Below are 70,849 nucleotides of genomic sequence, written 5' to 3'. Positions count from 1 at the left end.
TTGAGAAAAAACTAAAATATCTGATAAAAATCAGTAAAGGATCATTAATATTCCATTTGGGTGTTGTATAAAGGAAACAAGTGGAGCATTTTAGAAAGAGGCGCGTAGAAGGTTTAATTTGACTTGGACTGAGTCGGGTATCCAAGCAATTAAACCCACACGTCGCCCCTCACACTTCACTTACTCTAAACTCCACGTTTCTTCCACTTGCCTATATATCCATCGCTCGATCGCCCTAATTAATTAATTATTATTATTTCTCATTCCATATTATTTTACATAATAAAATAAAATAAAGATGACACTCCACATATATAATTTTAATTTTAATTTTAATAAAATCAAGTGTGTAGACTACTACATATACTATTCTTGTAGTTGTGTAACCGTACGTCTTAATTACTTTCCTCACACCTGTCACGCAGCTTCCCACTCCTTTTCCCTTTTCCCATGCTCCTTATATATATATACAACACAAACTCCACACTCACACTCAATATATTCATTCATTCATTCATATATTCTTCGTCTCCAAAACAGACTTTCCAGCTTCTTTTAATATTAAAAGTTTCAGATCTTGAAATAATGGCGCTTGAAGCTTTGAACTCACCCACTGCTCCTACCTCCTCCTTTCACTTCGACACCAATCCCAGTTCAAGCAATCTAGAGTCTTGGACCAAAGGCAAGCGATCCAAGCGTCCCCGCAGTGTGGACGAACGTCATGAGCCCACCGAGGAGGAGTACTTGGCTCTATGTCTTATTATGCTCGCTCGCGGCGGCGGCGGACCTTCTACTTCTGCAACTGCGTCACAGGTCAACAGGAACTTACAGCCTCCCCCGCTTCCGCGGGTTATGAATTCCGGGGAGACGGTTAAATTGGTATACAAGTGTTCCGTCTGTGACAAGGCATTTGGATCCTACCAAGCTTTGGGCGGCCACAAGGCCAGCCACCGCAAGCTCGGCGGTGGGGATCATGACCAATCAACTACCTCCGCCTCCGCCACCACCACAACCAACTCCGCCGCAGGGAGCGGGAGGACCCACGAGTGTTCGATCTGTCACAAGTGCTTCCCCACAGGGCAGGCCTTGGGAGGCCACAAGCGCTGCCACTACGAAGGCGGTGCTCGCACGGGAAGCAGCGGCGGGGTGACTTCATCGGAAGGTGTGGGCTCCACGATTACTCACCGGGACTTCGATCTGAATTTGCCCGCTTTGCCGGAATTCTGGCCGGGTTTCGGCTCCGGGATTGAAGACGAAGTAGAAAGCCCCCACCCAGCCAAGAAATCCCGCTTATCTCTGCCACTCAAGTTGGAAATGTTTTGAAAGGATTCCCCCTTATCTGCAGATTTTAGGAGATTACATTGTAGATTCTTCTTCTTTTTTTTTCTTGGTAGGTGGAATTTTATTTAATGTTGATATAATTTGGAATACAGATTATTACTTTGTAATTGAATTCATTGCCGACTGAGTAGGGAGTGTTTTTCTTTTTCTTGTTTAAATACAAATTTAATTAGAATATTATCATTTTCTTAATCATGTCCGCGTACTGGAAATGTTCAAATTACTTGACAGCGTAATGACAGATTAGAAAGTCAACTTTTTCGATGGGAATGCCTCAAGTAGTCTATGTTTATCAAGGTGGTCAATAAATATATTGGATCATAATTCAATTAGAAAAAACAAATTTGAAAACGTTATTATAAATTTGAATAGGGTCAAATAATAATGCATCCAGTAAAATATATTATCAAACAGCCAGGAGATTACATACTACTTGTAACTAATTCAAAATAATTAGCATCATAATAGTTTTTTAAAAAATTGAATGCATCAATTTTTTAAATTTATAATAAATATATTTCTATATGATTAATTATATCATCAAAATATTCAGAAAGTTGCATAATTTTTTGCATATACTTTTTAAACTTTACTCCTAGTGTTGAAGTTTGACGTGCACGCATAATACTTACCTTTCACAACGTGTGTGTTATTATAAATGTGCGTGTTTAAATATCTATTTGTGCGAAGAGGTGCAAAACTTGTCAAGGAAAACTAAACCGACCGAAAAGAAAGCGGGCCACTGACACATATTGGTTTAGAAATACAAAGAGGCACACGTGTATCATATTTTGCGTATGTGTGTTGTTGTTTGGGCTTCACTCTGTATATTATCCAAAGCTACTTCATTTGCTGTTTGTTGGAAGATATTAAAATGACACGTTTAATGATTCATTATACATTTATTTGGATCACTCAGTTAAATACTTTCCTATATCAACATACCACACGTTCTTTTACGTTTTTATTTTTTTATTATTTTACGTTTCTTTCACGTCCACAAGTTGTTATCTTTCGGTGCGCTTTGCGTAAACCTCTGGACTAATGCAGTAGCCTGCAAATTACGTTAGTTAGGTAAATCACATTAGTCAAGTCATGTGTGACAGGTTAGTTCAAGAAGGTATTGATAGGGGGAATCGAACTCCTGACCTCTGGCTAATAATTCACCTACTCCACCAACTTGAACATCCCTTTAAGAGTTTTTTACATTTTTATTGTAATGATCCCTCACGTTGGAGCATGAACTCCACCCCATGAAGTTAACTAAGCTTCTCCGTCCAAATAGTACTTGTAATTGTTATTGGCAAATAAAATTTAAATTTATCTATACACAATATAAAGCTTAAAGAGATATAATAATATATATAAGTGTTTTTTTTATATGTAACTCAAATCTCACGCACATAAACCGATGTCGTTACCCTCTCTTGCTTTACATGTTTAAATTTTTTTTTATTTCAGTTCATGTTTTTTTCCCTAAAAAACACGTAGTCATTATCAATTATCTATCATGGTAAATCCACAAGAATAACGTAATAGTCCAAAAACTACGTTGATTCAGGAAACTTTATCAGACAAGTTTAACAAGACATACTCGATCGAAAAAATATTAATAAAAGAATCGAGCTCTCAAATTCATCTATTTTTATCAACTCGCACAATATTAAAAGAAGAATCGAGGGTCACCAATTTTTCAATGAGCCAAATCATGTGTGCCCCATGCTCACGGACCGAAGTCTCATCTCGCATGTGGCATGTCATTAGCTCTTTGACAGTGGCGTACCGCTCAGATCTCGACTGAGCTCCAAAAAGTTCCTTGAAGGTCTTGTGAATGTCAGCAGCATTCACTGCATCCTCAAATCGCCTCTGAAGTTCATCAGACATCGAAGCCTGCATGTAGCACTTGGCCTTGATATCATGGTCCCACCATTTATCAAGTTTGGCCAACTCTTCCGGACTCACATCAGTCGGGGCTTCCTTCGGATGAGACTTTTCTAACACGTAGAAAATCTTTTCCGAGCATAGGACAATCTTCAACTTACGGAACCATTTTGTATAGTTTGCGCCAGTCAGTTTGTTTTATTCGAGAATGGAAAAGAGCGGATTACGCGAATTCATTGTAACGTTATACTGAAAAGATAACAGACAATAATCAGTGATTATTTAATTAATTTACTAAGACATAAAATAAGGCGAGTTTAATTTTATGAATTACTCTCCCACTATTTTAACGATTTCACCATCCTCTAGTGAAAACGAGAAAACCATTTTCTTTAGTAGGAACATGGAGCCCAATTTACAAATTATAGTTCCGAATAAAATCAGCCAATTATAATTTTAAAAAGGTAGAGTTCAATTGCTGCTAGAGCAACCTCCATGGGTTTTTACCTCATATCCAATAAAGGGCCCAATATTATGACGACGTTTAAAGTGATATGTCAAGTTGACCCATCAATATTAAGTTGTGATGGACGGTCGTCATATGGACCCCCAATAATATGAGGTGATCCCATGGGAGTTCCACCCAACTTTCAACAATTGTCTACTCAATGTACAGCTTTCCGGTGAACGGGTCTTCCCAATAATATGAGATGGACCACGGTCGCGGGTAGCATCTATCATATATTGATAGTTGATGTAAGGTAGGAAAATATAAACTATATTTAATTTCCCTTTTATTAAACTTGATATTAATTTTAAATCATATTTAAAATGAGGAAATTTAATTTTGAAAATTTTTCTCATCATTTAATAAATTTGTATGCTTGCGGGATTCATGCAATTTAGTCTAAACATGCATACAACAATTGTAACATCCGGTATTTTAAATACGTGAATTCGCATGCATAATTAGGAAATTTATTTATTTAGAATTTTAGATTATGGGTTAAATAATTATGTGGAATTATTTGTGCATGTTTTAGGTTATTTTAAGCATTTAACCCATAATTAGTGATTTTTCATGATTTATGGAAATTTAATGGTTTTGATCGCGTAGACGGGACCGTGGACGGACGAGATACCAAAATTTTTAGCCAAAAATATTTTGTGAGTTTATGAGCCTTAAAATAATATTTTAAGGTATTTTGTCAAGAAAATTTTAGTATTTAATTATATATTTATTTAGGAGTTTATTTTTAGCCAAAATAAGTCATTTTAATGACTTTTATTAAATTTTAAAAATTCCCTATTTTAATATTTCGGGATTTAGCATTTTCCATCAGATTATTATTATTATTAGGGGTTTTTAAATATTTGTTTTAGGGTATATTATCTTCCTAAATAAGTTATTATCCTAATTAAATTCTAATTAATCAAAAATCTATCCTATCTACCCTAAACTCATGTCTCCCTCTCCCTTAGCCGCCTCCAACCTTCTTCATCAGCCTCCCTCATGCTTTGACAGAAAACCACAAGCCCTTAGCCGATCAAGTTCTAGATTTTAAGGTTTTTGGTCCGTTCGTCGTCCCGGAGCCCGTAAACGCGTCTATCTTCGTCGATTTAATTATCAAGACATGATTCTTTCTCTTTTTTTTTGTACCATATCAGTTATTATGTGTGTGTGTGCGTGAGAATCAGAATTTCCTTCGAAATTTTCAAAAACAAAACGGGATCGGTTCGGTTGTATGCATTTGTTCTTGTGTTTATTGATCCTGTTCACGTTTGGTTTGCCATGGTTGTGTCTAGGCTGCTGGTATAGGTCCCTAGGTGGCCTAAGGTGAGTCTAGGTTCGAATGGCTCGAGTGGCTCGAGCCAAACGAGCCCAGACTTGGAGCTAAGAGGCGATCGGCCAAGGGGGGACGCAGGTTAGGGTTCTCGGGAAGGGCTCGGTTCGGCTAGGGGCTGGGCTGCATGGCTTGGGTTCAGGGGCTAGGTTCGAACCGCCCATACGTGGGCTACATCTGGGCGGCTGCGCTCCGGCCAGGGGCGGCCGGAGCAGGCCGGCAGCAGCCAAGGAGTGGCTGCTGCTCACGGCCGCAGCCGAGACGGGAAAAGGGGGGCGACGGGTTTAGGGTTAGGGTTGGTTCCGGGTCGGGTCTATGGCCTGGGTCAGGTCATTAGGGTAGTGGGTCGGGTTAAGTTGGTCCGGGTCCGGGTTGGTGGGCCGAGCTCGAGTCTTTTTAATTTTAAAGTATTTATGTTTTAATTGGTTTTTGAGCCAATTAATTAGAAATAAAATGATTTGGGTTTCATTTAATTATTTGGATTAAATTTAATTATTATTGGGCTTAATTAAATTAATTAAGTGAGTCCACTGATTTTTATGGGCCTTGGGGGCCCATGGAAGTTATTGGGCCAGTCTTTGGGCTTTAGGGCCCATTGGGCCAGAATAAGTTGTTATTGGGCCAGGAGTGTTTTAATGGGCTTTAATTAATTCATTGGGCTTAGAAATGTAATGTTGGGCTTAAGTATGTTAATGGGCCAGTCTCAGTGTTAATGGGCTAGATTTAAGTAAATGGACTTGAGAGTTAGGGCCAGCAGTCAGTACAATCCATGAGAAATTTGTAGGTGTCCTGAATATATATTTAATTATTTTTATGCATGGAAGTTATTTTAATAATTATATGTTAGTATGAAATTTAAATTTAATATATATGAAGGACACACATTTTATTTAAGTACATGCATTCATGAAATAATTTTTATGCATGATTTAATGTTTAAGGTTGAGCAAAAGAAAATATTTTATGTTGGAAGTTGAAGTAGTGTGACAATTTAAGGGAGATTCGTCCCCATATGTGAACTATTGAAGGGAAGTTTACTGCCAATTTAAGAGGTGATTCGTCACCGCCACGTACGTTGGTTTCCACGCTGATTAGTATTTGATGTATGATTTAAGGTTACACTATGGATACAACCAGACGATGTTAGAAAATAATTTGCTCAACAATGTTTATGTATTATGTATGATTATGATATTTAAGTTAATTTAAGTTATGTTATGTCATGATATTATTTCAAGCATGCTCATTCATGTATATGTTATGTATTAGTATTAAAGTGATTTAAATTATTTTAAATCCTTGTTATGTTAGCATGTTGGGCCTCTAGGCTCACTACACTGATATGGTGCAGGTGAGTACGTAGAGGACGTAGTACCCACCGGAGGCGAGGACGTATGAGCAGACTGGCAATGATCCCCGTGACCGTTGTCTGAGTCTTTATGCATGTCTTAAATTTTTAGCATGTTACATTTTAGTTATTTTCAGTGGTTGTGATTTGGGATATTTTATTTTAAGTAATTTTCAGTGCATGCAAAACTTTAATTTCTTTCATTTTTGTCAGTATTTTATTTAATGCATGACTCAGACATTTAATTTATTAAATGTTGCATTTTATTTGAGCTATTTTTTAAATCTGTTTATTTTTGTGCATATATGTATGGGCATGTATGTACATTTATTTTAATTAGTATTTTAAATAAAAAAAAAATTTCGCATATTTATTTATTAATTATAGAGTTAGGGTCGTTTCAGTTGGTATCAAAGCACGGTTCTTGGAGGGGTCATTACTGCTAAGCGAGCTCAGAAATCCACGCTATCGGTCTGTAAGTTTTAAGTGTTTATAGTATGATTTACTTTTAAGGATTTAAGTTAGCATTAATTTTAAACCACTTAGTTATGCATGGCGATTTACGTAAAGAAATATGTGGTGGTGCAGAATGCCTCCCAGACCGATGAACAGACGTGGGGGATCTCCACCTACACCTCCACCTCCACCTCCACCTCCGCAGAACCCACTTGCAGCATTGGAGCAGGCCAATGCTACTTTGATGGCAGGAGTTACTGCTCTGTTAGAGCAGCAGGCTTCACGTCCCAGAATGTCCCATGAGGAGGACGTAGCTGAGCGGTTCCAGAAGAAGAGGCCGAAGGACTTCTTTGGTACCACCGATCCATTGGTGGCTGAGGGGTGGATTCGTTCTTTGGAGTCCATCTTTGCATATATGGGGATCACAGATGCGGACAGGGTGAACTGTGCGACGTATATGTTGAGGGCAGACGCAGCTCTTTGGTGGGAGGGTGCTGCCAGGGGAGTACACCTCCCTACACTGTCTTGGGCGGAGTTCAGGCGTGTCTTCTACGCCAAGTATTTCACGGAGGATGTGAGGAGTCGCATGATCCGGGAGTTTATGAGTCTCCGGCAGGGGGACAGGTCAGTGGTGGAGTACGTGAGCCAGTTCGAGAGGGGCTGTCATTTTGTTCCTCTGATTGCAGACAGTCCACCGAAGAAGATGAGGCAGTTTGTGGAGGGACTGAGAGCGGATATTAAGCACGACGTACGTATGATGGACGTCGCTACTTATGATGCAGCAGTTAGTAGAGCACTGAGGTCAGAGGAGGGTAGGAGAGAGATGCAGCGAGAGCAGCAGGGGAAGAGACAGTTTCAGTCGGGGTATCAGCGACCATCTTCGCAGCCTCCTGCGAAGAAGCAGTTTACTGGACCGGCTAAGGGCCCGAATCCGCAGCAGAGGCCACAGCAGCAGAAGCCACAGCAGCAGAGGGGCGGGGCCCCTAATGCTATAGGTTTTCCTACTTGCCCGAAGTGTCAGAAGATGCATTTGGGACCTTGTTTGTTGGGAGCAGGAGTTTGTTACCACTGCAGAGAGCCAGGGCATCAGATAGCTAACTGCCCAAGGAAGAAGAACACTGCTGGTAGAGTGTTCGTCATGCAGGCAGAGGAGGCAGACCCAGACACCTCCTTGATCACCGAGAGAATTCTAGTTGGAGGCAACTCCACGTTTGCATTGCTAGATTCAGGGGCTACGCATTCGTTTATCTCCCTGGAGTTTATCAGGCGGATAGGCATCACACCTGAGATTATTGACAGTGGGTATGATGTTACTATGCCGTCAGGGCAGATTATTTCTACCTCGAAGGTTATTCGAGAATTGGAGTTGGAGCTTCAGGGACACTCCATTCGAGCAGATGTGGTGGTTTTGCCATTGAGTGGTTTTGATTTGATTTTGGGTATGGACTGATTGACAGTCAATGGAGCTTCGATTGATTTTCGTCGGAGGTCAGTGTTAGTGAAACCGTCAGGAGGCGACCCGTTTACTTTCCATGCATCTCAGAGCAGTGATTTTTTTCAGGTGATATCTCTTATTCAGGCGAGGAAGTTGTTGAGATGGGGTTGCCAGGGGTTTCTAGCGAGTATTGTCACGGCCTCAGAACCATCTAGCAGATCATTATCAGAGATAGAGGTGGTTCGTGACTTTCCAGATATCTTTCCGGAGGATGTTGCAGGAATTCCACCAGTGAGAGATGTGGAGTTCAGAATTGACTTAGTGCCAGACACCGTACCTATCTCTAAGGCACCATACAGACTTGCTCCTACCGAGATGAAAGAGTTGAAGGAGCAGATACAGGAATTATTAGAGAAAGGCTTTGTTCGTCCTAGCTTTTCTCCATGGGGAGCTCCAGTGTTATTTGTGAAGAAGAAGGATGGCAGTATGAGACTGTGCATCGATTATCGAGAGCTCAATAGGGTCACAGTGAAGAATAAATATCCACTGCCGAGGATAGAGGACTTATTTGATCAGTTGCAGGGAGCTTCGGTGTTCTCCAAGATTGACCTGCGATCTGGTTACCATCAGCTGCGAGTTAGAGAGGCAGATGTGTCCAAGACTGCTTTTCGGACACGTTATGGGCATTACGAGTTCTTGGTGATGCCATTTGGGTTGACCAATGCTCCAGCGGTTTTCATGGATCTCATGAACCGAGTTTTTCAGCCGTATCTTGATCAGTTCATCATAGTCTTCATTGATGATATCTTGATCTACTCTAGGAGCATTGAGGAGCATAGACAGCATCTGCAGACAACCTTGCAGACTTTGAGGGAGCATCGTTTGTATGCCAAGTTCAGCAAGTTCGAGTTTTGGCTCGAGCAGGTGGCATTCCTTGGCCACGTTATTTCGAGAGATGGGATTGCAGTGGATCAGTCGAAGGTTGAGGCAGTGCAAGAATGGGGTATTCCGAAGAATGCTTCGGAGATTCGCAGTTTCTTGGGTTTGGCAGGATATTATAGGAAGTTCATCTAGGGTTTCTCCTCTATTGCAGTACCCTTGACTTCCTTAACCAAGAAGAATGCGAAGTTTATCTGGAGTTCAGACTGTCAAAGGAGCTTCGATCAGCTGAAGGAAGCACTCACTACTGCACCGATGTTAGCGGTGACAGTACCACACGAGGAGTTAGTGGTGTACACCGACGCATCTAAGCTGGGTTTAGGCGCAGTACTTATGCAGTGTGGTAAAGTTATTGCTTATGCGTCGAGGCAGCTGAAGATTCACGAGCAGAACTACCCGACACATGATTTGGAGTTAGCAGCAGTGGTCTTTGCTTTGAAAATCTGGAGGCACTATCTGTATGGCGAGAAGTGCAAGATTTTCACTGATCACAAGAGCCTCAAGTACTTCTTCACTCAGAAGGAGTTGAACATGAGGCAACGGAGATGGTTGGAGTTGGTGAAGGATTATGACTGTGACATTAGCTACCATCCGAGTAAAGCTAATGTAGTAGCAGATTCTTTGAGTCGAAAGTCGTCAGTGGTATCATGTTTGACCATACAGTTACCACTACAGAGCGAGATTCAGAGATTTGACTTGGATTGTTATCCGAGTGGTCATGCACCGAGCTTGTCAGTGTTGACGGTGTAGCCAGTTCTGCGAGATCGGATCAGGGATGGACAGTCTACTGATGAGGAGTTGCAGCGATGGAGACAGAGAGATGAGGCTAGGGGTAATCTCTTGTATACAGTGGTGGATGACATTGTTCAGTACCGTGGTAGGATGTGGGTACCGAACGTCGATCAGTTGAGAGCTGAGATTTTAGCATAGGCTCACACATCTCCGTACTCTATTCACCCCGGAAGTACGAAGATGTACAGAGATTTGCAGCTATTGTATTGGTGGCCCGGGATGAAGAGAGACATCGGGAGAGTGGTTTCAGAGTGTTTGACTTGTCAGCGAGTCAAGGCAGAGCATCAGCGTCCAGCAGGACTTCTTAGACCTCTTCCTATTTCGGAATGGAAATGAGAGAATATTACGATGGACTTTGTGGTTGGCTTACCGAGGAGTGCCAGAGGTTGCACAGCGATTTGGATGATTGTGGATAGACTCACCAAGTCAGCTCATTTCTTGCCGGTGAGGACTACTTACTCATTGACACAGTATGCAGAGCTTTACATCAAGGAGATTGTTAGGTTGCATGGCATACCAGTGTCGATTGTGTCAGACAGAGATCCGAGATTCACATCCGCGTTTTGGAAGAGTCTGCACACAGCTATGGGGACTAGACTTTTGTTCAGCACAACATTCCATCCCCAGAATGATGGTCAGTCTGAGAGAGTTATCCAGGTTCTCGAGGATCTTCTGAGAGCTTGTGTCATCGATTTTCAGGGCTCGTGGGAGACTAGACTGCCATTAGTGGAGTTTACCTATAACAACAGTTTTCAGTCATCTATAGGTATGGCTCCTTATGCAGCATTGTATGGGAGGAGATGCAGATCTCCTGTACATTGGGATGAGGTTGGTGAGAGGATTTTACTTGGTCCTGAGATTGTGCAGCAGACAGCTGACATTGTGACTCAGATTCGGGATCGGATGAGGACTGCTCAGAGTCGTCAAAAGAGTTATGCAGATACTCGACGACGAGATTTGGAGTTCGCTATAGGTGATCACGTATTCCTGAAGGTGTCACCTATGAAGGGAGTAGTGCGGTTTGGCCGGAGAGGCAAGCTTAATCCGAGATATATAGGGTCATTCGAGATCTTGGAGAGAGTTGACACGTTGGCCTGCCGTTTACCTCTATCACCAGGGCTTGCAGCAGTGCACAACGTTTTCCATGTATCCATGCTTCGGAGATATGTCTCCAACCCGTCGCATGTGTTGGATTTTGAGCCTCTTCAGTTGACACCGGAGTTAGCATTTGAGGAGAGGCCTATACGGATCTTGGCTAGGGAGGAGCGGAGGCTTAGGACGCGTGTCATACCGATGGTCAGAGTCCAGTGGCTGAATCACTCGGAGGAGGAAGCTACTTGGGAGACCGAGGCAGATATGAGGACTCGCTACCCGGAGTTGTTCGGGTAAGTACTTTAATTTCGAGGACGAAATCCAATTTAAGGGGGGGAGAATTGTAACACCCGGTATTTAAAATACGTGAATTCGCATGCATAATTAGGAAATTTATTTATTTAGAATTTTAGATGATGGGTTAAATAATTATGTGGAATTATTTGTGCATGTTTTAGGTTATTTTAAGCATTTAACCCATAATTAGTGATTTTTCATGATTTATGGAAATTTAATGGTTTTGATCGCGTAGACGAGACCGTGGACGGACGAGATACCAAAATTTTTAGCCAAAAATATTTTGTGAGTTTATGAGCCTTAAAATAATATTTTAAGGTATTTTGTCAAGAAAATTTTAGTATTTAATTATATATTTATTTAGGATTTTATTTTTAGCCAAAATAAGTCATTTTAATGACTTTTATTAAATTTTAAAAATTCCCTATTTTAATATTTCGGGATTTAGCATTTTCCATCAGATTATTATTATTATTAGGGGTTTTTAAATATTTGTTTTAGGGTATATTATCTTCCTAAATAAGTTATTATCCTAATTAAATTCTAATTAACCAAAAATCTATCATATCTACCCTAAACTCACGTCTCCCTCTCCCTTAGCCGCCTCCAACCTTCTTCATCAGCCTCCCTCATGCTTTGACAGAAGACCACAAGCCCTTAGCCGATCAAGTTCTAGATTTTAAGGTTTTTGGTCCGTTCGTCGTTCCGGAGCCCGTAAACGCGTCTATCTTCGTCGATTTAATTATCAAGGCATGATTCTTTCTCTTTTTTTGTACCATATCAGTTATTATGTGTGTGTGTGCGTGAGAATCAGAATTTCCTTCGAAATTTTCAGAAACAAAACGGGATCGGTTCGGTTGTATGCATTTGTTCTTGTGTTTATTGATCATGTTCACGTTTGGTTTGCCATGGTTGTGTCTAGGCTGCTGGTATAGGTCCCTAGGTGGCCTAAGGTGAGTCTAGGTTCGAATGGCTCGAGTGGCTCAAGCCAAACGAGCCCAGACTTGGAGCTAAGAGGCGATCGGCCAAGGGGGGACGCAGGTTAGGGTTCTCGGGAAGGGCTCGGTTCGGCTAGGGGCTGGGCTGCATGGTTTGGGTTCAGGGGCTAGGTTCGAACCACCCAGACGTGGGTTACGTCTGGGCGGCCGGAGCAGGCCGGCAGCAGCCAAGGAGTGGCTGCTGCTCACGGTCGCAGCCGAGACGGGAAAAGGGGGGCAACGGGTTTAGGGTTAGGGTTGGTTCCGGGTCGGGTCTGTAACACCCGGTATTTTAATTTCGTAAATCCGCCTGCATAATTAGGATATTTAATTATTTAAATTTATGATTTATGGGTTAAATAATTCTGTGAATTTTTTTATGCATGATTTAATTTATTTTTAAGCATTTAACCCATAATTAGTGATTTTTATAATTTTTAGTATTTTTATTATTTGATCGCGTAGACGGGACCGTGGACGGACGAGATGACAACTTTCTAGCCAAATTATTTTATGAGTCTTTTTGGAGCCTTAAAATATTATTTTGAGTTTTATTATCTCAAAATTTTAAGTATTTAATTTTATTTAATTTTAGGGGTCATTTTTATCCAAAATTAGTCAAAATATTGACTTTTTTAGTATTTTTAAAATTCCCCTAAATTAATAATTCGAGATTTTTATGTTGTTATCAGATTTTTTTTAAAGTTATAATTAGGAGTTTAAGTTACATATTTAATATTTAAAACCTTTTTATTTTTAATTATTTATCTATATTTAATTAACACCAAAATTTAAACCTAATCTACCCAAACACCATTTAGCCGATCACTTCACCCCTTAGCCGCCTCCACCCTCACAGAATAGTCATCTTCTTCATCGATCTTCAGCCCTAAAACTCCATAGAAGATCGGTTTCAAGGTTCCAAGCAAGCCAAAGTCGTCCCGTCGTCCCGAAGTCCTTCCTACACGTGTTAAATCCATATCTACGGTGAAAGACATGATTTTCCTTCTCATTTTAATGTCATATCAGTATATATTATGTAGGTTATGGTAGGCATCGAAATCTTTTGAAAACTTTTTCAGAAAAATCGATTGATGTTGGTTTTAGGCGCATTGTTCTTCGATTTCATATGCATGCTCACGTTTTTCATGTCCATGGCTAGGTGGTCTGCTGGTCCATGGTTAGAAGGGTTCCTTGGGGTCCCTAGGGTCGAGTGGTAGGGTCAGACATGGGCTGGAGATGGCTAGGAAGAGGTTGGGCATGGCTGCACAAAATCTGTGCTGTTCGCGCAGGTTTAGGGTTTCAAGGAAGGGAGCTTCGTTCTCCTTCCTCAGACCACGGTTTAGGGTAAGGTCGGTTGGGTTAGAACCCCCTTTAAGTTTTCTAAGTTTTTGCAAGAGGTTTCTTGGTCTTTCGTGGTCGGAGCTTCGAGAACGAACGTTTCTCCCGCAGCTGCTCGGGTCTACGCGACAGTGCAGAAGGGCCGGGTGGCAGCGCTTCGTTCTCACTCCATAGTCGACGGTTTGGGCTGGTTCTTAGCTTGTTGGAAAGGCCTGGATGTGAGCTAAGTCCTAGGGGTGGCCCTCCGGCCGGTGGGTGGTCGGAGCAAGGCGGCCGCCGGGGATTTCGGTTGCTGCTCTCAGTGGCAGAACAGTCTTGGGAAGGGGGTGATCGGGCTAGGGTTTTTGGGCATGGTCCGGGTCGGGTCAGGGGCTCGGGTCGGGTCAGTAAGTTAGTGGGTCGGGTTAAGTGGGTCCGGGTCCGGGTTTGGTGGGCCGGGCTCGAGTCTTTTTATTTTTAAAACATTTTAAGAATTATTGGGTTTTTGAGTCAATTAAATTAAAATAAAATTATTTGGACTCCCAAATAATTTTATTTGGATTTTTAAAATTTTAATTAAGTTAGTCCATAATTTTTATGGGCTTTTGGGCCCATAAAAGTTAATGAGCCAGTCTTTGGGTTTTTGGGCCCAATGGGCCAGTTTAAGTGTTATTGGGCTTAGTGTAATTTTAATGGGCTTAATTAATTTAATTGGGCTTAAAGTTTAAGATATTGGGTTTAAGTACGTTAATGGGCCAGATTTAAGTTAATGGGCTTGAGTGTAGGGCCAGCAGTCCAGAACCATCCATGAGAAAATTGCATGTGTCCTGATTATATATTTAATTATTTTTATGCATTTAAGTTATTTTAATATTTATATGTTAGTAAGAAAATTAAATTAAATATATATGAAGGACACACAATTTATTTAAGTACATGCATTCATGAAATCAATTTTTATGCTATGATTGAAATTCTATGGTTGAGCAAATAAAATATTTTAGGTGGAAATTGAAGTAGTGTGGCCATTTATGGGCAGTTTTCTGCCATTTATGTATGGGCAGTTTCTGCCATTTATGTATGGGTGGTTCGCCACCAGCCTCGTACGATGGTTTTTTAGACTGATCAGTCGCACTATAAGTATGGGTCACACTTACGGATAGGACCATTCGATGTTAAGAAAATAAGTGCTCAACAACTCAAATATGTATGATATTATGTATGTTATGTATTATGTTATTTATGTTTATTTAAGTAAGTTATGTTATGAAATTTTAAGCATGCTCATTCATGTATATGTATGTATTAGTATTAAATTGATTTAAATTATTTTAAACCCTTGTTAGTATGCATGTTGGGCCTCTAGGCTCACTACACTGATATGGTGCAGGTGAGTACGTAGAGGAGCAGGTTACTCCTACCGGTGGTGAGGACGTATGAGCAGCGCTGCAGTAGCCCCGTGACCGTGACAGCTTCTGAGTCACCGTGCTTGAGTCTTATGATACATTTTATTATTTTTAAGGGTTGAGGTGTTTGGAATATTTTATTAAATATTTTAGTGCATGCACACTTTTTATTTATTTTATTTATGCAGTATATTTTGAATTATAGGGGTTGACTCAGATATTTATTTAATTCAAAGAATGCATTTTATTTAAGTATTTAAATTGTTTATTTATTTAGTCATGAATTTATTTTAAGTATTTTAATTCAGTGCATATATGTATGGGCATATATGTACATATTTTATTTAGTAGTATAAAAAAAAAAAAAATTCCGCATATTTATTTATTATAGAGCTAGGGTCGTTTCAGTTGGTATCAGAGCACGGTCCTTGGAGGGGTCATTACTGCTATGCGAGCTCAGAAATCAACGCTACCGGTCTGTAAGTTTTAAATCTTTATAGTATGATTTAAATTTCTAGAATTTAAGTTAGCCTTAATTTTAAACACTTAGTTATGCATGGCGATTTACGTAAATAAATATGTGGTGGTGCAGAATGCCTCCCAGACAAGTGAACCGACGTGGGAGACCTCCACATCCACCTCCACCTCCACCGCCACCTCCGCAGCACCCCATGACAGCACTGGAGCAGGCCAGTGCGACGATGATGGCAGGGATTACTGCTCTGTTGGAGCAGCAGGCGGCACGTCCCAGACTGTCCCATGAGGAGGACGTCGCTGCCAGAAGAAGGGGCCTAAGGAGTTTTTGGGGACCACCGATCCTTTGGTGGCTGAGGGATGGATTCGCTCTCTTGAGTCCATCTTCGATTATATGGGGATCACAGAAGCCGACAGGGTGAGCTGTGCGACGTACATGATGCGAGGCGATGCAGCCCTTTGGTGGGAGGGTGCAGTTAGAGGGGTCCATCTACCTACACTGACGTGGGCCGAGTTCAGGCGTATCTTCTACGCCAAGTACTTCACCGAGGATGTGCGCAATCGCATGATCCGTGAGTTCATGAGTCTCCGTCAGGGGGACAGGTCGGTTGTGGAGTACGTGAGCCAGTATGAGAGGGGCTGTCATTTTGTGCCCATTATTGCTGATAGTCCGCAGGAGAAGCTGCGACAGTTTGTTGAGGGCTTGAGGGCTGAGATCAGGCATGACGTACGTATGGCAGACGTCTTTACATATGAGTCTGCAGTCAGCAGGGCCTTGCGTTCCGAGGAGGGACGGAGGGAGATACAGAGAGAGCAGCAGGGTAAGAGGCAGTTTGTGCAGACAGGGTATCAGCGACCATCTTCGCAGCCACCTGCGAAGAAACAGTTTACAGGGCCATCTAAGGGCCCGAATCAGCAGAGGCCTCAGGGGAAGCCACAGCAGCAGACTAGGGGCGGGGCCCCTACTCCAGGGAGATATCCAGTGTGTCCGAAGTGCCAGAAGATGCATTCCGGGCAGTGTCTATTGGGAGCAGGAGTCTGCTATCGTTGCAAGGAGCCAGGGCATCAGATTGCCAACTGCCCGAAGAGGCAGAATGTCAGTGGGCGAGTTTATGTGATGCAGGCTGAGGAGGCAGACCCAGATACCTCCTTGATCACCGGTATACCTAACCCCTAGAACTTTTTCAATTCTTTGCTTTTGTTTAATTGCGATTATATCTGAATGCCTGTTACATGAGTTTAATTATCAGCATGCTAGAATAAGAATTTTGTTTCTTTGTGATTAGAATTAAGGATTTTAGTGTTTTAACCTTGGGAGCATAGTGGTATGAATTGTTGGGAATCTTCTGCGTGCAGGGAGAATTCTAGTTGGAGGCAACTCCACGTTTGCGTTGCTAGATTCAGGAGCCACGCATTCGTTTATCTCCCGAGATTTTATCAGACGGATAGGCATTTCACCGGAGGTTGTAGACAGTGGTTACGATGTTACCATGCCATCCGGACAGATTATCACTACCACTAGTGTCATCAGGGATCTGGCATTGGAGTTGCAGGGACACTCCATTCGAGCAGATCTAGTGGTTCTTCCATTGACTGGGTTTGACTTGATTTTGGGTATGGACTGGCTATCAGTTAATGGAGCTTCGATTGATTTCCGACGTAGGACAGTGTCAGTGAAGCCAGCAGGAGGTGAGATGTTTACTTTCTTTGCATCTCAGTCTAGCAGTATTCCTCAGATGATATCACTTGTTCGTGCGAGGAAACTGTTGCGCAATGGATGTCAGGGTTTTCTTGCTAGTGTGGTCACTACCTCAGACGTTTCTAGCAGATCTTTATCAGATATAAAGGTGGTACGTGACTATCCAGATGTTTTTCCTGACGATGTTGCAGGAGTTCCACCAGTGAGAGAGGTGGAGTTCAGTATTGAGTTGTTGCCGGATACTGTGCCTATCTTTAAGGCACCGTATCGACTTGCTCCTACAGAGATGAGAGAGTTGAAGGAGCAGATTCAGGAGCTGTTGGAGAAGGGCTTTGTTCGTCCTAGCTTTTCTCCATGGGGAGCTCCAGTGTTGTTTGTGAAGAAGAAGGACGGCAGAATGAGATTGTGCATTGACTACCGAGAGCTCAACAGAGTCACAGTGAAGAATAAGTATCCGCTACCGAGGATAGAGGATTTATTCGATCAGTTGCAGGGAGCTTCGGTATTCTCCAAGATCGATCTGCGATCTGGTTACCATCAGCTGAGAGTCAGAGATTCAGACGTGTCTAAGACTGCCTTTAGGACACGATATGGGCACTATGAGTTCTTGGTGATGCCCTTTGGATTGACCAATGCTCCAGCAGTTTTTATGGATCTCATGCATCGTGTCTTCCAGCCGTATCTAGATCAGTTTGTCATTGTATTCATTGATGACATATTGATCTACTCGAGGAGCATTGAGGAGCATTCACAGCATTTGCATACAGCCTTGCAGACTTTGAGGGAGCATCGACTGTTTGCAAAGTTCAGTAAGTGTGAGTTTTGGTTGGAGCAGGTGGCGTTTCTAGGCCACATTATTTCTAGGGATGGGATTGCAGTGGATCAGTCCAAGGTGCAGGCAGTGAGGGATTGGGGGATTCCAAAGAATGCTTCGGAGATTCGTAGCTTCTTGGGTTTAGCAGGATACTATAGGAAGTTCATCAAGGGTTTTTCCTCTATTGCAGTACCCTTGACTTCCTTGACCAAGAAGAACGCGAAGTATAGTTGGAGTCCAGATTGTCAGAGGAGCTTTGATCAGCTGAAGGATGCACTTACTTCAGCACCGGTGTTAGCTATGACAGTGCCACATGAGGAGTTAGTGGTGTACACCGACGCATCCAAGCTTGGTTTGGGCGCAGTACTTATGTAGAGTGGCAGAGTTATCGCATATGCGTCGCGACAGTTGAAGATTCATGAGCAGAACTATCCGACGCATGATTTGGAGCTTGCAGCAGTGGTATTTGCGTTGAAAATCTGGAGGCACTATCTTTACGGCGAGAAGTGCAAGATTTTCACCGACCACAAGAGCCTCAAGTACTTCTTCACCCAGAAGGAGTTGAACATGAGGCAGCGCAGATGGCTTGAGCTTGTTAAGGACTATGACTGTGACATTAGCTACCATCCGGGTAAGGCTAATGTAGTGGCAGATGCTTTGAGTCGGAAGTCGTCAGTGGTATCATGTTTGACTGTACAGTTACCACTACAGACCGAGATTCAGAGATTTGGTTTGGAGTGCTATCCGAGTGGCCATGCACCGAGCTTGTCAGTGTTGACGGTGCAGCCAGTTCTGCGAGATCGGATTAGAGAGGGACAGTCCACTGATGAGGAGCTACAGCGATGGAGACAGAGAGATGAGGCCAGAGGTAATCTCTTGTATACAGTGGAGGATGGCATCGTTCAGTACCGTGGGAGGATGTGGGTACCGAACGTTGATCAGTTGAGAGCCGAGATTCTAGCAGAGGCTCATGCATCTCCGTACTCCATTCACCCCGGAAGTACGAAGATGTACCGAGACTTGCAGTTATTGTATTGGTGGCCTGGGATGAAGAGTGACATCGGGAGAGTGGTGTCAGAGTGCTTGACTTGTCAGCAAGTCAAGGCAGAGCATCAGCGTCCAGCAGGACTTCTTAGACCTCTCCCTATTCCGGAATGGAAGTGGGAGAATATTACGATGGACTTTGTGGTTGGCTTACCGAGGAGTACCAGAGGGTGTACAGCGATTTGGGTGATTGTGGATAGACTCACCAAGTCAGCTCATTTCTTGCCGGTAAGAACTACTTACACTTTGACACAGTATGCAGAGCTTTACGTCAGAGAGATTGTTAGACTGCATGGCATACCAGTGTCTATCGTGTCAGACAGAGATCCGAGGTTCACCTCAGCGTTTTGGAAGAGTCTGCACACAGCTTTGGGGACTAGACTTTTGTTCAGTACAGCATTTTATCCCCAGACAGATGGGCAGTCCGAGAGAGTGATCCAGGTCCTCGAGGATCTTTTGAGAGCTTGTGTCATCGATTTTCGAGGATCTTGGGAGACTAGACTGCCATTAGTGGAGTTTACCTATAACAACAGTTTTCAGTCGTCTATAGGTATGGCTCCTTATGCAGCACTTTATGGGAGGAGATGCAGATCTCCTGTGCATTGGGATGAGGTTGGTGAGAGGATTTTGTTGGGTCCAGAGATTGTGCAGCAGACAGCTGACATCGTGACGCAGATTCGAGATAGGATGAGGACTGCGCAGAGTCGGCAGAAGAGTTATGCAGATGCCAGACGACGAGATTTGGAGTTCGCAGTCGGTGATCACGTATTTCTGAAGGTGTCACCTATGAAGGGAGTAGCGCGTTTTGGACGGAGAGGCAAGCTTAATCCGAGATATATAGGGCCATTCGAGATCTTGGAGAGAGTTGGCACGTTGGCCTATCGTTTAGCTCTACCTCCAGGGCTAGCGGCAGTGCACAACGTTTTCCATGTATCCATGCTTCGGAGATATGTCTCCAACCCGTCGCATGTGTTGGATTTCGAGCCCTTACAGTTGCCACCAGATCTTGTGTACGAGGAGAGACCAGTGCGGATCTTGGCTAGAGAGGAGCGGAGGCTTAGGACGCGGGTCATACCGATGGTCAGAGTCCAGTGGCTGAATCACTCGGAGGAGGAAGCTACTTGGGAGACCGAGGAGGATATGAGGACTCGCTACCCGGAGTTGTTCGGGTAAGTACTTTAATTTCGAGGACGAAATTCAATTTAAGGGGGGGAGAATTGTAACACCCGGTATTTTAATTTCGTAAATCCGCCTGCATAATTAGGATATTTAATTATTTAAATTTATGATTTATGGGTTAAATAATTCTGTGAATTTTTTTATGCATGATTTAATTTATTTTTAAGCATTTAACCCATAATTAGTGATTTTTATAATTTTTAGTATTTTTATTATTTGATCGCGTAGACGGGACCGTGGACGGACGAGATGACAACTTTCTAGCCAAATTATTTTATGAGTCTTTTTGGAGCCTTAAAATATTATTTTGAGTTTTATTATCTCAAAATTTTAAGTATTTAATTTTATTTAATTTTAGGGGTCATTTTTATCCAAAATTAGTCAAAATATTGACTTTTTTAGTATTTTTAAAATTCCCCTAAATTAATAATTCGAGATTTTTATGTTGTTATCAGATTTTTTTTAAAGTTATAATTAGGAGTTTAAGTTACATATTTAATATTTAAAACCTTTTTATTTTTAATTATTTATCTATATTTAATTAACACCAAAATTTAAACCTAATCTACCCAAACCCCATTTAGCCGATCACTTCACCCCTTAGCCGCCTCCACCCTCACAGAATAGTCATCTTCTTCATCGATCTTCAGCCCTAAAACTCCATAGAAGATCGGTTTCAAGGTTCCAAGCAAGCCAAAGTCGTCCCGTCGTCCCGAAGTCCTTCCTACACGTGTTAAATCCATATCTACGGTGAAAGGCATGATTTTCCTTCTTATTTTAACGTCATATCAGTATATATTATGTAGGTTATGGTAGGCATCGAAATCTTTTGAAAACTGTTTCAGAAAAATCGATTGATGTTGGTTTTAGGCGCATTGTTCTTCGATTTCATATGCATGCTCACGTTTTTCATGTCCATGGCTAGGTGGTCTGCTGGTCCATGGTTAGAAGGGTTCCTTGAGGTCCCTAGGGTCGAGTGGTAGGGTCAGACATGGGCTGGAGATGGCTAGGAAGAGGTTGGGCATGGCTGCACAAAATCTGTGCTGTTCGTGCAGGTTTAGGGTTTCAAGGAAGGGAGCTTCGTTCTCCTTCCTCAGACCACGGTTTAGGGTAAGGTCGGTTGGGTTAGAACCCCCTTTAAGTTTTCTAAGTTTTTGCAAGAGGTTTCTTGGTCTTTCGTGGTCGGAGCTTCGAGAACGAACGTTTCTCCCGCAGCTGCTCGGGTCTGCGCGACAGTGCAGAAGGGCCGGGTGGCAGAGCTTCGTTCTCACTCCATAGTCGACGGTTTGGGCTGGTTCTTGGCTTGTTGGAAAGGCCTGGATGTGAGCTAAGTCCTAGGGGTGGCCCTCCGGCCGGTGGGTGGTCGGAGCAAGGCGGCCGCCGGGGATTTCGGTTGCTGCTCTCAGTGGCAGAACAGTCTTGGGAAGGGGGTGATCGGGCTAGGGTTTTTGGGCATGGTCCGGGTCGGGTCAGGGGCTCGGGTTGGGTCAGTAAGTTAGTGGGTCGGGTTAAGTGGGTCCGGGTCCGGGTTTGGTGGGCCGGGCTCGAGTCTTTTTATTTTTAAAACATTTTAAGAATTATTGGGTTTTTGAGTCAATTAAATTAAAATAAAATTATTTGGACTCCCAAATAATTTTATTTGGATTTTTAAAATTTTAATTAAGTTAGTCCATAATTTTTATGGGCTTTTGGGCCCATAAAAGTTAATGAGCCAGTCTTTGGGTTTTTGGGCCCAATGGGCCAGTTTAAGTGTTATTGGGCTTAGTGTAATTTTAATGGGCTTAATTAATTTAATTGGGCTTAAAGTTTAAGATATTGGGTTTAAGTACGTTAATGGGCCAGATTTAAGTTAATGGGCTTGAGTGTAGGGCCAGCAGTCCAGAACCATCCATGAGAAAATTGCATGTGTCCTGATTATATATTTAATTATTTTTATGCATTTAAGTTATTTTAATATTTATATGTTAGTAAGAAAATTAAATTAAATATATATGAAGGACACACAATTTATTTAAGTACATGCATTCATGAAATCAATTTTTATGCTATGATTGAAATTCTATGGTTGAGCAAATAAAATATTTTAGGTGGAAATTGAAGTAGTGTGGCCATTTATGGGCAGTTTTCTGCCATTTATGTATGGGCAGTTTCTGCCATTTATGTATGGGTGGTTCGCCACCAGCCTCGTACGATGGTTTTTTAGACTGATCAGTCGCACTATAAGTATGGGTCACACTTACGGATAGGACCATTCGATGTTAAGAAAATAAGTGCTCAACAACTCAAATATGTATGATATTATGTATGTTATGTATTATGTTATTTATGTTTATTTAAGTAAGTTATGTTATGAAATTTTAAGCATGCTCATTCATGTATATGTATGTATTAGTATTAAATTGATTTAAATTATTTTAAACCCTTGTTAGTATGCATGTTGGGCCTCTAGGCTCACTACACTGATATGGTGCAGGTGAGTACGTAGAGGAGCAGGTTACTCCTACCGGTGGTGAGGACGTATGAGCAGCGCTGCAGTAGCCCCGTGACCGTGACAGCTTCTGAGTCACCGTGCTTGAGTCTTATGATACATTTTATTATTTTTAAGGGTTGAGGTGTTTGGAATATTTTATTAAATATTTTAGTGCATGCACACTTTTTATTTATTTTATTTATGCAGTATATTTTGAATTATAGGGGTTGACTCAGATATTTATTTAATTCAAAGAATGCATTTTATTTAAGTATTTAAATTGTTTATTTATTTAGTCATGAATTTATTTTAAGTATTTTAATTCAGTGCATATATGTATGGGCATATATGTACATATTTTATTTAGTAGTATAAAAAAAAAAAAAATTTCCGCATATTTATTTATTATAGAGCTAGGGTCGTTTCAGGGTCTATGACCTGGGTCGGGTCAGTAGGGTAGTGGGTCGGGTTAAGTTGGTCCGAGTTCGGGTTGGTGGGCCGGGCTCGAGTCTTTTTAATTTTAAAGTATTTATGTTTTAATTGGTTTTTGGGCCAATTAATTAGAAATAAAATGATTTGGGTTCCATTTAATTATTTGGGTTAAATTTAATTATTATTGGGCTTAATTAAATTAATTAAGTGAGTCCACTAATTTTTATGGGCCTTGGAGGCCCATGGAAGTTATTGGGCCAGTCTTTGGGCTTTAGGGCCCATTGGGCCAGAATAAGTTGTTATTGGGCTAGGAGTGTTTTAATGGGCTTTAATTAATTCATTGGGCTTAGAAATGTAATGTTGGGCTTAAGTATGTTAATGGGCCAGTCTCAGTGTTAATGGGCCAGATTTAAGTAAATGGACTTGAGTGTTAGGGCCAGCAGTCAGTACAATCCATGAGAAATTTGCAGGTGTCCTGAATATATATTTAATTATTTTTATGCATGGAAGTTATTTTAATAATTATATGTTAGTATGAAATTTAAATTAAATATATATGAAGGACACACATTTTATTTAAGTACATGCATTCATGAAATAATTTTTATGCATGATTTAATGTTTAAGGTTGAGCAAAAGAAAATATTTTATGTTGGAAGTTGAAGTAGTGTGATAATTTAAGGGGGATTCGTCCCCATATGTGAACTATTGAAGGGCAGTTTACTGCCAATTTAAGAGGTGATTCGTCACCGCCACGTACGTTGGTTTCCACGCTGATCAGTATTTGATGTATGATTTAAGGTTACACTATGGATACAACCAGGCGATGTTAAAAAATAATTTGCTCAACAATGTTTATGTATTATGTATGATTATGATATTTAAGTTAATTTAAGTTATGTTATGTCATGATATTATTTTAAGCATGCTCATTCATGTATATGTTATGTATTAGTATTAAAGTGATTTAAATTATTTTAAATCCTTGTTATGTTAGCATGTTGGGCCTTTAGGCTCACTACACTGGTATAGTGCAGGTGAGTACGTAGAGGACGTAGTACCCACCGGAGGCGAGGACGTATGAGCAGACTGGCAGTGATCCCCCGTGACCGTTGTCTGAGTCTTTATGCATGTCTTAATTTTTTAGCATGTTAAATTTTAATTATTTTCAGTGGTTGTGATTTGGGATATTTTATTTTAAGTAATTTTCAGTGCATGCAAAACTTTAATTTATTTCACTTTTGTCAGTATTTTATTTAATGCATGACTCAGACATTTAATTTATTAAATGTTGCATTTTATTTGAGCTATTTTTTAAATCTGTTTATTTTTGTGCATATATGTATGAGCATGTATGTACATTTATTTTAATTAGTATTTTAAATAAAAATAATAATTTCCGCATATTTATTTATTAATTATAGAGTTAGGATCGTTTCAACAATAATATCAAATATTAAATAAAGGATGATCGATGCCTAGATCTAATCGACCCGTGGTTGCAAATCACGAGTCTAAGTCCAATCCTAGGTGATATACAAGTATGCAATGCAATCCTATTACATTGAGCTTCCAATTTACATTTCTTCGTTCTTTATCGTTTGCTGGGCCCACCATTGTCTTTAAATCTTCATCTCCCGCTAAGTCTAATAAATTTACAATAAATTTCAATGACAAGTAGGGGATACATATTTAAGGGTGGAAACGGGCCATAAACCAGGTCCACTTTTATTACAAATGACAAATCAAATTTAGGACATAATACAAGCCCATTAATAAACTCAACAACAATAATAAAAACCAAATGTAAACAACTTAACATACACCTAAAAATTGGTCATGACAATCGATCATCCTTTTATCCAATTATTTAATTCAATTAAATGATTGGATAACATTCAATTCTAAATGGCAATATATTTAAACAGATAAAATCATATTTTATCTAATTTATCCATAAAATCATATTTTATTATCAATTGTATTAAAATAATTAATTTTCATGAAATTTAATTTATTGGAATAAATATATAAATTTTCCAAAAATTCAAATTTATCCAAAAATTAATTTTCTTAAAAATCCGGGTTCAAACAAATTTGACCCATTGCCTCGTGGACCAACCGAAACAATTTTTAATCGGTCCAAAATTTATAATTTCTAAAATTATAAAAGAAATTAATTTAAATTATGGGGCTCCCACCCTGCCCTGGATGGCCCAGCCTAGCTCTCGGCCCTGCCGCGCGCTGGGCTTGCGCAACATTTGCCCCAGCCCAGCCGCTGGGCTGCTGGGCCGCCTCGCGCGGCCCAGCTGTGTGATGGGTTAGGGAAACGTTTGCCCTAGCCCATCACGTTGGGCTGCCGAGCGCATCCCTTGCTGCGCGCCAGGCGGCGGCTGCGCAATGCCCTTTCGGGCAGCGGGCAGTCCCAAAATTTTTTTTTTTCGTTTTCTCTGAAAACCGAGGCTTGGTACAATTTTTATAAAATTTTAATCGTAAGATCCGAGAGCAACCTGGCTCTGATACCATTATTGGAACACGTACTCAAATCTGTTAGATCTGATACCCGTAGCAGCGGAAGGTTTAAAATTTTTATTTTCTGATCTGAAACGATTCCAGATCGTGAGTATCAAATCTTTACGATTAAAATAAATAAGTAAAATAAAACAAGATTAAATTTTACCTCTCAAGTATCAACTTGAGGTTATGGACTCCAACAAATAAATCTGCTCTTCTTGTATATCCCAGGAACTGATGAATCGATCGATCAACTCCTGAATCAGGTCCATGAACAGAAATCTAAACCCTCTGACAGACTGCACTAGAAAGTGTTGGAACACGGTCGTTCTCCGGATCGAAAAAAAAAGTGATACCCATTGCAGCGGAAGTTTTAAAATTTTATATGGAACGATTCCATATGGATATCAAATTCCTACGATTAAAATTGATAACATAAAATTTAAACAATGTAAATTTTACCTTAAAATCTCAAAACGAGATTTTGGACACCAACAGATTAAACTAATCTTGTTGTATATTCCAGGAACTGATGAACGAACGTTTCTTCAATCAGGTCTACGAATAGAAGTTTAATCCCTCTGATAGACTGCACTAGAAAGTCTATCAGAAGTTTCTACGAAGAGAAATAACAGATTTGATCTGCTAATTCAGACTGCAAATTCGAAATTTGCAGACTGAAAAATCTCAAAGATAGAGGAAAGGGGGGCGGCCGAAACTAGAGAGAAACTCTCTAGGGTTTTCGAAAATTTATGACCTTCTGTTGTGTAATTTCTGTACTGCAATAACTTATTTATAATATGGGCTGCTAACAGCTTAGGGCCCATTAGTCATAAATTCAAGTCTGACAAGCAAAGCCCGCATGTTCAGAAATTAATATAAAATTCATCGTGACTCAGATTGATAAACCAATTTCACCAATGTGCACAGAAACCATTTCTACATCTTTTAAAGTCAAGACAAATTTTCTAAATCCGAATTCAGTGGTTTTCAAAAATGTCCATCACTATGTCATTTTAGGAAATCTTACTCCCTCTTCTCTTAAATAAGAAGTCTCACTTCTTTATTCATTAAATTTAACTCTTTAAATTTAATTATCTCAACGGGGATTAAAAATACATTACTTGTGTAACCCTCAATGGTTCAGGGATACAGCTAGACGTGGGCTCACAACTCCTTGTGACTCGGAACAACAATTTTTGACTTACCCAACGAATCATGGTAAGAGCGTCTAGCAACATCGCCCCATGATTCCCTAGGTATCACTGATAGTGCCTGCAAGAACCAATAGATTTTGGTTAGCGTACAGTATGGTCCCTTCATCCATATATCCCGATCGAATCAACAACCATTGGTAAATCGAGAGTCGTTCGAGATTCGATAATTATGCATTATATCTTGGAGATCAAATAGTGACATCGCATGTGTTACTAGGAACACCGAGTAACCTAAAACACATCATGTACTCTGGCCAGAGATTCGTCACACTAATATCTCCTCATATCGCATAGGATATCCACACTCGCAAGTATGTGGTGAATCCTTGACAACAAAGTATCGACTCCTATATGTGTTATAACTATACCCAATCCCGACACCTGATGACCCCAATAGAGTCGGTAAACGAGTCAAAGTACAGTACTAGCATATAGAGTCTCAATGATGTTTCAAGTAGTAAGGACTAATGGTGTACAACCAAAACCGCGAACTTTATCCACTCGATAAGGGATAACCACTTGGAAAGTCCGGATAGGGTAGTTCGATCATTCATCATATGAATATCCATTTGCATGCTTTGAACATCTCTATGTTCCATACCAATGAAACGTGGTACTCGACATCGCAAATGCTAGTCTCAATCTCGAGCGATCCTTATCCTTATTAACGGACGGCTCAATCGACTAGGAACTGTTTAGAATATACAGTGACTATAAGATGTGTTTCATGATAGCCATCCCCATGTGCTACCACATCTTACTTTAGTATATTCAAGGTCTTTATCAAAATAGCAATAGTATATCATTATATAATAATAAGATAAAGTGAACGCTATTTAAAGAACGTATATTATATTAAACAAAGATTGTTTACAAAAAGAGACTCTCAAAGCCCTTAGCCACAAGTTGGCTAACGGGCATCAACTCTTTCAATCTCCCACTTGCCCTAAAGTCAACTAGTCATACTACGTAGTCTCATTGCTTCGCGATGTTTGTCAAATAATGGTCCTGGCAAGGGCTTAGTAAGTGGATCAGCGATATTGTCTGCAGAGGCCACTCTCTCGACAGTGATGTCTCCTCTTTCCACGATCTCCCGGATGATGTGGTATTTCCTCAGTACGTATTTGGATCTTTGATGAGACCTTGGTTCCTTTGCCTGAGCAACGGCACCCGTGTTGTCACAGTACATCGGGACTGGACCAACAGCTTCAGGAATAACGCCCAACTCTTGGACGAAATTCCTCATCCAAACGGCCTCTTTAGCAGCAGCTGATGCCGCAATGTATTCTGCCTCAGTAGTGGAATCCGCTGTGGTGTCCTGCTTGGAACTCTTCCAAGAGACAGCACCACCATTGAGCATGAACACAAATCCAGAGGTTGACTTCGAGTCATCCACGTCACTTTGGAAGCTAGAGTCGTTATAGCCTTCCAATTTCAGTTTTCTTCCTCCATAAACCATGAATACATTCTTAGTTCTTTTCAAGTACTTAAGAATATCCTTCACGACTTTCCAATGCATTTGACCGGGATTAGCTTGATATCTGCTCGTGACACTCAGAGCAAATGCCACATCCGGTCTGGTAGATATCATCCCATACATGATACTCCCTATGGCTGACGCATATGGTATGTGTGTCATTTTCTCTATCTCTTCGTCAGTCTTGGGACACATAGACTTGGATAGAGAGACTCCATGAGACATAGGTAGATGTCCTCTCTTGGACTCATCCATTGAAAACCTTTTCAATATAGTGTCGATGTAGGTAGCTTGAGTAAGTCCTATCATTCTCTTAGATCTATCTCTATAGATCTGTATCCCTAGAATATAGGACGCCTCACCCAAATCCTTCATCGAGAATCTACCTGACAACCATATCTTTGTTGACTGCAAAATCCTACATCATTCCCAATGAGTAAGATGTCATCAACATAAAGTACTAAGAATGCCACAGCATCCTTAACTACTTTCTTGTACACGCACGGTTCCTCCGGGTTCTTGATGAAACCAAAATCCTTTATTGTTTCATCAAATTTCTGGTTCCAACTTCTTGATGCTTGTTTGAGACCATAAATTGATCTCTGAAGCTTACATACCTTATGCTCGCTTCCCATAGATGTGAATCCCTCAGGCTGCATCATATAGATCTTTTTCTTAATGTTTCCATTAAGGAATGCAGTCTTCACATCCATTTGTCATATCTCATAGTCATACCATGCAGCAATGGCAATAAGGATTCTTATGGACTTGAACATTGCGACTGGTGAAAAAGTTTCATCATAGTCAACTCCTTGTCTTTGAGTATAACCTTTTGCCACCAATCGTGCCTTGTAGGTGAGTACCTTTCCATCAGGCCCAAGTTTTCTCTTGTAGATCCATTTACACCCTATTGGAACAATTCCATCGGGACGATCTACTAAAGACCAAACTTGGTTTGTATGCATCGAATCTATTTCCGACTGCATAGCTTCAAGCCATAAATTCGAATCTGCATCAGAAATTGCTTCCTTGAAGTTTCTTGGATCACATCCAATGTTGGGTTCACTTTGATCCCCTTCAAGAAGAAGACCATATCTAATAGGAGGCCTAGAAGTCCTCTCGGATCTTCTAGTAATAGGCGTGTCTTGTGATGATTCTTGAGGTATAGGATCGTTATTTTGTATCTCGGGTTCTTCTCGAATTTCTTCGAGTTCCATCATCTTGCCTTTCTTATCCAATAAGAACTCCTTCTCCAAGAAGGTGTCATTCCTTAAAACAAACACTTTTGTTTCAGTAGGATGATAGAAATAATATCCGATTGAATTATTCGGATACCCTACAAAATAACATAAGGTGGATCGACTATCCAACTTATCTCCCACTGTCTGCTTCACGTAAGCAGGACATCCCCAAATCCTCAAGTACGAATACTTAGGAGCTTTGCCATTCCATAACTCGTATGGTGTTTTGTCCACTGCTTTAGTGTGGACGTTGTTCAACAACAATACCGCCGTTTCAATAGCATAGCCCCAAAACGAAGGTGGGAGCTCAGTGAAGCTCATCATAGATCAAACCATGTCCAACAAGGTTCGATTGCGACGCTCCGAAACACCATTCAGCTGAGGTGTCATAGGAGGAGTCCACTGAGAGAAAATCCCATTCTCTTTTAGATAATCCAAGAACTCGGTACTTAAGTATTCTCCACCTCGATCTGATCGAAGTGCTTTAATACTCTTACCTAGTTTGTTTTCTACTTCAGCCTTGAATTCTTTGAACTTTTCAAATGTTTCAGACTTATATTTCATCAAATATAAGTACCCATACCTAGAATAATCATCAGTAAAGGTAATGAAGTAGGTGTGACAAAATTTTGTACCAATACTAAATGGTCCGCAAACATCTATATGGATCAAATCCAATAGATTTTGACTACGCTCTGGCTTCCCTTTGAAAGGAGATTTAGTCATTTTTCCTTTGAGGCAGGACTCACAAGTAGGTAGAGAGTTAATATCAGACATATCAAACATGTCCTCTCCCACTAGCTTGTTCATCCTCCTTGAAGAAATATGACCTAGCCTAGCATGCCAAAGGTTTGCTGGGTTTTGATTATCAATTTTTCTTTTATTTGTTGTTACCGGTTTATCAACATAATTAATTGGAACGTCTTTTAATTTTAAGTTATATAGATTGTTTTCAAGTTGTACACATCCAATTAAACATTTATTCTTGTAAATATTGCAAATCTCATTCACAAAATTGCAAGAAAAACCATCTCTATCAAGCATAGAAATAGAAATAATGTTTTAACCAAATCTGGCACATATAAAACATCTCTCAAAAATAACTTAAAATCATTCTGCAAAATTAAACAAATGTCTCCCACAGCTTTGGCTTCAACTCGAGAACTATTTCCGAGTCTCAGCTGGGTCTCACCCATCCTAAGCTTGCGACTTCTTGTCATCACCTGCAAATCATTGCAAATGTAAGATCCACATCCGGTATCCAATATCCAAGAAGTAGTATTAAGTGAAACATTTATTTCAATATAAAACATACCCTTCGCAGTTCGTAACTGCTCGAGATATTTCTTGCAGTTACATTTCCAATGACCGGGTTTCTTGCAGTGATGGCAAACATCCTTGGATTTTTCCATGTTTGAAGCCTTTGTCTTGTTCTTCTTCTCGGGTTCGGTTTTCTTGGATGGGGCAGAACGTTTCTTACCCTTTGTACTTGGCCCCATCTTAGTAGAAGAAGAGGAGCCCACCAAGAGAACCGATTTATCCTTCTTTAAAGTGGCTTCATAAGTTACAAGCATATTGACCATCTCTTCAAGGGAGGCCTCTATCTTGTTCATATTGAAATTCACCACAAAACCGTCAAACGATGAAGGAAGAGAGAGAAGTAATAAGTCCACATTGAGTTCATGCTCCAATACCAATTCAAGCGTTACCAACTTCTGAATGAGCCAAATCACGCGTACCCCATGATCACGGACCGAAGTCCCTTCACGCATGCGACACGTCATTAACTCTTTTACAGTAGCGAACCTTTCAGCTCTCGATTGAGCCCCAAAAAGTTCCTTGAGTTGTGCGTGAATGTCAGCAGCATTCACGGTATCCTCAAATCGCCTCTGGAGTTCATCAGACATCGAAGCTTGCATATAGCATTTGGCCTTGATATCATGGTCCCACCATTTATCAAGTTTGGCCAACTCTTCCGGACTTATATCAGCTGGTGCTTCCTTCGGAAGAGATTTTTCTAACACGTAGAACATCTTCTCCGAGGTCAAGACAATCTTCAACTTACGGAACCATTCCGTATAGTTTGCGCCAGTCAGTTTGTTTTGTTCGAGAATAGAGAATAGTGGATTGCGCGAATTCATCTTAATGAAATACTGAAAAGAAACAGACAATAATCAGTGATTGTTTAATTAATTTACTAAGACATAAAATAAGGCAAAATTTATTTTATGAATCTCACTCCCACTATTTTAACAATTTCACTACCCTCTAGTGAAAACGAGAAACATTTTCTTTAGTGGGAACATGGAGTCCAATTGACAAACTATAGTCCCGAATAATATCAGCCAACCATAATTTTCAAATGGTAGATCCCAATTGCTTCCAAAGCAACCTCCATGTTTTTACCTCATGTCCAATAAGGGCCCAATAATATGACGCCGTTTATTGTGACACGTCAAGATGACCCATCAATATTAAGTTGTGATGGACGGTCGCCATGTGGATCCCCAATAATATGAGCCAATCCCATGGAAGTTCCATCCAACTTACAACATGTGTCGATCCAATGTACAGCTTTTCGATGAACGGGCCCCCCCAATAATATGAGCCGAACCGTATCCGCGGGTAGCATCTCATACATTGATCGTTGATGGAAGGTAGGAACATTTAAACAATATTTAAATTCCCTTTTGTTTATCTTGATATCAATTTTAAATCATATTTAAAATGAGGGATTTTAATTTCGAAAATTTGTCTCATCATTTAAAATTTGTATGCTTGCGAGATTCATACAATTTAGTCTAAACATGCATACAACAATAATATTATATATTATTTTAGGATGATCGATTCCATTACTAATCGACCCGTGGTTGCCAATCACGAGTCTAAGTCCAATCCTAGGTAATATGCAAGTATGCAATGCAATCCTATTACATTGAGCTTTCAATTTACATTTCTTCGGTCTTTTTTGTCTGCTGGGCTCACCTTTGTCTTCAAATCTTCATCTCCCACTAAGTCTAAAATTTACAATAAATTTCGATGACAAGCAGAATACATATTTAAGGGGTGGGAACGGACCATAAACCAGACTCACTTTTATTACATATGACAATTCATATTGGGCCATAAACCAGGCCCATTAATAAATCCAACAACAATAATTAAAACCAAATGTAAACAACCTAACATACACCTATAACATTGGTCATGGCAATCGATCATCCTTATCCAATAATATGTAATTCAAAAATTAATTTATTGGATATCATGCAATGACAATAAATATAAATAGATAAAATCATATTTCATACATAAAATCTTATTTTATATATAAAATCATATTTTATCTAGTTTATCCATAAAATCATATTTTACATATAAAATCCTATTTATACATAAAATCATATTTTATTATCAATTGTACCATAATTATTAATTTTATAAAATCTAATTTAATGGATAAAATTTATAAATTTTCCAAAAATTCAAATTTATCCAAAAATCAATTTTTAAAATTTCGGACTCAAACAATTTGATCCGATGCCTCGTGGACCAATCAAAAACAATTTTCAATCGGACCAAAAACTGAAATTTCAAAAATTTCAAAAAATCAAAAATTATATTTTAAAATTTTCGGACTGCCCGGGACAATCCCGGGCAGCCCGGCCTCCACGTGGGACAGGGTTGCCCACGTGGAGGTGGGCAGCCAATCGCTGCCCTTGGGCAGCGATCAAATCGCTGCCCTGGGCAGCGCCATGCGCTGTCCGATTGCCCTGGAATTTAATTTAAAATTTTCGTTTTTTTTTTCTGAAAAATCGAGGCCGGTACAATCGAATAAATTTTAATCGTAAAATCCGAGAACAACCTGTCTCTGATACCACTGTTGGAACACGGTCGTTCTCCGGATCGAAAAAGAAAGAGATACCCGTTGCAGCGAAAGTTTTAAAATTTTATATGGAACGATTCCATATGGATATCAAATTCCTACGATTAAAATTGATAACATAAAATTTAAACAATGTAAATTTTACCTTAAAATCTCGAAACTAGATTATGGACACCAACAATTAAACTGCTCTTGTTGTATATCCCATGAACTGATGAACGAACGTTTTTTCAATCAGGTCCACGAACAGAAGTTTAATCCCTCTGATAGACTGCACTAGAAAGTCTATCAGAAGTTTCTACGAAGAGAAATAACAGATTTGATCTGCTAATTCAGACTGCAAATTCGAAATTTGCAGACTGAAAAATCCCAAAGACAGAGGGAAGGGGGGCGGCCGAAACTAGAGAGAAACTCTCTAGGGTTTTCGAAAATTTATGACCTTCTGTTGTGTAATTTCTGCACTGCAATAACTTATTTATAATGTGGACTGCTAACAGCTTAGGGCCCATTAGTCATAAGTTCAAGCCTGACAAACAAAGCCCGCATGTTCAGAAATTAATATAAAATTCATCGTGACTCAGATTGATAAACAAATTTCACCAATGTGCACAGAAACCATTTCTGCATCTTTTAAAGTCAAGACAAATTTTCTGAATCCGAATTCAGTGGTTTCCAAAAATGTCCATCACTATGTCATTTTAGGAAATCTTACTCCCTCTTCTCTTAAATAAGAAGTCCCACTTTTTTATTCACTAAATTTAACTCTTTAAATTTAATTATCTCAACGGGGATTAAAAATCCATTACTTGTGTAACCCTCAATGGTTCAGGGATACAGCTAGCCGTGGGCTCACAACTCCTTGTGACTCGGAACAACAATTTTTGACTTACCCAACGAATCATGGTAAGAGCGCCTAGCAACATCGCCCCATGATTTCCTAGGTATCACTGATAGTGCCTGCAAGAACCAATAGATTTTGGTTAGCGTACAGTACGGTCCCTTCATCCATATATCCCGATCGAATCAACAACCATTGGTAAATCGAGAGTCGTTCGAGATTCGATAACTATGCATTACATCTTGGAGATCAAATAGTGATATCGCATGTGTTACTAGGAACACCGAGTAACCTAAAACACATCATGTACTCTGGCCAGAGATTCGTCACACTAATATCTTCTCATATCGCATAGGATATCCACACTCGCAAGTATGTGGTGAATCCTTGACAACAAAGCATCGACTCCTATATGTGTCGTAACTATACCCAATCCCGACACCTAATGACCCCAATAGAGTCGGTAAACGAGTCAAAGTACAGTACTAGCATATAGAGTCTCAATGATGTTTCAAGTAGTAAGGACTAATGGTGTACAACCAAAACTGCGGACTTTATCCACTCGATAAGTGATAACCACTTGGAAAGTCCGGATAGGGTAGTTCGATCATTCATCATATGAATATCCATTTGCATGCTTTGAACATCTCTATGTTCCTACTCGGCATCGCAAATGCTAGTCTCAATCTCGAGCGATCCTTATACTTATTAACGGATGGCTCAATCGACTAGGAACTGTTTAGAATATACAATGACTATAAGATGTGTTTCATGATAGTCATCCCCATGTGCTACCACATCTTATTTTAGTATATTCAAGGTCTTTATCAAAATAGAAATAGTATATCATTATATAATAATAAGATAAAGTGAGCGCCATTTAAAGAACGTATATTATATTAAACAAAGATTGTTTACAAAAAGAGACTCTCAAAGCCCTTAGCCACAAGTTGGCTAACGGGGCATCAACTCTTTCAGAAATTCTATCAGAAGTTTCTATGAAGAGATTTAACAGATCTGATCTTCTAAACCAGACTGCAATTTTCGAAAATTGCAGACTGAAATTTTTGAACAGGAGAGGGGAGGGGGCGGCCAAACCTAGGGAGAGTGCTCTCTAGGTTTTGAAAATTATGAGCTCCTTGTCTTCAATTTCTGTACTGCAATAACTTATTTATAACATGGGGTGCTAACAGCTTAGGGCCCATTAGTCATAAGTTCAAGCCTGACAAGCAAAGCCCGCATGTTCAGAAATTAATATAAAATTTATCATGACTCAAATTGATAAACTAATTTTACCAATCTGTACAGAAACCTTTTCTGCATATTTTAAAGTCAAGATAAATTTTTTGAATCCAAATTCAGTGGTTTCCAAAAATGGCATCTCTATGTCATTTTACGAAATCTCACTCCCTCTACTCATCAATAAGAAGTCTTACATCTCATTCGCTAAATTTAACTCATTAAATTTAATTATCTCAACGGGGGTTAGAAATCTATTACTTGTGTAACCCTCAATGGTTCAGGGATACAGATAGCCGTGGGCCCACAACTCCTTGTGACTCGGAACAACAATTTTCGACTTACCCATTGAATCATGGTAAGATCGTCTAGCAACATCTCCCCATGATTCCCTAGGTATCACTGATAGTGCCTGCAAGAACCAGTGGATTTTGGTTAGCGTACAGTACGGTCCCTTCATCCATATATCCTGATCGAATCAACAACCATTGGTATATCGAGAGTCGTTCGAGATTCGATAACTATGCAATGCATCTTGAAGATCAAATAGTGACATCGCATGTGCAACTAGAAAACCAAGTAACCTAAAGCACATCATGTACTATGGCCAGAGATTTGTCACACTAATATCTCCTCAGATCGCATAGGATATCCACACTTGCAAGCGTGTGGTGAATCCTTGACAACAAAACATTGACTCCTATATGTGTCGTAACTGTACCCAATCTCGACACCTGATGACCCTCATGGAGTCGGTAAACGAGTCAAAGTATAGTACTTGCATATATAGTCTCCATGATGTTTCAAGTAGTAAGGACTAATGGTGTACAACCAAAACCATGGACTTATCCACTCAATTAGTGAAAATCACTTGGAAAGTCCGAGTAGGATAGTTCGATCATCCATCCAATGAATATTCATTTCCATGCTTCGAACATCTCTATGTTTCATACCAATGAAGCGTGGTACTCGGCATCGCAAATGCTAGTCTCAATCTCGAGCGATCCTTATCCTTATTGCGGACGGCTCAATTGACTAGGAACTGGTTTAGAATATACAGTGCTTATAAGATGTGTTTCATGATAGTCATCCATATTCACTATCACATCTTACGTGCACTCTAGTATATTTAAGGTCTTTATCTAAACATCGTATAGTACGTCACAACATAATAATATGATAAAATATAAATTAAATGCCAATGAAAAGTGTAAATTACATTAAATAAAAATTATTTACATATAGAGTCATAAAGGCCCTTAGCCACAAGTTGGCTAACAGGGCACCCACTCTTTCAAATTTAACTTAAAATTTTGTTAAAAAATATTGAGAAATGTTTTTTTGAAAATTCTCCGAAACAAAAGTAATCGCACGAAAAACATCAAGTCTTTGCGCCCTTGGGCGACAACTAAATTCAAGTGACTACGTCCGCACCGAGGGAAAAAAATTCCGATCTAATTATCTTAAATTTTAATCTTTCCCCATTTTATTATGAATATAAATAGAATTCTCTATACCGTGTCATTAAAATTTAAAGAAATCTTATATTCAAGAATGTAATGTATAAATAACCCAATTTTCTTGTATCAAAAAAGTGGTTCGTTCAATTTTCACGAAAAACGTCTATCTACCATGCTTGTACAAGTAAATTAAATTAGTGGTGGTTTAATTTGACTTTAATTCATATTGAAACTTACCTAATTGTTAATTTTTCAATATTTGACTAGCCTCAATATGAAAATGTTGAATGATTTGATAAAGAATTCGGTAACTTGTATATTAAATGAAGTCGGCTACCAATAAAAATTGAAAATCGGTTAATATATTTGACATTTCAGAATCTGCGTAGTAGAATTTGAGTAATGCTACATGTACAACCAAATTTGTACAACAATTTTTACACCACAAAAAATTCAATACAAAATTTAAATTTATCAAATCTCACGATACATTGAATGCAAAAAAAATCTCACGATATCATATCAAAATCTCACGAGATAATAGCAAAATATCACGACATAATTGTTGTAAATATCGTTGTACGATATATTGGTTGTACCTCTACCATTATTCTTACAATTTACATGAGATGGGAATATGGATAGCCATTTCATGTGCTTATCCAGAGCCACATATACTCCGGATTTGACACAGATCGATCCGAGAAGTTTTTTGTTTCTCAATACAGCAGTATTCAGTTTTTTTTTCTTTTTTTTTTTTTCCAAATAATCGAATTACTCATTCTTATTAATATGATCAGAGAATTAAAAAATTGTGAAATTTATGGGGATATGGTTTTTCGGAATATATTGAAATTTATTTCGAGACAATCGTATATACATGCAATTGTCCATATAGTCTTGTTAAATTTCCATGTAGGCCGAACCCGCCGAATTGATGATTAGTAATGCGCAAATATGGGTCGAGAGAATGGGCTCATGCAATGTAAGAAATGGTCTGGACTTCAGCAGACTAGAGATGAGTAAATACAGACAATCTGCCCCAATAACAAAAAACCTTGAATTACATAAAATAAAAATAAAAAATTATCACGTGATGCAATAAAAAAATTAACTTTGGTAGCACATGTATCTGAATTTTTTCAGGAAAAAGTTATTGAATTTATATGTGTTATTTCGAAAATCGATATATCAATTTTAGAGAAAAAAAAGTTGCGTGTGTGTATAAAGTGGAGTGGAGCGGATGGAGATGGGGGACAAAACTCTAAACTTTTTAATATAATTTCTGAAAACGAAACAAAAATATATTAAAAGTTGGGAGAATAAAATTGAAAATAAAAAGTCAATAAAAATAGTCAACGACACATGAATTCGAGGACTGAAAATGTTTGAAATAATAATAATAATAATGGAGTGTATACGTGGAAAGTATAAAAATGCAAAAGAAGACAAAATATAAAAATCCAAGGGTGGAGAATCGATCGCGCCTTTCTGAAAAGCCGCGGAAACACGGAGCCGCTCGAACCCATAGTTTGGAGCTAAGATATTCTCTTCCCATCACATCACATCCCTCCACCAACTTATTAACAAGGAATGCGTTTGGCTTCAATGGACCAATTATTTTACAATAAAAAAAAAACACACACACACACTATATATCTAATTGAAGCATTGAAATGTGAAAAAACCATAGCTTAAAAATTATATTTCTAGCTTTAAAGATCTTGCTTCAAAGATTACACATCATTCATATAGAACTCATGCTTTAATATTAATAATTATTGTAAAGAGTCATAGTTTCTTTTTCTCTTTCACACATGTTAGATTTTCATTACATTGATTTCTTAATATAATTCATCTACATGACATAGCCACATCTTGTTTGGTCCATTATAGTATTGAAAACCAATGCAAACATCATGTTTTGTTTCATTTAGTTGCTCATATGAACAAAACAAATGTAGAAAGTAATAGTAATTCATGAAGAAAGAACTTCATATTGTATTAAGTAATTTTGATATTTTTAATATATTGAATATAATAAAGACATATAAAAAAATATCTATATTAATAGTAATCATACAAAACTTGAAAATACAATGCTATTTAATTTTAATTTTAATTTTCTACACCCCAAACACTCCCTATATCTTAACCCAACCAGGGTTACTTTTGAACTTAAACCCCACTCCAAGCTTTTATAGACCACTAGTCTTATAATTAACTCCAAAATTCACTCCTTTCACTCTCTCTATTCTTCTTTTCCTTTTTTCCTTCGAGTTTAAGAAATCTCAGAGGAAAACGAAAAGATTAGACAGCAAAACTAAGATTCTCGTTTCCTTAATTACAAGATCATGAGCTGCAATGGCTGCAGAGTTCTGAGGAGAGGGTGCAGCGATGAATGCATACTAAGGCCGTGTTTGGATTGGATCGAAACCCCACAAGCCCAAGCCAACGCAACCCTTTTCGTTTCCAAATTCTTCGGCCGCAGCGACCTCATGTCCTTCATCTCCGCCGTCCCTCAACACCGTAGACCCGGTGAGTATATAATATTGATTCCGATCATGAATGAACAATTTGTTGCGTGATCCGTGTTGATCTTTAAAACTTTTCGGATTCTTTTTTCTTGTTTAATTTTTAAACAGCTCTGTTTCAGTCCCTGCTGTTTGAAGCATGTGGGCGTTCCGTGAACCCAGTGAACGGGGCGGTGGGGCTTTTATCCACCGGAAACTGGCACATCTGCCAGGCGGCGGTGGAGACAGTCCTCTCAGGTGGCTCTCTGAGGCCGCTGCTCGCCGGAGTTCAACTGCCTTGGAAAGACGACGAAGAACAGCTGGGTGCTAAGCTCCGAGTGCATGGAACCATCGCCGTCAAAGAATGGGGTGGCGGCGGGGAGAACACGGCGTCGTTCGGGTCCGGAATATCGGAAATATCGCCGGGAATAGGAAGAGATAAGGTTAAGAAGAATATTGGTAACAAAGAGCCAAAGCTACTCAACCTTTTCGCGTAATAAAAATAATCATGATGATGACATAATTAAATGGACTAATTAATTAACCTTTTTGGAGACTGAGCTTAAAAATGTAATAAGGAGAGTTTATAGGGGCCTCCTATTTTGACTTTTTTGGTAATTAAATGGCTAAATATGTACCTCTCTTTTCAAAGCATTTAACACAATGCTTTGCCTTAAGAATTGAGTATTATAACAACCACTTATTATCGCATGCTTACAATTACAAGAGTGATTCATTCTTATATATACAAATATCAAAATGCATGCATGTCACCTTTTTGGTTAGATATAATTAACATGGTTGCACTAAAATTTTTTAATATATTATATATTAAATATTATTATAATTATGATTCCGTATTGAGTTAATTAATGCAATAGTATTTGTTTTTTCTTTTTGAAAAATAAAAAAGAAACATGCATATAATTAATAATACGCGATACGCACATTTTGCGATCCACGTCAGGAGGACAATGATGTTTTCTTCCTCAATTAACCAGCAGTGGGATCAACGTCACCATATCCTTTTGAGCTGAAAGTTAAAAGAAATTGTTCTATTAATCTCTCCCCCATATTTTAGATTAATAATATTGTTTAATAGAATATATATATATATATATACACACAAATTAATTGATAATCAGTCGTGAGATATCCAAAAAAAATTTACTTATATTATATTATTTATATATAATTGTGTATTATAATTTGTCTAGATTAATAGTCAATATTAGAGCATGAGTCTGCTAACTGTGTGTCAATTCTACTGCAAAGACCAAATCTCGTGATCTTATATAGCTGAACTTTTTTCGTCCGTTAGCGTGTGTATGTGTGTGTGTGTTTTTTTTTAAAATTAATATTTTGTTCGAGTTTTTTTTTCGGAAAAAAAAAATATATAAAATTGTTCGAGTTACAAAGTGTAATTATTGTACTTTAACTTTGGTACAATTGTATGCAATCCAATTACCATAGAATTGTGTGTTCAAGAGCAAAGTTGTGATTAAGAAATGACACATTATAACACGAATATGATAAAATTAACACAACAAAGATAAATAAATATGGAGTTCAATGTAAATAGTCAGTACAAACAATTCATTAATTTATTTCTTAACAATTAATTGAAAACAATGATAGAAGAGTTAATTAAGGATGACCACCATGCTTGAGTTGAGAGGGAGGAGGAGAAGGTCCTGGGTTTGGGATGTATGGCATCAATGGAGTACCGTGCTGGACCGGACCGGGTCGTATGGACGCCTTTGAACTCGGAACCGGATCGATAAGACGATAATCTTCCAAGTTAATTTCTCCCACATTTCTTTCAACTTTTGAGACGACCAAAGGATCCATTTCGTTCTGTAGCTATAGGTTGGTTCACGATCGAGGAAGAAAAAAATTGAAAGATATACATAGCTAGCTAGTGTTTACAATCTCTAAAAATAAATTATTATGAAGATTTTTTTTACAAATTTACTTATTTTTAAAGGTTGCAAACAGTACTGTCATAATCATTCAATAGCACGTAAAATCATCGTCAAAATCTAAATTTCCTATATGTATGCCGCTGGTGTAGTTGACCTAATGCCACGATAGTGTTTTCTAAATTTGTTAGGACATAATTGGTATAAGAGAATGAGGTGGGAATAGAATGAGCATTCTCATCTCATTCTTTATATCCATGTTTGGTTTGGCATGAGAATGGGAATAGTCATTTCGAATAACTATTCCATCCATTTTTTGATGGAATGACCATTCTCACCTCCCATTTTCATATTTATGTGTAATATTTTCCATATTTAAATTATTTAAATTAATATTTACTTATATAATTATAACAATATATTATAATATATATAAAAATAATTATGTTATTATGTTATTATTATATTAATAATGATATTTTGTAATATTAATTATTAGTATTATGATTTATTTATTACTATTATTTATGAAAGTATTAATAAAAAATATTTTTATTTATTTATTACAACATTTTATTATTATTTAATATTATTCTGAAAATAATAATTAATATTATTTATCTATAATTATTAAAATTAAAACTAATATTATAATTGTATCTTATTATTATAATAAAATAAAATTATTATTATAAAATAAAAAATTTTAATTATTGAAACTATATAATGATAATTTTATAATAATTGCTACATCTTCAATATTAATAATAATAAAAATTTTATGAATTACTATTATTTTGATATATGTAGTTAAAATATGATTTGTTTATTAAAAATTATTTCATTCCATTACTTTTTCATTTCAATAGTATCAATCGTTGGAATGAAATAAAACAACCATTTCATTCTCAATCTCATTTCATTCCAAAATCGATTTCATTCCTATCTTATTCCTTTCCAAGGTACTAATCATGCCCTTAATGTGCGACTAAAATTGTAAATAGAAAAACTTGTAGAATAAAAACTACAATTTTCCATGCATGCATTAAATATAAGATACAAAATATTATCTTAGATTTATAAAACCTCTCGATATGTAGCATTAATATAAATATTATATTGTTTGCTTGAAGATGCTATTTATATTTACACTACCAAATAATTACAACTGTACATAGAAAAATCTCTTAATTTTTAATGATATATGAAATAGTTAATCATTATAAAGTAAGAGTATGTTCTATTAGCATATAATTAAATACAAATTAAAATATCCTTAATTATATAATATAATATAATATAATATAGAAGGATTTTGGGAATTCGAGATATCAAATCAAAATAACTAAATTTCAATTAGAATGTATTTGATTAAAAATTAGAATAATCAACCAATGACGCTGTATAGCTCCAGAAGACGAAGCTTTTATCCTAATCTTCATAAATTTAAGCCCTCGTTATGAAAAATGTATTGTTTTCAGAGGGCCAACGTCTATTTTTTTTTTTCTTTCAAAAAAAAAAAACATTAGTTTCAGTGATGAGATTGGGCCAAGGATCCAGTAAATTAACATGCGGTTGGGACCATGATGCCAGCAGCTATAGATTTTTAGCTAGTGATTGAGAAAATTTGTTGGAAAATACTTCTTAATTTTTATTTAATAAAAATTTAAAATTTTGTGAAATTTTATTAACCAAAAAAAATAAAAAAGTGCTGCGTAGAAATTCTTTCACACATTGTTTTAATCTAATTCATCAAGATAATTAAGAGGGATCTTTGACATAATTATCGAAATTTATTACTTAGAACTTAGTAGAACAACAAATTAAAAAAGTATATATATATACCTTAAGTTTTCTATCTTCCGAAGGGGATGCCACTGCATTGTCAATGCTCGCCCAACTCACACCTGCAAGAGTAATCACCATCAATTTATGCAACCAAGGGAATCTTGAACTTAATTAGAAATCACCTTCAACTAATTTTCATGCAGATTAATTAGTTATATAATATGGACCCAGCAATATCAAATCATCCCAAAATCATGAGCAATATCAATTGATCTTCGTTCTGTTTCATCTTTCAAGCCATTAGCTAGCCAAGAATATTCAGACGTGTGGAGAGATTCATTTCCCCGCAATTTTTCTCCCGATCGAACTTCCCGTAAAATTTTTAAATGGACAGAAAATGATGATTAATTATATGTACGTATTAATAATTACCAGGATTTGAGGAGGTGCTAGTGCTACAGCTACTCCCTTTACTGGTACTGTAACCAAAAGCAGCAGTTCCAATATTCACCAACAACAGAAACATTAACAATGATCCATAATCCTTCATGATACCGGCCAAACACGAACTAACGAACCCTTTGGATTTTTGAAAATATATATAAGCATAAACTTAATTTGAGTGATTTTTTAATGAAAAAATGATGAGTCATGATGAAGATGGTGTGGTTTTTTAATTACATTGCTAGCTGTTGTGCTATGGGATGGGCATTGCATTTAAAAATCTTGCTTTTTGCTGCGAAAAATTGAATGCATTTGCAGCTAGCGCTTTGGGAATGCGAGCCCCTTCTCTGCAGATATTCAAAGATTTATAATTTCTCATTATTCGACTGTATTGTTGGTGGTAATTACGGTTCTTACGATTGTGGATTATATCGAAGCGAATATGACGATAAAATATTTCTCTAATTCACACAAGATATCACCAAAAAAAAGAACAACTCTTTTTTTTTTACTTTTTATTTTCTTCTCTACTGTCAATACAAAAGAGAAGAATGTAATCCAATAACTGAAATAAGAGAGCTCTATTTATAGTAGATCTTTCATTCTTCTTTCTTCAAACATTCGATGTGGGATTCTTTAATAGGCATCACCCTTAACAATTCTCCCACTTGAAAACTTGATTTCAATCATGGCTTCACACAGTCAATGCAGCAACTCATCCCTCCTTGCTTATACTTGCAATCCAACTGAAGTCGAACACAACTTCAGTTTGTTAGTGGTCACCGCCTTTGTGAACATATCAGCTGGATTTTTACTTCCATAAATCTTCTCAAGCATCAATATTCCATCTTCCAAAACTAATCTGATAAAATGGTATCGAACCTGTATATGCTTCGTAATAGCATGATAAACAGGATTCTTTGCCAAATGAATAGCACTCTGACTGTCACAGTGTAATGTGCTATCCTCAAGCTTCTGACCCAACTCTTCAAAGAATGATCTCAACCAAATCATCTCTTTGCTCGCTTCCGTGACTGCAACGTACTCAGCTTCAGTAGTCGAAAGTGCAACAATCTTTTGCAACTTGGACACCCAACTTACTGCCGTACCACCCAATGTGAACACATATCCAGTAGTACTCTTTCTGCCATCTAAGTCACCACCCATGTCGGCATCGACATATCCTTGTAAGTCCTGATTAGTCCTCCTGAAGCATAGAGATAAACCAGCAGTACCTTTCAAGTATCTGAGAATCCACTTCACTGCTTCCCAGTGTTGTTTTCCCGGATTGCTCATAAACCTGCTCACAACTCCCACTGCATGTGCTATGTCTGGTCTGGTGCACACCATTGCATACATGAGGCTTCCGACAACAGAGACATAAGGAATCTTATTCATATAAGCATGCTCCTGCTCCGTCGATGGTGATTGGACTTTGGTTAGTTTGAAATGACTAGCCAAAGGAGTATTAACTGGTTTAGCTTCATCCATGTTGAATCTGCTAAGCACCTTTTTCACGTACTCTGCCTGAGATAACTTCAAGACTCCGTTCACCCGATCTCTTGAGATCCTCATTCCAAGGATTTGCTTTGCAGCACCCAAATCCTTCATTGTAAATTCTTTTGATAATTCTCTCTTGAGTTTATCAATCTCCACCAGACATGATCCTGCTATCAACATGTCATCCACATATAGTAGTAGAATGATATAAGAACCATTAATCTTCTTCATATAACAACAGTGATCCGCCTGACACCTCAGGAAACCGTTGTTATTCATGAATCCATCAAACTTCTTGTACCACTGTCTTGGAGCTTGTTTGAGACCGTACAAGCTCTTCTGAAGTTTGCATACCATTTTCTCCTTCCCTCGTACTTCAAATCCCTGTGGCTGCTTCATATAAATTTCTTCATCCAAGTCACCATGAATAAACGCCGTCTTTACATCCAACTGCTCCAGATGTAAGTCTTTCTTAGCCACTAGTCCAAGTACAGTTCTGATAGTGGTTAACTTCACCACTGGAGAGAAAATCTCGGTATAATCAACGCCTTCCCGCTTTTGAAAACCTTTCACAACAAGTCTCGCCTTGTACCGCTTGCTACCATCAACTTCTTTTTTGATCCGGTACACCCACTTGTTGTGTAATGCCTTTTTGTCTTTCGAAAGTTCTGTTAACTCCCAAGTCTGATTGGATGACAGTGTCCATCTCGTCTTTCATGGCTAACTCCCACTTGATTGAATCATCATTTTGCATCGCTTCATCAAAGGTCTCTGGTTCACCTTTATCTGTCAGCAAAATATAATGAAGTGCAGGGGAGTATTTTTGAGGTGGTCTGATTGTTCTTGACGATCTCCTGAGTTCAATCACCGGAGTTTGTGGATCAACTTCTTGTGCAGTTTCTTCTTCCTGCTTACTATCATCCGACTCATTCATAGGAATATCTATCAATGGCACTTCATTTGACTTCTGGACTTCAGGACATTTATCTCCTGCTGCAATGTCTGCCTTGTCCTTGTACAAAACTTGCTCATTGAAAATGACATCTCTGCTCCGAATGATCTTTCGATTTTGGTCATCCCAGAATCGATAACCAAAATCATTATCTCCATAACCAATAAAGAAACATTTCTTTGATTTCTGATCAAGTTTCGTTCTACTGGCTGAACCGATGTGAACATATGAGAGACAACCAAACACTTTCAAGAACGAAAGGTTTACTCCTTTGCCGCTCCAGACCTCCTCTAGTATTCTGCAATCAAGTGGTACCGAAAGTCCTTTGTTGATCAGATACGCTGCAGTGTTAACTGCATCAGCCCAGAATGATTTCGGCAATCCTGCGTGCAATCTCATGCTCCTGGCACGTTCATTCAGGGTTCTGTTCATTCTTTCAGCCACACCATTTTGTTGAGGTGTACCAGGAATGGTTTTCTCCATCTTGATCCCGTTTTGTGCACAATACTTCTTGAACTAAAAATCTTCATATTCTCCTCCGTTATCAGACCGTAAGCACTTCACTTTTAAGTTGGTCTCATTTTCCACCATGACTTTCCACCTCTTAAAGGTTTCGTAAACATCAGATTTATTTTTTAAAAAATAAACCCAAACCTTCCTGCTCGAATCATCAATAAACGTGACATAATATCGTGAGCCTCCAAGGGATGTCACAGGAGATGGTCCCCATACATCAGTATGAATCAAATCCAACTTTGCTGCTTTCGGTTCTCTACCGCCTTTCGAAAAGCTCACCCTTTTCTGTTTTCCAAGAACACAACTTTCACACAATTTGTGTTCGATAGTTTTTAACTCCGGTAGCTTTCCTTTTGATATCAGCATCTTCATTCCCTTCTCACTCATATGTCCAAGTCTACAATGCCATAGACTTGAGTTGCTAACATTTCTCTGCAACTGGAATTCATATAAAGAGTTCTAGTTTTTGTTCCTCGAGCAATAATCATGGCCCCTTTGCTAACTTTCCAAGAGCCATCACCAAAGGTCACTTTATGGCCTTCTTCATCGAGCTGTCCCACTGAGATTAGATTCCGGGTCAACTTTGGTACATGCCTCACTTTGTTGAGCTTTCAGATAGATCCGTTTGATATTTTCAAACTGACATCACCCATACCAGCTATTTCCAAAGATTTTCCATCAGCCAGGAAAACTTTTTCGTAATTACCAACAGTGTAATTACTGAATAGCTCACGATCACTAGTGGTATGAAACGAAGCTCCCGAATACATAACCCAAGAATCAACCGGGCTTTTCATGGATAGTACTAAGGCAACATGTACATTCTCAGTAACAACATTTGCATTATTCTTGGGTGATTTGCAGTCCTTTTTCATATGACCAGTTTTCACCACAGCTCCAGCACTTTAATTTCTTTTCAAAAGTATTTTTGTCTTTTCCAGTTCTTGATTTGGATCTGTCACGCCATCGGTTAGAACCTTTTTCGCTGCTCCTGCCTCTGCCTCTATTCTCGAGATTAAGAGCAGATCTCGATGATGTCGCTTTTTCCGAATCCATCCTGCGAACTTTTTCACCAAGAATTCGATCTCTGACATCATTGATTGTAATTTTCCTTTGCCAGCAGAATTACTAACCGTTGCCCGCATCGGCTCCCAAACATTTGGTAAAGACGCCAAAAGAATAAGTGCACGGATCTCATCATCAAACTTGATTTCCACCGATGTTAGCTGGGAAACAATCGTATTGAATTCATTGATGTGTGCCGCCACCGAAGCACCTTCCTCCATCTTCAAGTTGAATAACTTTTTCATGAGGAACACTTTATTATTTGCTGATGGCTTCTCGTATATGTCCGACAAAATGGACATCATCTCCTCCGTGGTTTTTGCCTCCGCCACGTTGTGTGCCACGTTCTTTGTTAGGATCAATCGTATTACACCTAACACCCGTCGGTCAAGGAGCTCCCACTCATCATCCTCCATCTTTTCTGGCTTCTCCCCGGATAGAGGTTGATGTAGCTTCTTGCTGTACAAATAGTCTTTAATCTGTAACCGCCAGAACGTGAAATTTATACCGTCGAACTTATTGATTTCAGGTCCCGATCCGTCATTTTCGGCCATCGCTTCTCCTGCCTTAATAAAATTTCAAAAAATCTTTTCTCCAAGGCTCCCGAACATCGTAATAGCTTTGATACCAGTTGTTGTGGATTATACCGAAGCGAACATGACGATAATAGAAATTACGGAATAAAATAATCTTCAAGAACACCAAAGATTTATGTGGTTTACCCAATATAGGATACGTCCACGGACCTGATGCAAATCTTTATTACCGGATAAATATTACAAGTGTATACAAAACACTATATCTCTCCACACCCAAGCCTCGAGTATTACCGAGAAAATATTTCTCTAACTCACACAAGAGATCACCGAATAAAAGAACAACTCTTTTTTTTCTACTCTTTATTTTCTTCTCTACTGTCAATACAAAAGAGAAGAATGAGATCCAATAACTGAAATAAGGGAGCTCTATTTATAGTAGATCCTTCATTCTTTTTTCTTCAAACATTCGATGTGGGATTCTTTAATGGGCCTCACCCTTAACATCTTACACATATTTAAATAACTTGACTTTGTTTCAGATATTGAGCTGCTCGAGTATAACATGACTTTCTTGTACTTAGCGGTGTAAACGAATCAAATCTGTTCGTGAGTTTTTCAAATCGGCTCGATAAATATTTGATTTGTATTCGAAATTATCGAACTCGAGCCGAATTCGAACATGTTCGAACTTTTTTCCGAGCCAAGCTCGAGTCAAAATTATTTTGTTCGATAGTTCGGGAATAGTTTGCGAGCCTTAATATTTAATTAATATAATATAATTATATAATAAATATATATTTCAAATTTTTTCGAACATTTAGAACTTGAAAAAAACGGTGTACGTAGTTTGTTATGTGAATCAGTCAGTGTTGTTCTTAGTGTTAAGGTTGCAAAATCTTGCTTTAGATTCTTCAATTCTTCAACATAATTCTTCAGAGATTTGAGCAGCGGATTGTACGTCTAAAGCATTACATCCTTGTGCGAAAAGTGTTTGCTAAATATTTTATAATTAGATTTTAATAAAAATTGTGTATTATGGGTTGAATAGATTTAAAAATTATTTTCACAGGGGTCAAATATGCATTTTAATATTTCAAGGGGCATTTGATGCAAAAAAAATATCAAAATCTTTTCCAGTCGCATGAGGGGCGCGTGCGCAACAATCACTCATCTGAATGAGCGAGTGTGCTAATTTTTTAAAAGATCAGGATTGAAGATGCCTATTAAAATTTCAAAGGGGAGAAGTGTGCATTTTCAATATTTCACAGGGACGAGTGTGCTAATTTTTTAAAAGGTCAAAGTTGAACAACTCAATGATGTACGGTTGTTTCATATTCCTCTGTTCTTTACTTATTTTCAAGTTTGATCAGAAAGGTGCATCGTAATTTTTGCAACATTGTAATTTTGACCAAACGAACATATCATGAATCACCAAGAAAGAATTGGTACCTCTTATTACAAAAATAAAAACATGACCCCCTTTTTATTGATATGGGCCTGTCCACTCTCATAAACGTCGCTGAAAAGTTCATTAGTCAGAAAAAGATCCAAGCGACTGTAAGGCCCAAAGGCTGAACAACCACGGAAAGTTAAAGCCCACTTTGATAATTTTGAAAAAGGGCCCAGTAGCCCACTTTAATCACGTATCTTCGGTGCGGTTCTGCAGTGAAACAAGCCCGTAGAGACGATCAAAATCTTGAAGCCGGAACCTTCGAGTAAACGTGCGAAACTTATCGTTGATTCCGGAAAAGGTGAAGATTTTTACCCAAATTTAAGTGTTTTTAGGTCTTTGTCTTAAATTTTATATTTAATAGCTTTCCTAGATTATAATTCTTCTCCAGATTTTTTGTACCACAAGGTATTGTAGAATTCGGTTCAATTTCCTGCACTTCAATTTTGTTTGAATGGACAAAATGTGACTGCGTAGAATCATGTTGGAGCTTTTGTTAGCTGTTTCGATGTCCGTTGGAAGGGAAAATGGAAATGTTGGGTTTACTGCGACTAAGTAGAACACATTGAGCTTATATACCCATTTCCCCCCTTTTTTGGATTATTTTTATTTTAATTTGTGAAGCTTGTTCTGATTTGAGTGTATCACATTGAGCTTATATAACCATTTTTTCCCTTTTTTATTTTTATTTTTTGGATTATTTTCATTTTAATTTGTGAAGCTCGTGCTTAGTTGAGTGTATTATTGTCAACTAATGTGAAGTTTCCAGTTGATCACAACTGGTGTGTATTTCTTTTTTACTACACATTGGCATTGATCTATTTGTGGAGTGCCTTGAGAGAGATTCATTTCATGAATAAGATATTTTTTTTTCAAATAATAATCGAAGCTTTGTAAGACTTCATTGCATATTTGTTGTGGGGCTATATTTGGGTAAACATCAAGTTGTCATATGCTCCCCATCAGTATATTCGGTTATCTGAATTTTTCCTTGACAATTATTGAACTTTTGAATTACTTAAAGCTCTGGCTGGATTGAAATAATGGCAAATAAAGGTAAAGTAGGAGATGTCGTGGCAGCACAGCTACCTACAAGCTTCGGTCATGAGCTTCGAGCCTGCCTTCGCTGCCGTCTCATAAAGACGTATGACCAGGTTGGTTTAATCTTCTATATGTGCATCCTTTTCCTGTTTGTTTCCTTTCAATTCTTGTTCATTATTAATTCAAAGAAAAGAAAAGGCATCACTGATACGTGAGCGATCTTCACAGTTTTTTGAATCAGGGTGTGAGAACTGTCCTTTCTTTAAGATGGAGGAGGATCCTGAACGAGTAGCTGGTTGCACTACCCCCAATTTCAACGGGTTTGTTTCTCTTTTAATTTATCTTAAAAAATTAAAAGTCTTCCTTTGTGAAATCTATCAAATGTTATGCTTTTAATTTTCCCATTTGCTTTTTGATAGGGTAATCTCAATCATGGACACAACTAGGAGTTGGGCTGCTCGTTGGCTTCGCACTGGTATTTTAACTTTATACTGTTAACCTATAAAATGATTAAGAAAATTGGTAGAAGGTAATTATCCTTCATACCTGTTAGTTCATGTTAGTTCAGGAAGCATGTAGGTTACTTAAACTGCTTAAGCTATGACTTATGGAACTAAGGTGGACGGAAGACTGGAAAAGGGATCACATTAATGGCTAATCGATTTGATTATGAATCTCTTCTGAAAACTTTGAAAGAGTTGTTTGTTTTCGGTACTTGAAATTCATTGTTCAAAATTTATTAACTGCCCCAAATCATTATGGAAGATCATTTTGTTTTTTGTTTTTTGTTTTTGTTTTTGTTTTTGTTTTTGTTTTTGTTTTTTTTTTGTGGAAGATCATTTTGTTGTTGTCTGTTGACTTTTTGTTATTTTAATGATAAAAACTTTATTGTTACAGCCCTCCGAGTCATTTTTCATGTTGTTTGGTTGTCAGTGTTCTAAGTTTTTTGTATTATGGAAGCTTGAATCTTGATCATATCAACTAGAATGCTTTCAAACATTTTCAGGGAAATTCGTTCCTGGTTGCTATACACCCACAGTTTCTGAAGAACTCCCCCACGACCTGCGGGTATGCTAGTTTCTAGTTTATTTTCAAATTGATCGACGAAGCTATCCAGCATTTTCAAATACATTCAACTCTATTATCCATTTCCCCATTCCACGTAGTTTACTTTGTAAACACCTGATGTCTGTTAATTTGATCGGAACAAAATGTCCTTAGCCTGGTAGACATGTTTTGCTTTCTAAACTTAACACGAATCTTTTCCTGTTTTTGAGCTGAATGAATTGATTCTGATAAATGTTGCAGAATATTTGTGAAGACCAGCAAGTGCCATACTTTCCACCGAAACGCGTTTAGTGGTTGGATTTTGCCTCCCGCATCTCAACATTTTGTGTGTGTATACGAGGGAGCAGTTGGGGGCATATGCTTGAAAGAATTGTGCAATCTATTATCGTCCATTTCCCCAGTTTAACTGTATGAACTCAAGTAACTCAAAGTTCTATAGGTTCTTTTGAACCATAATGACTCTATTTAGTGGAAATTCTCATTACTGAAAATTAACTGATGGTAGACCTTGGAAGTTAACATTATCTACCGTGCCGTTAGAAATCATGAAACCCAACGTTTGATCCATCGAGAGTTGAACTTTAATTTATGCTGACGAATGTTTGACAAATTAATTTATTGCACGACATTTAAATCTTATTTTAAATCAATAAACCTCCCATCTTTAGCATATTATATCATTTAAATATCAATCTTATTGTTGCAAGTCCGCATCCAACATTCTAATCTTTGCTGAAATTCATCGAAACCTTTAAACCAAATGGAGGTTTTGCTGAGGTAATAATGCCAGTAGCTCACACCTGTTTTTCAGCATGATGGAACTTGTGGTCGAGTAGCATGGAACTCATAAAGAGTAAAGGAACAAAAATCTATAGAGAAAGTATCCCATACCACTTAATTTGAGCAATATCTGAGGATTGATTCAGGAGACGGCCGATAATGGATTTATATTCATTTTTTACCATAAGAAAATCAAACGACTAAATATATTCATCTTATTGCTGGATTATTGATCGCATAAGAGCAAACAAAGAAATCCCCATATCATTTGGCCCATAGAAAATACCCAGATGCATCTTACCAGCATAACCAACCACTCAACCAAACAATAGTGTGCTACAGCCAGCCAGCCATCAACTTAGGTGGTTCTTATAGAGACAAAAGGAAAGAGGAGACAACATAATGCAAAACATATACTATATATAGACCAGTAAAAGTTTACAACATCAAACCAAGAACATTCAGATGGTTCAGACACGATCGGAACCATCCCAGAACCAGAACACTTGACATCATTTCAGGTGGGGAAAACAGGTGTGGAGATCAGCCTTTGGATGCTTAGCTTCAGCATGCTCCTTGCATTTTACCTCTGAAGTAGTGCAAATAAAAGTTTGCATGCAAACCTTGCACTGCAGATGTGAAGGACTCTTAAGTTTGATGGATAAACGAAAAAACAAACTAAACAAACAACACCGCAAAATTCAAGAAACAGGGTCCCTCATTCCTTTAACCTCATAACAATATTGTTCTACAAAATTTTACAAGTCTTTGTTTCTTAATTTGCATAAATTTGACCAGATAAACCAAGAGATCGTAGATTTTGCTACAACTATTCATCAGCTGATGATGATCACATACCTATTAAGTAATAACAAGGGAACATTCATTTTCTTTAGCTATTATTTAATTCAAGTGGTTAATCACAATTCGAGCTCTAATTCATACAAGTGGATGACAAAAGAAAGTCCCCCCACCTAAAAAATCAGGTTTCGAAACATAAACCGAAGCAACCTACAGAAAGTGCAATTAGGCCAAAAATTACCCCACGAAAAGAAATCTAACACAAAAACTAGGGGGGAAAAACATGCATCAGAATCAATTAACAGAGAACCTGGATGGACATGGCCTTCTTGTTGGAATCCAGCTGACTTCCTGCACAGAAAATCAAGCAAACCATTGCCGTCAGATCTTCGAGAAACCCTATCTTGATCTCATATTTTAAAATTTTAAAAAAAATATTATAGAAATTGGCGTACCTTTATTGCCTTTCATCTTCTCCGCGTTCCTCTCCCTAGCCATCTTCGCTTTCTGGCCATTGCCACCTCCCATGGTTTCAACTTCAACCGGCTTCCTCTTTAGCTTTTGTCAATTCTTTGAGCAGAGCAGGTCAGGAATTGCGGTATAAATACGTATACCTTATATTATTATTATTATTATTATTATTAACCACTATTTTTTGTTGCACGCTAGTAAACCCTGAGCTAGCGCTTTAGATTGACTATAATTTTATTATTGATAATATATATGTTTTTGATAAATATTATTATTAAAATGCCTGGCTTTTCTGAAAAAACCTGAACATATTGATAAAAATTTTGTGAAAAAATCTATTGGATTTCTTATAATTTGGATATGTTATTTTGAGATAAGATAAATAGGACTACATAGTTATGGTTCATTTAACATATCTTACAAACAGTCAAATTAAGTTGGGAAAAGGCAATTATAAATCATATGAAACGAACTAATAATAATATTAAAGTTCTTTATTGAAATTTAAAATATGATTATCAATTTTTACAAAAAATAAATATGAATCTCCATTATTAATATATCGTAATGTTTATATTAAAAGTTTTAAAATTTAATTTAATGGTGGGAAGTGGGAACCGGTGGCGTGGTTCATTAATGGAAGAAATCCGACCCCCATAATAAATAATACTGAAATTCTGTAGTTTGGTTTTTATGGGTTGGGACTTGGGAGTTGGGAAGGTTGGAGAAATAATGAAGAAGAAGAAGAAGATTTAATTGTCGGCTCTCTTGAATCAAATTCATTCGCGTCTCTGGTCAAAACTTCTCGCACATTGCATTTCATTCTTTTATTTATTTATTATTTATATATTATATTATATTATGTTGCCCAACCATTTTGTATTTCCTTTGCATCTATTTTTATATTTCATCAATAAATGTTTCTTTTCACAAGTGACTTGACATTTGTTCACAAACGGAAAAAAAACATACACACACATGTTTCATTTATGTATTTAAAAAAATGTAAAAAAAAAAAAAAGGAAGTTAGGTCACAATTCCTATATTAAATTAAAACGAAAAAAAAAACATACACACATATGTTTCATTTATGTATTTAAAAAAATGTGAAAAAAGGAAGTTAGGTCACAGTCCCTAAATATAGATTATACAGGCATAAAAACTCACATTTTATATTTTTTTAAAATGATATATGTGTCGATAACGTATAACTCATTTGACACTTAATTTTCAAACATGATACGAGATTTCAAGTCAGAAACTCAATTACGATAATATCTTATCCAACTAAAAAAAATGATATGTGTGTGTAACAAAAATAAGGGAAGTTAGGTCAAGTTCTTAAAATATAGAGACCTAAAAATTCCACCATAATCATGAAAAGAAGTCACCACAAAACAGTGTTTATTATTATTATTATTATTACAATTACAAAAATGGGAACTAGCAGGGCCTTCCAAGTTCGAACTAATGGGTGGTGGCAAAACACCTTACGTTGTGGGCTATATAATGGGCTAAGCCCATTTTATTTATTTATTTATTTAAACCAATTTTGAATTTTGGGCTTGTACAAATAAGCCTTCAACAAGGAGCCGAGTTTTTATATGGGCTTGGGTTTCTTCATGGTATTTTGATATTCTTGGTGTACCTTTTCCTTTCCTTTTCTTTTCTTTTTTTTTTTTTTTAAATTTTTTTCATTAATTTATTAAGTTCCCAGGTAGACAAGTAACTACTCCATTTCTCATCAATTATTGTGGGACTTTCACATTTGGAACGAAGTAGCTAGATATTGTGCTAGTGGGTTGATGTAGTCTGGCTAAATGAGGAAAGACACTTCAAATCAAACTTGTATGTATATTGTTACTTGCAAATAGAAGAAAAATCAATATTTGTGGCATGGTCAATAAATGATATTATTTAACAAGATTTTGATTCGTCAAATTCAGATGTCCTTGACCAACGAATTCAAAGAGCTAATTAAGCTCGAGAATCGTCACCTAGGTCACATGCAAACAATAGATATATGTTAGAAAGTATCCGATGAAAAACCTCTAATGCTTAAATTAACGACTATGAAATGAGAAATTTCCCTTTCAAATAGAGATCAGGAAGTGCCCTCTAAACCGAATTTTTGAAGGGCTTGCTCTTTTGACGTACCTCAACAAATCTTTGTATGAATTTGTGAAGCCCCATATATATAATTTCTTGGTGGGGCTTAAATAATTAATTTGGGCTTTTATCCATCAATCAGCTGGTTTAAGATATATATATATATACCAAAACACACAAACATATAAATATATATATATATATATATATATATATATATATATATATATATATATAATATGATATCCTACTACAAACAGACGCATAACCAAACAAAACATTGAATATGGCAGCGCATACCATTATTGGTGGTGACTTTCGTGTTCATATAATATATCACCAGCTCATTTAATTTGCTCCACTTTTTTTCTCTTCAACTGTTTAGTGTTTACTTTACGATTCCAATATTTTTCCATGCACAAATTTCTTTCCCATCAAATATTATATATGTTCGAACCTTTTTATTAATATTATATATGTTCGAACCTTTTTATTATTTTTTTTGAGGAAATGTTCGAGCCTATTTATTTATTATTATATTATTTATTTATTTTGTTAAAAAAAAAAAGAATAAGAAAAGTGTACAATCACTTCAGGAATCTTTAAAGTAAAATAGGCCTTTGCTAAAGGAAAAGTAACTATATACGAGTAAAAATATATATATACATACATACATGCATGCGGTTTTGTACATGCATGCATATTATTTCTATTTACCGTCAAAAAAATTTCTATTATTTTAAAATATAGAATTCGAGAGAAAAAAATCGACTGCATTATTAATATTATAATTTAAGGTGGGTTTTTGGTATACCGTATCAAAAATATTGGTATGAAAAAAAATTCATACCGTTATCGATATCGAAATTTCGAAATTTTGGTAAGAAAAAAATCCATACTAATATCGTATAGATACCGAAAAAAATTGATATACCAAAAAATGTATATATCTAAAAAATTTCGATACGATATCCCGAAAAATCGATATTTTGATTCGGTATCCCAATCATTTGTAACTAATGGCCCTTGAATGAATTCGAATATCACCATACTTAATTGTGAATCGAATCCTATGTGCACTTGCTTCAACGTGAAGATACCGAAATCATGTCCACAAAAAATTGCCTCCATTAATAATTAAGAAATTATTAATTGTTTCATTAAACCTTAAACTATATTATATAAATATGTATAGTTTAATGTTTAAGCATATTGTATACATGTTATTATTTAAACAACTCTTTTATGGATGAGGTGATTAATATTATCGTATATCTACTAGGCCTGATTTGATTGAAGCATCTATTTTACCATATTTGCATAAATGACATTTTTTTTCATCTCAATTATTAATTATAGAACAAAACTATTATAATTAATAATTGTTATAGGCTAACAGGAATAAGTGGTAGGGTCATCTCCCAGCTATTTGCCACTACTAGCTGTAGTAAATTGACAAACCTGATGGCTCCTGTCTTCCTCTCGCCATCATAAAATTAATTATAATGATAACTCAAAAAATAAAAAATAATAAAATTAATACAATAATAATAATTACTTTTTACTTATTACAGTTGCTACATATCGCAATTACTTGTGCATATATAGATCTTCTCCCTAACTAAAAGCCAAATAAAAAGATAAGAAATGTGTAAATATTATTTTACAGAAAATAATTTTAATTTCCGGAATCACTATGAGTGAAATGATTTGAATGAATTCTTTTATTATCATCGCCAGACGATCATTGATAAATATCGGTTCAGAATACATCAACAATAAATTCCGAGCCAATCGACGTGACGAGGCAATTCACATTTCCAATCACACGATTTGGTTTTCATGTCATAAAAATAATAATTAAATAGTATATCTTACTAATATATATTTGTATTGAACATACTATATAATATTAATATAATTAGTGGTCCTTTGTTGGATTGTTATTAATGTTGACGTAAGTGTTGAGTGGTTAGAGCTATAGCCCATACGAAAACAACAGCAATTAATATTTTCAATCAACACACACCATATAAATTGTTAATGATGATGAAATATTTAAGCTAAATCTAAAAGTATACTATAGCTTCCAATATAATATTCTTTTTAAAAAATTATGCATTTTAAGTGGACCGGCCGACCTAAAATGTTACTCTCTTTTTTGCGTGTGCTGTTTTTTTTTTTTTTCGTAGAATAAAGTAAGTATATATTTGAATTAGAATTATTTTGAAATCGTTGTATTCAAATTAATTTGATTATAGTTGTAAACAGAATTCATAGTTGTAAACGAAGAAGATGAAACATCATATATTTCAAGAGAATACTGAAATGGGCTGACATACCAAACTCAAAATACCGAATTTTTGAGATACCGTACCAAAATATTTTTGATATACAGATTTTTTTTCGGTATACGAAATTTTTTTTCAGTACAATATGGATTTTTTCTATATCAAAATTTTTGAAATTTCAAAATCGTTACCGATATAAATATTTTTCATACCGATATTTTTGATACGGTATATCGAAAACTCACCCCTAAATACACATATCCGGACATGATCACATGAGATACAAATTTAATTCTCCAAAAAAAATTTGGAAGCAAATTTCTTCCTGTAAATCAAATATATACTCAACTTATATTATATAAACTATTAATATTCGTTTTGGTGGGTGTGTGAATAGTGATTTATTTGTTCGAAAACGTTAACTTCACGATTAATACAGTTAATATGATTCGTATTGACTTCTTTGAATCTTATTTAATTTGGTTGGGGAAACTATAGTTGCTCCATAAAACTAAATATTCGGATTCATTATACGAATAGAAACCTTATAATATTTTCTCTTGAAAATCAATTCTAAATTTTGACTAAAAGACCCATCTACGTACATTTCCACAATAATATCTTGAAATCCCAATTGAACAGATCACTCGATTTCAGATAAAATAATTGTAGTGCATCAACTTTCTCATATTTGTCAAACAAAAAAGTGGGGTGGGTCCAAAAACTTGTACACCTTGGGAGAAAACCATATTATATAAGCGTCGTCACCATGGGCAACCTGCAAACAATAATGAACACCCATCATTTATTTTTCTTTTCGAAACAAAAAAACGCAAATATCGTATTTATTCCATACCCCAACTCAAGAACCCAAAATCTATTAAAATCTTTGTTATAGCCTCCAAAATTTGTTCCCAACTTGTCTCATTCTTATAACCCAGAAATTGTCAAAGTAAAAAATATCAAGATGTCAAAGCTCGGAATTCTTCCTTTCTTGACTCTTCTTCTTCTTCTTCTTCTGTGCTTCTTTCATGCATTTGCTGATGCACAAAAGAAGACATATATCGTTCACATGGACAAGTTCAATATGCCTGCATATTTTGACGATCACTTGCAGTGGTACGACTCTTCTTTGAAGGCCGTCTCGCGCTCTGCCAACATGATTTACACTTACAACAATGTCATCCACGGCTACTCTGTGCGGCTGACGCCCGAGGAAGCTCGGGTGCTTGAAGCAAAATCGGGGATTCTATCGGTTCAAGAAGAAGTATTGTACCAACTCCACACCACAAGGTCACCCGAATTTCTCGGACTTCTCAACAGTGACGCGTTTCTGCCAGACTCTGGCACAATGAGTGAAGTTATAGTCGGTATCTTGGATACCGGCGTTTGGCCAGAATCGAGCAGTTTCGATGACAGTGAGCTAGGTCCAGTCCCGAGTGGGTGGAAGGGTGAGTGTGAAGCAGGCACAAACTTTACAACATCAAGCTGCAACCGGAAACTCATCGGTGCGAGATTTTTCTCACGGGGATTTGAGGCTGCTTTTGGAGCCATTGACGAGGCATCAGAATCCAGGTCTCCTAGAGATGATGATGGCCACGGAACGCATACTGCGAGCACAGCAGCAGGATCGGCAGTGGTTGGAGCGAGCCTGTTCGGTTTTGCTGCGGGTACGGCTCGCGGGATGGCCAGACGTGCTAGAGTGGCAGCATATAAAGTCTGCTGGCTCGGGGGATGTGTGAGTAGTGATATAGTAGCTGCAATGGAGAAGGCAATAGAAGACGGCGTGAACGTGCTTTCCTTGTCACTTGGTGGAGGTTCTTATTCTGATTACTCCAGAGACATGGTTGCAATTGGAGGATTTGCAGCAACATCCCAAGGCATTCTTGTTTCTTGCTCTGCTGGAAATGGTGGCCCAAGTCGTGGGAGCCTCTCCAATGTGGCGCCATGGTTAACGACTGTAGGAGCTGGTACAATGGATCGTCAATTTCCTGCATATGTTAGCCTTGGAAATGGTAACAACTTTACTGGGGCGTCACTGTATAATGGGAAGCCATTAACTTCCTCGACTCCTCTGGTTTATGCTGGTAGCGTCAGCAATTCATCCTATGGCAGACTCTGCATGAGAGAGACTCTGATTCAAGAGAAAGTGAAAGGGAAAATCGTGCTTTGCGAGCGGGGATTGAATGCAAGGTCGCAAAAAGGGTTGGTAGTAAAAGATGCAGGTGGGGTAGGGATGATCCTTGCAAACACCGAAACCTATGGAGAAGAGCTGGTTGCTGACGCCCATTTTATACCAACAGCAGCTGTGGGTCAGGCAGAAGGTGATGAGATAAAGAAATACATCTCCTCTGAATCAAATCCGAGTGCCGCGATTGCTTCGGGAGGCACCCTACTTGGAGTGCAGCCATCACCCGTCATAGCAGCATTCAGCTCCAGGGGTCCGAACCCCGTCACGCCAGATATTCTCAAGCCTGATTTAATAGCACCAGGCGTCAATATCCTCGCGGGTTGGACGGGTAAAGTAGGCCCAACAGGTTTACCAGAAGACACCAGGCGAGTGAATTTCAACATAGTTTCTGGTACTTCGATGTCGTGCCCACATGTGAGCGGATTGGCAGCTCTGGTCAAGTCCGTGCATCCGGAATGGAGCCCTGCGGCTATAAGATCGGCACTGATGACGACTGCTTATAGCAAATACAAGAGTGAAAAGGGCATTCAAGATAGTGCAACCGGATTGCCAGCAACACCATTCGATTATGGTGCCGGACACGTCGATCCCATATCAGCACTCGATCCTGGTCTCGTGTATGATGTTACTGTTGATGATTACAAGGATTTTCTTTGTGCCTTGAACTACAGCTCAAGTATGATCAAGATCATCACAAAGCAAGACTATTCCTGCAAGGCGGATAAGGAATATAGGGTTGCGGATCTCAACTACCCATCTTTTTCAGTTCCCCTGCCTACAGCTTCGGGCCCAAACGGCGGTAGTACTGCACCTTCAGTAATCAAATACACGAGAACTCTGACAAATGTCGGAACCCCGGCAACTTACAGAGTCTCAGTCCCTCAGCAGATGAAGGCGTTGAAGATTGACGTCGTGCCAGATGTCCTAGATTTCACCGATGCAAATGAGAGAAAAACTTACACAGTGACATTTACGGCAAATTCCATGCCTTCAGGCACAACTAGCTTCACTCATTTGGAATGGTCGGATGGAAAGCACATAGTTAGTAGCCCAATTGTGTTTAGTTGGACATGATAAAATTAGTGCAATAGTCCTAGAAATGCACATGCTATATATATCATCTTACCATGAGTCAATCACCAAAAAAATTGGACATTCTGTTTGGTCTCAAAACTGGGGTGCAATGAGAAAAAAATACTACTGGAAAGACTCTAAACTTCACCTCCAAAATGAAGCAGAGGATTGCACAAACATATCCCAAGAAAGAGCAGATCATGAAATTGACCATTGAGTATGCTATCTCCTCCTCCATCTCTCAGTACATAAATATTTATTCCAAAACAAGAGACCACCAACGATTAACCGAAGAAATATGTGAGTTTTTTTGTTTTCCTACAGTCCGAAGATCTTGGATTTGTGAAATTGTTGGACCAAAAAAAGATACCTACTCTACAAGCATAATACTTAAGTGCTACCTTGGGTCTCTTCGAAGTACATAACAGGCCAATTGGCCTGAAATGAGTTATAAGAATCCGTATTTCTATTTTTAGAGCTACTAAAACAGTTGACTGCTATAAAGAAAATTTGTTGTTTTTAGATGCATTTAACTTTTCCCCATATTTCCCTTTTGCCACTATAGGCGCTAGACTTGGTACTACTGGCCCCAATCTTCTTGAATAGTTTTATTTACCAGAAACAGTAATTAAAAAAAGGGAAAAAAAAAAAGAAAAGAAAAAAGGTTGAGTTGTTCAAAATAAATACTTTTTTTTTAAAAAAAGACACGAGACGAAACAAAGCTTAGCAGTTATAATTAAGCATTATATTTGAAAGTTCTTATAGTATCACTCAAGACAACAAATTAATCTAAGCAGTAAATGGTGCAGCTAACACTCGCATATTCTCTGATCACTGGTGTAACAAGTCGAAGCATAGATAACCTAAAAAAAACCAAGTAAACCCAAAAAATCATTCAGACTCATCTGAAGACTGACAAACAGGAAGGTAATAAGTATCCAGCTGCCAATACTTGTGTTTCACGCCCTCCCAGGTCTCTTCTCCTAGACGGTCCTTCACTGGTAAGGGTATCAACTGTGTGGAGTAACCCAAATGCTCAAGTTCCAGAGCTACCAGCTGACAATAAACCAAGTGAAAGAAAGCATTACTGCCACAAAACCCATTGAAGAATGAATATATTCCTCCAGGCTTCAATAAGTGAGGAAGATGGTGGTGAAACTCTCTCATATCTTCATAATACTCTCCATACGTGTCAAAAAATATCCCTGAAAAAGAACAAATATGTAAAGTAACTCGTTTAAGTCAGAAGTACTTGATATTCCATTAAACCTGTAAATATCAGATTGATATTTCTATACAATGAAGCATACTTAAAAATGCTAACTGGTCTAATTCAGAACTTCGGAGAAACCATGTTCTTCTGCATCTCCTATAATAGTTTACAACCACCAAACATAAGTATACAGATATTTTTACCCTCATATGACTTGAGTTGAGAAAGAACATCCTGCCAGCGACCAAATATTATCGTCACATTCTCCTTTTCACCCCACCCAGTCTGAAGCATCCGATCATAAACGTCTGGGTGAGCTTCGATGATAGTATGTGACAAGGGGTTGTATTGTTGAATTGCAGTATCCACAAGACCCATGCCAAAGCCAATGTTTAATACATGCCCACCTCCAGCGCAAATAGCTTTTGCATGAGCCTCCATGAGTGGCTTCTCCCAAGCCATCATAACTGCCTTGCTTTCTCTGTCCATCACCTTATCCTCACTAAAAGTAACTCTGTCGTCCAGATAATCACCATTAGGGTTAGCCGTTGCACTGTCTTTTCTTGCAATTGTTCCTAGAATTAGTTCGGCCTGTATCCCTATTAAATAAATGAAAACCTTGTAATTAGTCGAATCAATTTTTTCAGAAGGGAACCAATCGAAAATTGCAAGAACTGTCTGTATTTGCAGAGGGCACTAGTCCAAAAGTTAAATTTTTTAGCTACATGGCATAACCAATTGTGCAAGAAAATAAAGTAGCTACAGAATTTCATCATTGTCGAGAATCATACAAGCAACCAATACAATAGTACAATGGAACTTTGAAATATATCTAATAGTTTTACAATATTCCTGGACAAACATTAAATGGCTATATGTTGCCTATATAAGGTCAGAAGCCTGCTGTTAGAAAACAGTTAGTAACTACAGCAATGTGAGTTGTGGCCACGTAAACCCTGATCATCCACATTTATAATTCTGCAGGAAGGAATCCAAAAGTGGAAGGTTATGCACACTACTCATTAATGGTATCATCAACAAAAAGTCAGACAATATCGGCAACAGGCTATTATCATAGGAGCGCACGGCGTGCACTCAAAATTTGAAGGGGTTAGATCACTGAGGTGGATCTGAGGCAGCAAGTTAATAAAATCCAGCGGGAAAACTCGAATCTTTTTTTTTTTTTAAAAATTATACATAAAGATTCAATTTTTTCTCATGAGGCCAATCCATAGTCCCTCTTATTGGCTTCTCTTGTGAATCTCTGTCCTTTGTGTGTACCATCTCCCAAGCTCAATAAGCATTCCGCCACCAACTGGGTGTACCACAACCCTAAAGTAGGCAGGGGACGAAGGAGAAAGCAGTTGCCTCTCCCCATCTTAATCCTTTGAAAGTGATTATATAATTTTCACATAAAAGGATGATTTCGCCCCAGGAAAAATTGTGAGATAAAAGACAAGACTATAGATGGTACAAGATAAAAACTTATGTGCAAACGCGATGACTTAAACAACTAATGCAATAGCAACTCAAAAAATGATCCCCTTTTGCAATGGTTAGGGTATATGTCCAAAGAAAGCAGCAGCCAACCGAGCATATAAAGGGGGAATGCCTAATACTTCAATAACCTTCTTCTAACTTCAACCAAAAAAATTCTCAAATGTCAGGAAGACAAAATGAATCAAGTACTAAAATGAGGTAATTCTGTTGCGAAGGACCTGCATTGAGAAGGATATCGAAGGAGGATTGATGGCCACTTTCCATGGCGAAGTCTCCGGCAGAGAGATTCGCAGGGGAAAGTGCATTCCAAGGGGCACCGGCGTCGAGGAGCGCCGACACCACGTCGGCCCAGCCATTTTTGGCAGCGTGCATCAGCGGCGTTAGACCATCCCGGTCGAAATAGGTGACGTCAGCTCCAGATTTCAGTAGAGATGCTACCTTGGAAACGTCGCCGGTTCGAGCCGCCTCACAAAGTGATTCCTCCTTGTTCTCCTCCATTCTTGTTAGTTTGGTTTCAACCTGTTTATCTGCATAATAATAATAATAATAATAATAGTGGTAAACTAACAGGCCTCACACGCGGTATGTATGCGTCAACACAACGTATATCCTAAAGAAAATAAAACTAAAATAAAAATCATCAAAATAATTAAGAAAAAGGTGTCAAGAACTGAACTTGGTGATCAATTCAATTTAGAGAAAAGTTACTGAAGAAATATGGATGTTGCAGCACCTACTTTACGGCGGTGAAGAGGTATGTTGGTCAAGCCAATGGGTCAAGAGAAGAATCTGCAATATTAATAGAGAATAAAGAAAAATATTTTACAGAGTTTCACAAGTGAGGAAGATCTGTTATCTGTTGATAATTTACGCACATAAACACACATAGATAGGCTTGTTCAAGCCCTTGTTAGTGAAGAAATTCACACATCATTAGGGTGATTCAGTGAAGGAATTTACAAATGTAAGGTGATTCAAGCCCTTGTCAGAGAGGAAATTATGATTCTTCTACATTTGTCATTCAAAAAGTACACAAAATATCTCAAATATAAACATTTTACAGGTTAACAAGTTTGCTTGCAGTATCATGTGTACCTGATAAAGATTGATCTTTTGCCACTGGGTTTCCACAATTCAGAGGTTTTCTCAACCTAGAACGAAGCTTTGAAAGATATTCAACTGAGAATCAAACTGCAATAAGAACATGCACGCGAGTAACGACGAAGATAAAGTTTTTTGGAAGATGAAAAAGTAGTAGCATGTTGAAGAAAAATGCTCATACAAACTCAATGCCGTCTATTATTTTCATCCCAAGTAGACATTCCTATATTTATCGCATAATAATTGAAAGAAGTTTCTAAAACTTAAGCAGCATTCGAAATTATACTCGGATTAATTTGAACAGCATTGTCAGTTACAAGCAAAATTAGAGGAATCCTTTGTTAGCAACTTTAAGACAGAATTACACCCATAACTGAGAGAACATCAAAGCCGTTATTTCATAATTGTTAAAGAGCTTTTTTTCCAGACATCATGAATAAAATCCGATGCTACAAACAACGGAGCATATATTAAGGAAGTATAAACAATATAACTCAATTCTTACAGAAGCATTTTATCAAACAGTTGAGGTTCGGATTAAATAAAAGGCAATGCGTGATCCACGAGATTTCAATCCCGCGTAAAAGCACCCGAAAAATCATGAAAATCAAGTAATGTACTCGAAAATACACCATATAAATCCATAGTCAGTTCACAAAGACATGAAGTTGTGAATGTAAAATGTTAATGATGTGCTTAAAATAGAAGCAAATGGAGACGTCGGGAGAAGAAGAAAAATCAACTAACTTCATATTCATGATGTTGTGAAATTGCCAGTTGAAGATCAATTAAGGAAAAATTATGTAGTATTGAAGATAAGCCGTTCAGAGTTATCAATCAAATGCATGTCGTGAAGGTTAACGAGTGGGTAGAATGCAGAAAGTTAAAATTAATTAAAAATAAATATATATTATTACCCTTAGTGTTTTAATAAAAAATTTTAAAAAAAAAACCAAAGTTGCTGGTCAAACAAAGGCACACTAATTGACTGCTCAACAGAACGAACCCAGAGGAACGGTATTTCCCCGCAGCTGCAGCGCCACGACACCATAAATATGATTATTTTTTTGTTAAAATATATCTCCAAAATGCAGATTCGAGAAATATAGAACGCCAGCTTTTCGATGGTTTTGATTTTCATCAATTTCCTTTGTCATCTCTAAATTGGGTTGTCTTTGTTATTTTTTCATTTCCCTTTTGTAATCCAATCGCTGTTGGCGGGGAGAATATGACAGCTGCGTTTGACAGATGGGAAAAAGATCCATTTTTTTCTGCTGCGGAGGAAGTCCAGGAATCTGCCGACAGGTAATTTGAATTGTGCAATTTGATTGAAAATTTCATTTTGTTTTTTTCCTCCACCGACAAGCATTTTATTTTTAGTCATTCGTTCGTTACTTTTCTTTCCTATGTTGCTATTACGCTATGGTACAATTTGTTTGAATTGATGTCACTTTTTATTTTTATTTTTGAAGAATGGAATCGATTTATAGAACTTGGATGCATGCTAAGAAGGATACCTCTGGGCTTTGGGATTTGACTGAGCTTGGAAGAGATCTCCAAACAACTCTTGGCACTACCAAGTGGCAGGTCATTTGATCAATACCTAAACATCCATTAGGCTCTTGGAAATTACTGTTTTCTGTGGTGTGAAATTATCTTTCTAATGCTACTGTACTGGTGTTTTATGATTGAAATGGATGTAGATGTTTGTGTTTGATGCAGTTGGATGAATTTGAGCGTGCTGTTAAATCAAGTTACACTAGCTGTAGTTCAGCTGACGATGCCAAACATAGGCATCGCGATTTCATAACTGCGATTGAGAATCAGACATCAAACGTTGAAAACTCTTTGAAAGAATCATCATTATCACGAGGCAGGATGCCACTGCCATGGGTGCGATTAAATGAAGGAGAGCGCGATGAGCTTGCTTTGTTTCTTTCAGGACTTCCTCCATGTTCCACAAATAAAACCACCTTAAAAGTTAAAAATAAGGATGTGGGAGTGCAAAAATTGCAAGAGGGTGATGGGCAGTTAGTGACAGAATGTTTGAAACCATCTTTTCAGATGGTAGAACGGGGTCTAGGGGAGGCTAAGGTGGAAAAGTTTCCAGGGCATCGAAGGACAGCTAGTGCCAATCCTGACTTTATATCATGGAAAATTGAGGTGGCTGCTGATTCTTTGCATCGTGGTTCCTCTGATGTTGTGCCTGATATACCCCCACGCAAAATACCCAGTTTTTCAGGGTTTCTGAATACCATGGAATCATCAATGTCTCAGTTGAAGTGGCCGAAGGATGGTTACAAAAAGTTAAAGCTTATTGATCACCTTTCAGAAACTGATACTACATTACCCCTATCCCAGAACTTAACCAGAGTGAGTAATTGATTTTCCTTGATATAACATCAAATGTTGGTCTTCTCATATTTTTCATGATCTCTAGCTGGTTTTAACTTTTCGAATCTTGATAATATCTTCATGTTCTCTGAAGGGTGTCAAGATATGCTATGAGAAGAACAAAAGTTGCCTTGATGGATGTGATGATTATTATAATAGACAATTGTATGGTTGGTATGGTGCCATACAGAGACAGCTGCAGAGGTCCCAATATTATATGCAGTACAGTCGACCAGTTCAAGTCATTTTTTCCACTATCCTCGTCATCTCTTTACTTGGTGAGCCTGCTGATTGAGTTTTTCCTTCATTATCTGCTATGCTTTTGATTCTTCACCTCTATGATAGACAGTTACTCTCTGTCAATGAAATTTTAGTCGAGTCAAAGTTTAAAACCTAATTATTTTGTTGCAGGTTTTATCATTTTACATATTTCATGTTTGATCACAAAATTTTGTCTTGAATATGTAACCACAAATAAGTGTTTTAGGACGAATTCCTTATTATATTTTTTTTCCCTCATCTCTAGCCAAACATGTGTGGTTTCAGGACTCAACAATTGACTGCTCTGTTTTTCAATTTGGATCTTCAGTTAACACTAATTTGAATCATGTTCAACCTTAAGATGAATTTGAAAACATTCGTTAATATTTCTCTAAGAATCAGAACTTTATGCGCTTAATGTGTTTACACTCCCAATTTTTTTTATAGAAAAAATGTGGAAGGATAATCTAGTCTAAAGGAGCTTGTTGGTGGCATACTATCTCAGTATTGTATTAGGAAGAAATATATGAAATCAAGTTTGTGATTCAAATCCATATATACTTTTTTGGACACCTTAAGCTTTGGTGATTTTGAAACCCTTTGATTTGATACTGTTATGGATTAATATACAAAAACGGGTCATCCTTTTTACATTATTATGATGTTTTATAGATTTGTTAGGTTGTCTGGGAGAAGGTTATCTGATGTTGACTGTGGAACCCATTAGATAAACTAAACTTTAATTTTCATATTACTGAGATTCACTTCTCAGTGTGTTTAGGCCATAAATGTCATGTACCCTTCTCATCTAGTTGATTCTTTAGTCAAAACTATATATGACAATGGAGTTGATTTGAAAAGCTATTGTATTATTATTCTATAAATTCTCAGTTGACAGTGGTTTGATTAGTTGCTCCTTCACCGTACCACAAAATTATGGCAAGTAATAGACGAGGGTTAAATTAATTAAGCTTCTTTCTTCATGTTTTTGCATATTTGATATTTCAAAACCTTAGTGGATACAATAAATTCACCTAATGGCTTGAATCAAAAGCCAAGTTTTTGGGAAGCCTACAGGCTACAGTTCCACCACGAAGTAATCCGTCACTTTTCATATGTACACAGTACACCTCTTGTCCATTCCTGATTTTCAATGCATGCATTAAGTGCAATTATATTTCTACAAATCAGCCAAATAATTGCTACGAATCAGCCACAATTCTGATTGTAGAAAATAATCGAGAAGTTGAATATTTTGTAAAAGATGAGGTAATTGGCTGATGATCGTTTTTTCCCTCGTGCAGTTATATTGATTTTGCGTGCATTCTAATGATGAGGAGCTATATTGTTTCTCTAGTTCATCCAAGTTTAGAGATCACAATTGTACAACCCTTTATCCCGCGACTTTCCTCGCAGCGTCCCTTTTTGCTTTTAACTTATATTGGTTATACCCTACACTGATCCCCGCAGGGTTGTTTCATTGATTCTTGTAACATGATCAGTGAGCCTACTATGTCCATTTAGATGTAATTTAACCAAGTAATGGCTTTGGTTTTATCATGTAACATTTGAGTAGTGAAATCAATTTCCGAGACGTAACATGTTGCTTTATGACTTTTTCTGTGTGTGGATATTAGCAAAACAATCGTAGACATGATCGTGAGTAGTGAAATACTCTAGTAAGGAAGTTTTTTTTCGAAAAACACTTGAGTTTTCAAATGAGTCCAGGGAAATCAAAATGTTGTACACCAGTTCCTTGAGGCTCTTAACTTGAAAAATCTTCCAGCAGCCGACGAAAACGAAACTGGTAATAAATTTGGAATTTGATAGTATAAATTATATATATATATATATATATATATATATATATATATAAAATTTGAAGAAAACTTAAAATTTATAACTAACGTATATACGTTTATTATTAAAAATAATTTAATTATTTTTATAAACTCAAATCCCATGAAATCCGATCAGTTTTATAAGTATTTCACACACTGTGTTTGGATCACGGGAATTGGACGGGATTTGGTGGGATTTGAAATTAGAAATACCGTTTTAGTATTTGGCAACTGGGGATTTCAAAACGGGATTGGTATTTGGTGAGATTTTATAGGATTTCAATTAGTTAAGTGAAATCTTGACAAAATTGGTCGGATTTCACGGGATTTGAGTTTATAAAGCAATAAAATTATTTTTAATAATAAATTCATATACTTTACTTATAAATTTTAAGTTTTTTTTATAATTTTTTATAAAATATTATTTATCCAAAATTTATACTATCAAATTTCAAAATATATTTTAACTTTTTGCCAAACACATAATGGAATTTCAATTCCATGGATTTTAAAATCCAAATCCAAATCCAATTCCAAATCCAAATCCAATTTCAAATTCTATTTTTTAGACATCCAAACACACTGTTAGTTAAATGAAATTTTATAAAATTCTATCAAATATCAATTTCGTTTTGAAATTTCATTTTACCAAACACTAAAACAGTATTTTCAATTTCAAATCCCACCAAATCTCATGTAAATCCGTGATTCCAAATATAGTATTAGGTGTGTGAGATATTAATTGATGCATGTGAATAATAGTACGAATATTATCGAGTGAAAAGATTTGAAAGAAAGATGCGTGCATATATACAATAGTAATTATTAATCGAGAATAATTTTGGTATAAAATTTATATGTTTTCGCGTCGTGATTTTATTTGTCCATTTTTTTAATTTCTTTTTATAT

General features: G+C 37.5%; 7 protein-coding genes and 1 long non-coding RNA gene across 14 annotated transcripts; 5 read left to right on the top strand and 3 right to left on the bottom strand.

Annotated features, from left to right (window-relative positions):
• Nucleotides 1–355: 355 nt before the first annotated feature.
• LOC140863877 (zinc finger protein ZAT10-like) lies at nt 356–1,533 on the top strand. The gene has a single exon (XM_073267648.1). It carries the CDS (start codon nt 451–453, stop codon nt 1,321–1,323), a length of 873 nt encoding a protein of 290 aa, XP_073123749.1. The 5' UTR covers nt 356–450; the 3' UTR covers nt 1,324–1,533.
• Nucleotides 1,534–39,350: 37,817 nt separating this feature from the next.
• LOC140866688 (LOB domain-containing protein 38-like) lies at nt 39,351–40,134 on the top strand. The gene is made up of 2 exons (XM_073271723.1): nt 39,351–39,653; nt 39,761–40,134. Exons 1-2 carry the CDS (start codon nt 39,470–39,472, stop codon nt 40,123–40,125), a joined length of 549 nt encoding a protein of 182 aa, XP_073127824.1. The 5' UTR covers nt 39,351–39,469; the 3' UTR covers nt 40,126–40,134.
• Nucleotides 40,135–41,376: 1,242 nt separating this feature from the next.
• LOC140894452 (uncharacterized) lies at nt 41,377–43,893 on the bottom strand. The gene is made up of 3 exons (XR_012153830.1): nt 43,771–43,893; nt 43,396–43,457; nt 41,377–41,491 (listed from the first exon to the last, which is right to left on the bottom strand). It is a non-coding gene; the product is annotated as an uncharacterized lncRNA (long non-coding RNA).
• A 6,129-nt stretch (nt 43,894–50,022) lies between these two features.
• On the top strand, nt 50,023–52,483 carry LOC140865423 (transcription elongation factor SPT4 homolog 2-like). 2 transcript variants are annotated; one of them, XM_073270066.1, is made up of 6 exons: nt 50,023–50,105; nt 50,829–50,958; nt 51,074–51,165; nt 51,265–51,320; nt 51,852–51,913; nt 52,154–52,482. In XM_073270066.1, the coding sequence occupies exons 2-6, from the start codon at nt 50,848–50,850 to the stop codon at nt 52,202–52,204; spliced, it is 372 nt and encodes a 123-aa protein (XP_073126167.1). In that variant the 5' UTR covers nt 50,023–50,105; nt 50,829–50,847; the 3' UTR covers nt 52,205–52,482. The 2 variants fall into 2 exon arrangements, with proteins under 2 accessions (XP_073126167.1, XP_073126168.1); XM_073270067.1 differs by lacking the exon at nt 50,023–50,105 and adding an exon at nt 50,184–50,212 and having other exon boundaries at nt 52,154–52,483.
• Nucleotides 52,484–52,988: 505 nt separating this feature from the next.
• On the bottom strand, nt 52,989–54,089 carry LOC140866144 (uncharacterized protein At2g23090-like). The gene is made up of 3 exons (XM_073271050.1): nt 53,950–54,089; nt 53,805–53,845; nt 52,989–53,322 (listed from the first exon to the last, which is right to left on the bottom strand). The coding sequence occupies exons 1-3, from the start codon at nt 54,020–54,022 to the stop codon at nt 53,206–53,208; spliced, it is 231 nt and encodes a 76-aa protein (XP_073127151.1). The 5' UTR covers nt 54,023–54,089; the 3' UTR covers nt 52,989–53,205.
• A 5,049-nt stretch (nt 54,090–59,138) lies between these two features.
• On the top strand, nt 59,139–62,153 carry LOC140865128 (subtilisin-like protease SBT1.7). The gene has a single exon (XM_073269646.1). It carries the CDS (start codon nt 59,333–59,335, stop codon nt 61,628–61,630), a length of 2,298 nt encoding a protein of 765 aa, XP_073125747.1. The 5' UTR covers nt 59,139–59,332; the 3' UTR covers nt 61,631–62,153.
• A 213-nt stretch (nt 62,154–62,366) lies between these two features.
• On the bottom strand, nt 62,367–66,340 carry LOC140865130 (protein arginine N-methyltransferase 2). Of its 6 annotated transcripts, none has more exons than XM_073269650.1 (6): nt 66,192–66,340; nt 65,439–65,534; nt 65,020–65,132; nt 64,562–64,870; nt 63,047–63,442; nt 62,367–62,835 (listed from the first exon to the last, which is right to left on the bottom strand). In XM_073269650.1, the coding sequence occupies exons 4-6, from the start codon at nt 64,839–64,841 to the stop codon at nt 62,522–62,524; spliced, it is 990 nt and encodes a 329-aa protein (XP_073125751.1). In that variant the 5' UTR covers nt 64,842–64,870; nt 65,020–65,132; nt 65,439–65,534; nt 66,192–66,340; the 3' UTR covers nt 62,367–62,521. The 6 variants fall into 6 exon arrangements, with proteins under 6 accessions (XP_073125751.1, XP_073125750.1, XP_073125749.1 ...); XM_073269649.1 differs by having other exon boundaries at nt 65,077–65,132; XM_073269648.1 differs by having other exon boundaries at nt 65,081–65,132.
• A 95-nt stretch (nt 66,341–66,435) lies between these two features.
• On the top strand, nt 66,436–69,710 carry LOC140865129 (uncharacterized). Its single transcript, XM_073269647.1, has 5 exons — nt 66,436–66,749; nt 66,917–67,031; nt 67,167–67,817; nt 67,933–68,116; nt 69,404–69,710. Exons 1-5 carry the CDS (start codon nt 66,673–66,675, stop codon nt 69,427–69,429), a joined length of 1,053 nt encoding a protein of 350 aa, XP_073125748.1. The 5' UTR covers nt 66,436–66,672; the 3' UTR covers nt 69,430–69,710.
• The last annotated feature ends 1,139 nt before the right edge of the window (nt 69,711–70,849 follow it).

Source organism: Henckelia pumila, chromosome 4, assembly GCF_033568475.1.
Source record: "Henckelia pumila isolate YLH828 chromosome 4, ASM3356847v2, whole genome shotgun sequence".
NCBI classification, from domain to species: domain Eukaryota; kingdom Viridiplantae; phylum Streptophyta; class Magnoliopsida; order Lamiales; family Gesneriaceae; genus Henckelia; species Henckelia pumila.
Note: the sequence above shows the minus strand (reverse complement) of the source record. Positions and strands in the feature narration are given on the sequence as shown.

Bases quoted from the DNA above. Each gene is read 5' to 3' on its own strand.
- LOC140863877 (XM_073267648.1), top strand. From the start codon at position 451: ATGCTCCTTATATATATATACAACACAAACTCCACACTCACACTCAAT.
- LOC140866688 (XM_073271723.1), top strand. From the start codon at position 39,470: ATGAGCTGCAATGGCTGCAGAGTTCTGAGGAGAGGGTGCAGCGATGAA. The intron at 39,654-39,760 runs GTGAGTATATAA...ATTTTTAAACAG, and splicing joins CCCTCAACACCGTAGACCCG to CTCTGTTTCAGTCCCTGCTG.
- LOC140865423 (XM_073270067.1), top strand. From the start codon at position 50,848: ATGGCAAATAAAGGTAAAGTAGGAGATGTCGTGGCAGCACAGCTACCT. The intron at 51,166-51,264 runs GTTTGTTTCTCT...GCTTTTTGATAG, and splicing joins ACTACCCCCAATTTCAACGG to GGTAATCTCAATCATGGACA. The intron at 51,914-52,153 runs GTATGCTAGTTT...TAAATGTTGCAG, and splicing joins AACTCCCCCACGACCTGCGG to AATATTTGTGAAGACCAGCA.
- LOC140866144 (XM_073271050.1), bottom strand. From the start codon at position 54,022: ATGGGAGGTGGCAATGGCCAGAAAGCGAAGATGGCTAGGGAGAGGAAC. The intron at 53,846-53,949 runs GTACGCCAATTT...TTTTCTGTGCAG, and splicing joins GAAGATGAAAGGCAATAAAG to GAAGTCAGCTGGATTCCAAC. The intron at 53,323-53,804 runs GTTCTCTGTTAA...TCACATCTGCAG, and splicing joins AGAAGGCCATGTCCATCCAG to TGCAAGGTTTGCATGCAAAC.
- LOC140865128 (XM_073269646.1), top strand. From the start codon at position 59,333: ATGTCAAAGCTCGGAATTCTTCCTTTCTTGACTCTTCTTCTTCTTCTT.
- LOC140865130 (XM_073269650.1), bottom strand. From the start codon at position 64,841: ATGGAGGAGAACAAGGAGGAATCACTTTGTGAGGCGGCTCGAACCGGC. The intron at 63,443-64,561 runs GTCCTTCGCAAC...TTTATTTAATAG, and splicing joins CGATATCCTTCTCAATGCAG to GGATACAGGCCGAACTAATT. The intron at 62,836-63,046 runs GTAAAAATATCT...GTTCTTTTTCAG, and splicing joins TCAACTCAAGTCATATGAGG to GGATATTTTTTGACACGTAT.
- LOC140865129 (XM_073269647.1), top strand. From the start codon at position 66,673: ATGACAGCTGCGTTTGACAGATGGGAAAAAGATCCATTTTTTTCTGCT. The intron at 66,750-66,916 runs GTAATTTGAATT...TTATTTTTGAAG, and splicing joins GTCCAGGAATCTGCCGACAG to AATGGAATCGATTTATAGAA. The intron at 67,032-67,166 runs GTCATTTGATCA...TGTTTGATGCAG, and splicing joins TTGGCACTACCAAGTGGCAG to TTGGATGAATTTGAGCGTGC.